The following is a 62,500-nucleotide window of genomic DNA, read 5'->3' on the forward strand; positions in this document are numbered from 1 at the left end:
GATTTGGTCTAAAATTAGCAGATCCAAGATAGGAAAATAGTTAAAAAAAACGTTCTAAATAATAAAAGCCCTAAATTCAGGTAGATTTGGTTTGAAATAGCAGCTCCAGAATAGGAAAAAATCTCTATTAACTGATATAGAGCTGGAAAGTCAATCAGCCATTAATCCACGCCATAAATCACTCCCTATTAAGCCAGATCAGCCCTCAATAGTTTGGATTAAATTTATTATGCCTTCATCTTCCTTTGGGCCAAGCTTGGAATATCCTGCGTTAGAATCAGCCCAAATCTCTTAAATCAGCCCATTAAGTGCTTTTTTGATCTTCTTGGATCTGGCTCTTGTAATAGGCCTAACTGGAACATGCAATGGATCCTTGAATGCTTGTTGATTCTCATCATTCCCCCTCTTTTCAAAAGGATTCGTTTTCGAATCGTCACCTACATCAAAAGGAGAAAGATCAAAAGCATTAAATATAGCACTAATGTTATACTCACCAGGAAGATCCAATTTTTATGCATTATCATTGATTCTCTCAAGGACTTGAAATGGACCATCCCCTCTAGGATGTAGCTTAGACCGCCTACGGGCTGGAAATCTTTCTTTTCTCATATGCACCCAAACCCAATCACCCAGTTCAAAGAGGACTTGTTGACGGACCTTGTTGGCTTTGGTCGCATATTGCTCATTTTTCTTCTCTATATGCTGTCGTACGCTTTTATGGAGTTTCTTCACCATCTCAGGAAGACAAAGTTCTATTTACTACTTCAGTTTGACCATCCGTTTGTGGATGACAAGTAGTAGAAAACAACAACTTGGTTCCCAACTTTCCCCATAAAGTCTTCCAAAAGTAACTCAAAAACTTTGCATCTTTATCAGAAACAATGGTCCTAGGCATACCATGTAACCTAACAATTTCTTTGAAGAATAAATCAGCTATATGTGATGCATCATCAGTTTTGTGACATGCAATGAAGTGTGCCATCTTGGAAAATCTATCTACCACCACAAAAACTGAATCTCTCCCCCTCTTAGTCCTAGGTAAACCTAAAACAAAATCCATAGAAATATCAGTCCAAGGTTCACTAGGTATTGGCAAAGGGATGTACAAACCATGGGGTTTCAACTTAGACTTAGCCTGTTTACACGTGATACACTTCTCACAGATTCTTTCCACATCACGTCTCATATGAGGCAAAAAAAAAATGATCATGCAAAATTCCTAAAGTCTACACCAAAATGACCCATCAAACCACCACCATGAGCTTCTCTCACAAGCGCTTCACGCAAAGAACACTTAGGCAAACACAGTTTATTCTCCCAAAACAAAAATCCATCATGCCTATAAAACTTACCAAATGCCACTTTTTCACATGCATTGAACACATCACCAAAATCAGAATCTTGTGCATACAAATTCTTAATGTATTCAAAGCCAAGCATTTTTGTATCTAAAATGGAAAGTAAAGCATACCTTCGGGACAATGCATCAGCCACCACATTTTCCTTACCTTGCTTGTATCTGATCACATAAGGAAATGTTTCAATGAATTCCACCCACTTGGCATGGCGTTTGTTCAACCTTTGCTGCCCTTTCAAATGCTTCAAAGATTCATGATCTGTGTGAATCACAAATTCCTTTGGCCAAAGATAATGTTGCCAATTTTCCAAAGCCCTTACCAAGGCATACATCTCCTTATCATAAGTGGGGTAATTTAGGGCTGTCCCACTCAACTTTTCACTGAAATAAGCAACTAGATGGCCTTCTTGCATCAAAACAGCTCCAATACCTATTCTTAAAGCATCACACTCAATTTCAAAAGTTTTAGCAAAGTTAGGTAAAATAAGCAAAGGTGCATTAGTTAACTTTTATTTGATCTGATTAAATGCCTTTTCTTGTTCTTTCTCCCACTTAAACGACACATTTTTCTTGATGACTTCAGTAAGAGGGGCGGCTAAGCTACTAAAATCACGCACAAACCGTCTATAGAAACTAGCTAAGCCGTGGAAACTCCTCACTTGGCTGATTGTTGTAGGTGTTGGCCACTCTTGGATTGCCTTCACCTTTTCCTCGTCCACCTCAATTCCTCTTTTACTAACAACAAAACCAAGAAACACAAGCTTATCCGTACAAAAGGTGCACTTTTTGAGGTTAGCAAACAATCTTTCTTTCCTTAGAATTTCCAAAACAGATTTCAAATGCATTACATGTTCTTCCAAATTTTTGCTATAAATTAGGATATCATCAAAATACACAACTACAAATCTACCAATAAATGCACGCAAAACATGGTTCATCAAACGCATAAAAGTGCTTGGAGCATTAGTTAAGCCGAAAGGCATCACTAACCACTTATACAAACCATATTTAGTCTTAAAAGCAGTTTTCCATTCATCACCTTCTTTCATCCTAATTTGATAATAACCACTCTTAAGATCAATTTTTGTAAAGACACAAGAACCATGCAATTCATCTAGCATATCATCTAATCTAGGAATGGGATGATGATATTTTACTGTTATGTTGTTAATGGCTTGGCAGTCACATACATCCTCCATGTTCCATCCTTCTTAGGAACTAATAACATCGGGACCGCACAAGGACTCATGCTTTCACGCACAAGGACTCATGCTTTCACGCACGTATCCCTTCTCCAATAATTCACCTACTTGCCTCTGAAGTTCCTTGGTCTCCTCGGGATTACTCCTATAAGCAGGTCGGTTTGGAATTGATGCACCAGGTATGAAATCAATTTGATATTCAATCCCTCGAATTGGAGGTAAACCATGAGGTACCTCTTCGGGAAGGACATCTTCAAACTCCTGCAAAAGAGAAACAATATCGCTCGGCAAAGTACTGACGAGATCATTAGTACATAAAAAAGCCTCCTTGTACATGAGTACAATAAGGGGCTGGTGTGAAAATAATGCCCTCTTGATCTCACTTTTTTTTGCAATGTAATAGAATTTTTCCTCTCTTGCTCTCATTATGGCCGAAATCATCTCTCTTTCTTTTTCACTCTAATCAATGTTTTTCTCTCCTTTTTTTTTTTAACTTTTTTTTTTTCAATTTCGGCCTTCCTTTCTTTTTCCTTATTATTTTTTTTTCATTTGATCTTTGTAACTTTAATTGGTCCTCCTTCACCTGTTTGGGAGTTAATGGCACAAGAGTAATAGGTTGCCCTTTAAGAGTGAAAGAATACTTATTTGTGAATCAATCATGCGTAACCCTCCGATCATACTGCCATGGTCTTCCCAACAATAAATGGCATGCATGCATGGGAACCACATCACATAGCACCTCATCCTCATATTTGCCAATGGATAATGCCACCAACACTTGTCTTGTCACCTTGATTTCGCCACATTCATTCAGCCACTGAAGCCGGTAAGGTTGAGGATGTTTCAAGGTAGTTAAGGCCAATTTTTCCACCAAATAAGTGTTGGCTACGTTTGTGCAACTCCCTCCATCGATAATGACACTGCAAATTTTATTATTTACAAAGCATCGAGTATGAAACAAGTTCTCCCTTTGGTTACTTTCTTCCTCCTTAACCTGCACATTGAGGACTCGCCTTATTACTAATAAATCTCCAACCACAACATTTTGCTCATCATCGGCATCCTCCAAAGATGGCATGTCAACATTATCTACTTCTTCCTCATTCTCCGACTCAAGCTCGCCTTGAGCATTTATCACCATCACCCTTTTGTTTACACACTGGTTGGCTATGTGTCCCCGCCCTTGACATTTAAAACACTTAATATCATGGGTTTTAGAACTCGAAGCCTCGATGTTACCTAAAGTAGTGGCGGTCTTTGAGTTGACACTCTTAGATGGTTCAAATTTTAGCTTATTTTGTAGCTGCGTCTCTTTTTGGAGCTGTCTTCCACTGACTGGTGGTAGCCATAAGTTGTCCCCTCCTAACCAATCCCTTCCATTTGAATTGCTCCTCCACCTTTATGGCTTGATGCACCATATCCGTCAATTCAACATAGTACTGCATCTCAACTATATCCGCAACTCATGATTTAAACCATACAAGAACCTAGCCATTGTGGCTTCCCGGTCCTCTTCTACATTAGCCCGGATCATAGCTACCTCCATCTCTTTGTAATACTCATCCACACTCTTGAAACCTTGAGTTAATCTTTGCAACTTTTAATACAATCCCCTATAATAGTGATTGGGTACAAAACGCTTCCTCATAAGCATTTTCATCTCCTCCCAAGTGTCCACGGGTGGCTCTCTATTCCTCCTCCTATTAATCAATAATTGATCCCACCACATAATGGCATAATCGGTAAATTCAATTGCAGCCAACTTAACCTTCTTTATCTCCGAATAGTTGTGACAATCAAACACCATCTCCATTTTAGTTTCCCACTCCAAATAAGCTTCAGGATCATTTTTGCCGTGAAAAGATGAGATTTTACTCTTTATGTTTCCTAAATCATTATCCCTCCTAGGCCTACCCATCCTAGCTTCTCTATTCCCATACCCACGCTCAAACCTGCCTCAGTTCACATATGGCTCATCAACCTCCTCCGACTCCGCCTCTTCCTCAACATTCCGCCATGGAACACGCCCACCTTGCTGCCTGTTGTGGATGTCATGTTGCTGGCCTCTAGGAGTTCCCACCTCTACCCTATCCAATCTCTCATGAATAGGTTCAATTTCAGCCCTCAACATACGCCTCATCTCCCCTAGCAGTGCTTGCATTTGGAGGTTCTGATCTATTGGCTGTCGAAGTTCTTCGGTTGTGTCTTCTTCTTGATTGTTGGCCATGTTTAAAATCTGCAAAACAAAGTTAGAATCCTCACAGGCCCTCCCTCACGTGTTTCACTCAAGAATTGATACACTCGCACTCGTGTTTTCACTCTAAACGGCTTTTACCCTCTTATGGTCTCACACACTCTTGCCTTTTTCCACTCTTTTGTGTCTTCTTTAGTTCTTAATCGAACTTCAAGAAACTAATTCAAAATAATCCAGCAGTAATTCAGAATGAGAAACAACCAAAACTCATCAAAAGGTCAAGAACTTGAATAAGGTGAGGAACAAGATTGAGAATTTTTTTTCTTTTTCTTTTTTGTTTTTTGTTTTTGAGTAAGGAACAGGAAATAAAATGAAAATAAAAGATAGTCAAACTTATCTTAGAACCAAAACTCTGATACCAAATGATATGAACTTCACCAACAATTGTGATGAAACCCGATAACAATGATGGTTTAGAACTCCAAGATTGTGTAGACAAGATTTGTTGAGCCTTGACCCATCCTCTAATCAGATGAAAAACCAAGACTACAATGGGTTGAAAACGCCACACCAAGAATTCCGAAGAAACTCTCAAGAATCAAGGTGATAAGTTTGGTTGTTTGAACGCCACAAGATTAACTTGATAAGTTCAAGAGTTCTTTTAAGAACCAAGAGGAACACAAGACCTCACAAGGAGAATAATTTTTCTGAAAACCAAAAGTTGATTTTTAAAATTCGTTCTACCCATCTATCTACTTGGAACAACCCTCCAAGAATAGGCAAAGTCATAATTACAGCTTTAAAACAGCACAAAAATTAACCTGAACAAGTTCCCACGTTTTTTGGATTCTTGGACTTTTAAAGGTAGTCGAACATAGCTAAATGACTAGATTTAATGTATTTTAACACCCTTTAATGGTCAGACCATGTTGAGTGCGAATTTACATGCTAATTAGCCTCTTCAATTGCTTTGATGACATGGACTAAGCCTTGATTATTATCTGAGCCCATCTTGGTCTTTTCAGAATCAGCCCAATTCTCTTGGACTAGCCCATTTAGTGCTTCCTTGAAACGTTTGGCTCTAAGTCTTGTAATTGGGCCACTAGGAAGTGACAAAGGGTCATGTGCAAATTCAACTCCATTTCCACGTGTATGATCAGCATGACCAGCTCCTTGATTTGCATCACCAACATCACAGTTAAGCACATGAGGTTAATGATTTTCAAATCTGTAACATCAATAAGAAAATAACAACTCAACATCACAGTCATAGATTCACAGCATGTCAACAACAATACACAAAAATATATCAACAATAAATAAATAAAAAAACAGCTAACTTTATATATCAGAACTCAAAGGCAATCAGCTAACTTTAATAAAGAAACCAACTAGCATAAGCAGCCAAGCACATGGGTTATTGATTTTTTCAAAACCCCAACTTTATTCGCATATAAAACTTGAAAAAATAAACATCTTGATTACAAAACAGAGATTCAGACATTCAGTATTTTAAAAACCCTAACTTTACTGATTCAGTATTAAACAAAATACAAAATACAAAACAGAGAGAGGGTTATTGAGATTTTCAACGAGCACATGAGACAAAGGCAATTAGCTATGTCACGCCCTGAACCTAACTATAAAATAGGCACGTGACAACTGCCACACACTTATAAAGTACACACCCTACAACTTTGCAAGGCCTTTTTAGCAACTAAAATTTATCCTCAAAATTATATCAAATAAATCCAAAATACCTCAACAATTTCTTTATGAATAGTTCTCCAATAATTTAATAGGAACAAAATCCAAACCTTATGTACATAATGCAAATTGGCCAAAAGATATAAGACTATTTCAAGGCCATCTAATTCCAAAAATCACTAAGCTTCTTTCCCTGCTCACAACACAACATCAAAACTCCCAAAACTTGCTATTCTTCACAATCTGAAACTGGAGGGGAAAAAGAGGGTGAGCTGACAACTCAATAAGTAACCAAAATCCTAATAAGTTCCATCAAGCAATAGATCTGTAAAGTATAAAATGTAATATGTGTTTTCCAAAGTTATAATATACTATGTATTTTCAAAATAACTGAAGAAGTTTCATAGTCTTAAAAATAATAAGTTGCACATAGATCACATACTTTAATCTTATATCATAGATGGTTTAGAAAATAGTCAATTTTTCATATATCAAAAGCTATAACTTACAATAGGTTCCAAAAACACATAAGCAATTTTAGTGACTCAAAATAGTTTAAATACTCAACATTTTCAAATTCACATATGTAGTTTTAAGGACTCAAAACAGTTCAATATTCAAACGTAATTCATATCCTTAACAATCTTATGACTATGGTCACGCTATATCCCCGGACTAGGCATCAGAGTACCAATGAATGACCCCCATTGACTGGGTATTAGAGTACCAATGAATAACCTCCATTGGTTTGGGTATCAGAGTACCAATGAATTGTTGGAAAATCTTATCTCATACAAAACACACAGTGGAAGCAACAAATATGGATATATTTGATTTATGATTGATAACATGCACTATGTAAATTTCAAAATTTAAGAACAAGATAACGTACCTTGGTGTGATGAAATTCAAAATAAAAGATCGAAAGTACTTGGGAACACTTTTAATCTTCACTCCAATTCCACTTTACGCCCAAGAAGTGTGGCCTCTCAATCAGTTTCTAAGGGAGAATTATTGAGTGGCTTCACTTACACATACACACCATTTCACAATGATATCTCTCTTTTTCTTTTTTTCTTATAAAAAATTTTGTATGTTTCTTCCTTTATAACTAACTGATTATCTAATTAGGCTGGTCTATTAAGCCTTTCAAATTGGGTTTTAGTGTGTGGCTTGGAGTGGGACCAAAATGGACCAATAAGACACTAGCTCCAATGGGCCTTGGGCTTTTCTGACAACTCTTGACAAGTTCAAAGTTACCATTAATTATATTTAATACCACTATATAAATATAATTGCACTCTAGGCCTTATTAATAAATTATATCCCAAGACATTATTATACATGCAACCCCTTCATAAAATATTCGTAGTAATACAAAGTCATAAATGTAGACTGCCACTTTGAAGATTACTACATCTTAATCTTTGAGTATCCGGTTTAATCCTTTAAGTTATTCATCATATATTTATGAAATCCAATTTCATAAATATATACTTTAGTAACTCTTTACTAAAGTGGTTAGGCCTAACACTCTGAATAACGAAACCTATTAAACTTATCTCAAGGGAATATTTTATATCTCCGTTAAGAGATTATGAATTTCATCTTGAGAATATATGTTCCATCAACACTAAATGTGGCTGCCCAACATACTGGGGTTTTGACCGTTACTTTAAATCTCACTCTTGATATATCAAAGCAACCTACATCTCATGATCATGTCCATTATTCTCTCAGGATTAAGAGTTCATGCAAATAGAAGTCGTGAGATTTATTATTCATTTGACAGTCGTTAGGAGAATAATAAATCTCACAGCAGTCCAGTTCAATATGTCTTAACTCTTAAAACATGTCAACATATCAACTAGAAGTCTCCACTTCCATGGTCAAGACAAATCATCTTAGTTGATACTTTATAATCTTCGCAGATGAAATACCCAATTTCATCATTGACTACGAATTATAAATTCTGAGTTTACAAAGAACTTGTAACTTATAGCTTCTGTGACTAAATCACATAAATCACATACTATGCATCTCATGGACTATATGATAATGTCCTAATATTCATGCTACCATTATTTTAGATAATAATAAAACAACTTTATTAAACATAATATTAAGTCATACATAATGTCATACATAGCATCATACAATAGGATTTAAGGGCACACATCCTAACATGAATAACCCCCATTGGCTGGGTATCAGAGAATCAATTCATAGTCAGATTGTCCATAATCATATATATCAAATCATAGTTCCAACCAAAAATATATCTCATTCAAATACATATATATATATATATATATAATCATATATTCAGTATTTAAATATATTTGTAATATTTTTATATTCTTTGCTTTAAATCAAAATAGCCCAAAAACAATTAAATAAAAATAAATCTTATATTCAATGCTCATATATATTTGTGAAAATTCTTTATTCTTTACTTTGAATCAGTACAGCTAAAAACAGTTAAATAAAATACATCATATATTCAGAAATCAAATATATTTGTGATAATTCTTTACTTGAAATCAGTAATACAATAAAAATAAAATTGTAACAACTGTAAACAATTTTCGTAGTTAAAATATGCGAAATAAAACCAATTAGGATAAGGTTACTTATCTCTAAAAACCATATCAAAAGGAACTTCTCTCTAACACTTCCTCTAAAATTCTTAGATATCACCTCAAAGGTATAGTCAACTTTTCTCTACTTCAGTCTTTTGGGTAGTCTCCTCTCTCAAAATATCTCTCTATGTATGTTGACTTAATAAGCTTATATATAGCTAAGGTTTCAATCTTATTTTCTAAAACTCTCTTATAATTATAAATTATAAAATTGGCCCCATAAAAATATTTACTTAAATGCCCCTCCTTTTAAATCTTTTTTTTTTTCCAGGTATTACATCCCAGGTCGCCATAAATGATACCGTCCCACTGACTCCTAGGGGTATCAATGCCGTCAGCGATGAGAACGACAACTCTGCCTATACTGTCGAGGAGGAGGTGAAGGACCCTGATGCTGAGGTTGTCGTCCAGCCTACTCTTGAAGGCCCGGCGGCTTCTGTGGTCCTGTCTGCTACTGACGGTCCGTCTACCACGGATTCGTCTCTCTCCAATGTTCCCCCATCTTGATTCTTACCTTCTCTTTAAGTTGTATTTAATCCTTTTTCTTTTTGTAAGTGTATATGTAAGACACCCCTTCTTTTGGGCTTTATGTAAAAACATTTACCCCATTGGGTTCATATCTCCTGCTTTTTATCTATTGCTTATACTTGTCGTTTTATTTTTATTGTAATTGTGGATATGCCCCCTACTAATCATAAAGACTTACTCATGCTTGTGCCCTTGCTAATTGTTTTTATTTGCATGTTTACTTAGTGGTTTCATTACAAAGAGGTACCCGTTGGGGTCCTTGGTAGTTTGTCCACTCCATAGGTAGGACTTAGCAAAATTTTCATGACCAAGTACCCATTGGTATCCTTGGTAGTTCATCTACCTTGTAGGTAAGACTTAGGATAGGTTTCATGACCAGGTACCTGTCGGTATCCTTGGTCGTCCGTCCATCCCGTAGGTAAGACTTAATAAAATTTTGGAGACCAAGTACCTATTGGTATCCTTGGTCGTCTGTCTATCCCGTAAATATAACTTAATAAAATTTGAGACTAGGTACTCGTCGGTATCCTTGGTCATTCGTCCACCCCGTAGATAGGACTTAATAAAATATAAGACCAGGTACCTATTGGTATCCTTAGTTGTCTGTCCACCCCGTTGGTAGGACCTAATAAAATTTGAGACCAGGTAATCGTCGGTATCCTTGGTCGTCCGTCCACCTCGTAGGTAGGACTTAGTAAAAAATTTGGATAATTCACTAAAGGGTAGAGTAGAACAATGTTTCTAATAATCCTTTCAAGTTTATTAATAAAAAAATCTTTAAAAACTTAATATTCTTAAAATTTCAACATATTTCAATATCCAACTTTAACATAAATAATAAAAGAAAGCGATAAGATAGGCTGCACTCGTCTACTATTGGTAGTATTTCCTCTAGTGCTCAATGTTCCATGGGTGATGGAGTCTCTGTCTATCGAGGGTCTCTAGGTAGTAGGTCCCCTTTCCACGGTAGTTGACGATCATGTAAGGTCCTTCCTAGTTGGGGCTCAATTTGCCCTGTGCGGGGTCTGTGGTAGCCGTCGTCACTTTCCTTAGGACCAAGTCCCCGACCCAAAATGACGAGACTTGACTTTAGTGTTGTAGTGTTTTGCCATCAGGTCCTGATAACAAGCGACCTGCTATTCTGCTATTGTTCTGATTTCATCTAGAAGGTCTAACTATAGGCGCATCCCCTCTTCATTCCTTTCTTTATAATGGTGGGCTATCCGATAGCTGGTTAGTCCAACTTCTACCAAGATGACAGCTTTACTTCCAAATGCGAGGCGGAAAGGCTTTTCCCCTGTAGGTGTGCGAGCCATCGTTCGATATACCCACAGGACACCGGGTAGTTCGTCCGGCCATATACCCTTTGCCCCCTCGAGCCGAGTCTTGATCATCTTAAGCAAGGATCGGTTTGTAACCTCAACTTGTCCATTGGCCAAAGGGTGGGTGGGCGAGGAGTAATGGTTCTTGATCCCTAAGTGTTGGCAAAAATCTCTGAATGCATCATTGTCGAATTGTTTTCCATTGTTAGAGACCAAAACCCTAGGGATTTCGAAGCGGTAAATGATACTTTTCCAAATGAAGTTTTGGACGTTTTTCTCCGTGATGGTGGCCAATGGTTCTGCCTAGACCCATTTAGTAAGTAGTCGATCCCTATGATGAGGAACTTGAGCTGCCGCTTTGCCACGGGGAAGGGTTCTACTATGTCCAATCCCTATTGGGCAAATGGACAAGGGGCGCTCAGTGGTGCAAGCTCCTCGCTTTTCCACGGGGAAGGGTCCTACTATGTCCAACCCTTATTGGGCGAATGGCCAAGGGGCGCTCAGTGGTGCAAGCTCCTCCAATGGCTGTAGGATGATGTTGCTGAAACGTTGGCACTTGTCACACGCCTTTACATAGGACTGGGTGTCCTTCTGCATAATGGGCAAATAATATCCTGCTTGTATCAGCTTGTGGACCTGCGAGCTTGTCCTCGATTGGTTCCCACATATTCTTTCATGGACTTCTCTCATGACATATATTGCTTCCGCAGGGGCTAAGCACCTTAGATATGGACTGGAAAAGCCCCTCTTGTAAAGGCCATCCGCAATTAGCACGAGACATGACTGCTATACTTTCAACCTGCTGGAAGCACTCTGATCTTTTGGGAGCATCCCATTCTTGAGATAGGATACGATTGGCATCATCCAGTTGCTTCCCATAGGGATCACCTGTACTTCTACTTTGTCAATGGCAAGAGAATATTGGAATAAATGATAGTACCTGTTTAGTGATGACCATATACTCTGCAAATGCAGCTTTGGCCAAACGGTATGCCTAATTGTTCTCCTCTCTTAGGATTTGCAAAAACTTGGCCGAGAGCCCCTTGCTCACCTTTCCTTTGATCATGCCTAGATATTCTCTCATCCACTCCCTTTTGGCCTCGTAGTCACCGTTAATGTGCCCAATAACCACTTGCGAATTGTAGTGTATGACTACTGACATGGCCCCTGCTGCTTTAGCCAGGTCGAGGCTTGAGATTACCACTTCATATTTTGCTTCATTGCTGGTCGTTAGGAATTGGAGGTGGGCTGCATACTCCAAACCGGTTGTCCATATTATCCATGTCACCAACCTTCTCTCTTCATCCTCTTTCACTATGAACTCGACAACGAAATCAGCTAAAGCCTGCGCCTTGATTGCGATTCTAGGTCGATATTGGACATCGAACTCGTTGAGCTCTATCGCCTATAGAACTAGTCGCCCTGCTGCATCTGGACCACTATGGTGTGCGCTTGGAAGTATGGCCTGAGTTTTCGAGCAGTTGTGATCAATACGAAGGCCAGCTTCTCCATTGGGGGATATTTTCCTTCAACTCCCCAAAGCACTCGGCTGGTGTAGTAAATAGGTAACTGTATACGGTTTTCCTTTTGGATAAGAGCAGAATTAACGGCCGTTAGTGACATGGCCAAGTAGAGGGAGAGCTCTTCACTAGGTTTAGATGGACTAAGTAATGGTGGGGACGCAAGATACGCCTTCAATTCCTTAAAAGCCTTCTGGCATTTGTCAGTCCATTCGAAAGCCCTCTTCAGCGTCTTAAAGAAAAGTTGACACTTATCCGTTGCCTTGGAGACGAACCTATTAAATTTGCACTGTTTTGATGTTCATTGGAGGCGTCATCTCCAATATGGCTCGAACCTTGTCGGGATTGGCCTCCACACCATATTGTGACACCATAAAGCCTAGGAATTTTCCTGAGCTACACCAAACACGCACTTACTGGGGTTGAGCTTCATGTCGTAGAGGCGAAGTGTTTTGAACGTTTCCTAAAGGTCGTCTAGGTGGCTAATTTCCCTTGCGCTCTTCACAAGCACGTCGTCTACGTATACTTCGATGTTCTGCCCAATTTACCGGGTGAACATCTTGTTCACAAGCCTTTGGTACGTCGCTCCTGTGTTCTTTAGTCCAAACAGCATGACTTTGTAACAGAAGAGTTCTTGGCTTGTGATAAAGGACGTCTTCTCCTGGTCTGCTTTGTCTAATCTAATCTGGTTGTACCTGGAAAATGCATCCATGAAACTTAACAGTTAGTGACCGGCCGTAGAGTCTATGAGGAGGTTGATGCGTGGGAGCGGGTAACTTTCCTTGGGGCATGCTTTGTTTAGGTCAGTAAAATCCACACACATTCTCCACTTGCCATTTGCCATTTGCTATTTTGACCATAACTACGTTGGCCAACCATTCAGGGCAGTAGACTTCCCTGATGAAATCTACCTTAGTAGTTTACGTCCTCTTCGGCTATAGCTTTGTCTCTTTCTTGGGTTAAGACTCTCTTCTTTTGTTGAACCGAAGGGAAGGACGGGCATACGTTGAGCTTGTGGGTCATGATACTTGGACTAATCGCTGGCATGTCCCCTTGGCTCCAAGCAAAGAAGTCTTGATTGTTCTTCATGAAAAGGACGAGCTCTTTGCGGACTAAAGGGTCAGCCTGTGTATCGATATGGGTGGTTTGGCCTGGGTCATTATTGTCTAGGGAGACCTCTTCTAGGTCTTCCGTTGGCTCTACTGCAATTCATATCTCTTTGATACTCAATGCCTGCAAATGATCGTCCATCTCTAACATTGCAATCTAGCATTCGCGAGCGACCATTTAGTCCCCTCGCGCTTCTCCTTTCCCATATTTTGTTGGGAACTTGACTAGCAAGTGGTATGTGGATGTGGCTGCTCTCCATGCATTAAGCGTAAGTCAACCGATAATGACGTTGTAGGCGGAGGAACAATCAACGACCAAGAAAGTGACTTCCTTAGTCAACTGTTGAGGGTACGTCCCAATGATCACCAGTAATGTGATTATTCCCACAGGGAAGACTTTGGTGTCGCTGAATCCTACTGGTGGTGTGTTTGAGGGTAGGAGGTACTCTTTGTCGATCCTCATCTACTGGAATGCAGGATAGTAGAGGATGTCTACTGAACTCACATTGTCCACTAGCACCCGACAGGTTTTGAAGTCCAAAATTGATAAGCTAATGACTAGGGCATCATCATGAGGATGGTGGAGTCATCTAGCATCTTCCTTTATGAAGCTGATGGCCGGGTTGTCAACCCTGGTCATTTTAGGCGGCCATCCAAGATCTGGATGCTCTGCACCATTCGTAAGTATGTCTTCCTTGCCTTCCTAGAGAATCCCGCCATCGTGTTTCCCCCTACAATCACCTGTATCTCTCCAAATGGGGCTCTAGATCTTTCTTCCACTCGCCGGTTAGGTTCAGGGTCCCTTGGCAGATTCTCTCCGCCCTTGACGAACCGCTGTAACTTCCCTTACTTGATGAGGACTTCGATCTGCTGGTTGAGGTCATAGCACTCGGAAGTGTCATGCCCAAGGTTCCGGGGGGAAACAACAATACTTGTTCCTTGGCCTCTTATTTAGGTCACCCTTCAGTTTATCTGGCCAAGTCAGCGCTGCGTTGTCCATTATCTGCATGAGGACTTGATCCAATGAGGTATTCAAAGGAGTGAAGTTCACAATCCTCCCCAATGGAGGTCTTAATCTCCAGTCATCCCTTTGGTCACTTGTTCGGGCCGAATTTGTCCTTTTCTCTGGACAAGAATCATCCTGCCTTTCTCTCTTCTTCGTTCTGCCCCGTCGGGCAATCATCACATCTTCGGCATTCATGTATTTCGTGGCCTTGTATAGCATATCGACCATCGTCTTCGAGTCATTCTTGTAGATAGAAAAGAGGAACTCCCCAGATTGCAACCTATTGGTGAATGCGGTGACAAGAACTTTGTTGTTTGCTTTGTTAATTAAGAGGACCTCCTTGTTGAAACGAGTCATGTATGACATAAGGCTCTCATCCTTCCACTGCTTAATGTTCAGTAGACTTGCTGAGAATCTCCTGTATCTCTGCCCTCCGATGTAGTGGGTGAAAAAATGTCCACTCAATTCTTTGAAGGTAAAGACAGTGTTGAGGGTAAGTTTGTTGAACCATACCCTCATCGGTGCCTTAAGTGTAGTAGGAAACGCCCTGCACATAATCTTATCTAGGACCCCTTGCAGGTGCATGAGGGTCTTGAACAACTTTAGATGGTCGAGCGGGTCCCTCGATCCGTCGTATGTCTCTCCTTGTGGCATCCAGAACTTTGTAGGGAGGGGGAAGGAAGTCACCTATGCTGTGAAAAGGGAGTCCGTTTGTTGGACTAGTTCATCCAAATTGGTGGTACCCATCCTTTCATGGTGTTCATCTTCACGTCCATCTTTTCCTTCATCATCTGCATCTCCTAGGCCATGCACATCACGCTGATCTCCATTTTGAACAAAAGATTAGTGTCGTCCGGCCCGTCCCATCTACTGTGGACGTTGCTTTCTTCCTGGTCTTCCCGCTCCCGTTGGCAGGTGACTACCATTCTACTCGTCGTTGTCCCACTCATCGCGCTGGTCGTCTGGACGTTGCTCATTCCTTTGGTTTAGTTATTGCTTCAACTCCAAGTTACGCTGGGCGAGTCGCTCTACTGCCGCAACCAGTGTTTGTTCTTGTCTTTCTAAGGTGTTGGAGGGAGTCCCTGTTTCCTGGTTGATTGTAGCCATTGAATGTGTCTAGACCATGCAATTCTTTTTCTTAGAAGGGGTGATATGGCTAATCACTCGTCCCCACAGACGGCAGCAACTAATGAAACATGAAAATTATCAATGAGTTGTTGGCTCCAAATTGCGCTAATGGACAACTGCAGGACAAGAATACAAGAATCAAACAGAAGGCACCAACATGGTACCAGCCAAAGACTCTCCAAAGATCAAGTTAGTGGACCCTCCGAAGATCAAGTTAGTGGATGAGAAATCTCTAAGAACTCTATAGTGAGAGAGTTGGGGATTTTTTGTGTACCTGAGAAAAGGGGAGGTCTGGCGCTTATATAGCGTGAGTAATGAACCAAGATCCCTTGAAAGTGGGGATCCTTCCTTGTAGGAAAGATCTAGTATTAGGGTTTTCGAGATTTCAAGGTGTCTTTCAATATAAGGGAGATACAAGCACGTAGTAGGGTCTTTATGAGTGATACGCAAGATGTTTCCATATATGAGTGCTCGTGAGGACCAAGCAAAGCCGAGTAGGATCCGTTAGCTTTCTTTTCCTTCAGCCCATAGCCCTCCGTCACTTAGGGATATTCTGTCAGTGTGTGGGGGAGGTGCACTCGTCGGTTTTGTGGTTGCACCGTCCGTATTACCATCTGAAGAGTGAAGGTTTTTTTTATGAGGCCGACTGTTTCGTAGGTACCGTCGGCATTCATAGGCCTTGCTTTGTTCATTGGTACTAAAATTTCCTTGCCAAAAATACCCTTATCAGTTATTGACATGCTACATGCCTTTTATGCAAAATATGACCACATTGCTATAAATATTTTTCATAGCAATTTATCACTACAATAGATTTCAGTAATGAATTTGTTTAGAAAACTATTAATTTTGATAGAGAGAGAAAGGAAGAACAAAATTTTTGGAAAATTAAAAATTTTTCCACACTTCAACTACTGCAAAACATAGTAATACGTAGCAATAGAATATACAACATTTGAAAATAGTATAAAATTTTTTAAAATAATTTTTACTATTAAATTTTTTTCCTTAATTAAAATTTTATATTGTAGGATAAATGGACAAGATTGGTCAAATAAAAGAGTTTTTTTTTTAAATCTTTTTGCTAGGTGAGAGGCCTCACATTTTTATTACAAATAGCATCTTATATTTTAGGAGGCTTCTTTCATTTGAGGCCTTAGTCAATGACTTAAGAGTAGTGCTAAAGACACACTATTTTATAATATTTTTACAAATTGCTGAGTGGCTTTAACATTTTCCAAATAATTATTGTAAGTAAAAATGTGATATTAGTGATGGGTCCATATTAAAACTAGTAAGAATTCGTCACATCAGCAATTTGTAAAAATATTATAAAATAGTTTGTCTCTGTAGTATTACTTATGACTTAATAGTTGGGACCCGCCTAGTCAAATGAATATGTGTATCTAATCCCGTGGAGAAAGGCAAAGGGCCGAGGAAATTGCCATTTAAGTGGCGAGTAAGGATATCTTATGCCAGCTTAGACTCCTGACTCCCTACACTAGTTTTTTTTTTTTTTTTTTTTTTTAATATTTATTTATTTTATCTCATTCTTTTTTTTTTTTTTTTTTGTTTTAGACTGTCAACTATGGCTTGCTCCATACCAGACATGGGTACAGATGTATAGTGAGTTTTTTGTTGGACTAGTGAGATGGATGAGTTTGATGAGAGAAAGGTGAAACCCCTAAGCTTTTGAGCATAAGGGAGGAAGAGTTCACATCACACAGAGAGAAAAGACCCTTACAAGAGAGAGAGAGATAGGACTCCTTCAGGGGAGAGTTTCTTTATTTTTATCTCATTCTGATGATAGTAAATAACCTTACCTTAGAGAGGCTCTCTGCCCAGTGCCCACTGCTTCTCTTCTGTTCTCTCTCTCTTTCTCTTTCTGGATGATGGAATTTTAGGATCCCAATATAATTCCAATAATAAGAAGAAGAAAAAAATAAATAAAACAAAGAAAGGAGATCAGTGAGCTGCGCAGCTTCTTTGGAAAGACCAAACAGGTTACATTCTTGCATTTCAAATACCTTTCCCTTCTTCCGTACTCTCCCCTTTCACAGTTTGAATCCTTTTTAAATAAAGTCTACTTTTTTCTAACTTGTTTGTGTGCACCATTCTAGAATGAAAGCCATTCTTTCTGTTTCTATCTCTCTTCATCTCACTTGTAAGGGTGGGTGTAGTAGTACCATTCAAAAACAAAGCAGCTATTATTGAAAGCCATTTGATTAAAAAAAGAACTGGGTATTTGAATTGTAGATATTGATTCATGCCTTTGGATATGGATATGGGTTTGGGTGGAAGTTTGGAATGGGTGACTGCTTATGGTAAGATGCGATGCCGGAGCCTGTTCTGGAGGGTGAGGGCAGCAGTGAAGAAGGCTGTTAAGAATGCAGGGAAGCAACAGCTCAAGTTCCAGTATGATCCTTCTAGTTATGCTCTCAATTTTGATGATGGCTGTTGCCATTTGGGAAAGGGTGTTGTTGTAAATGATTCCAAACTTGCAAGACTTCAGGATTTTCCGGATATCAGAAAAACTGCTTGGGTTTATGTTGTCCAAGTAAAAGCTGAGTGATCTTCTTAACTGTTGTTGAGGGGGGTGGGTAGCATTTTATTGAAGAAGGCTGTATATATATATATATATATATATATATATATATATATATATATATATATATATATATCTTACATGTTTCTGTTTATGTTCTTCACTTCTAAATAAGGAACGCCATAGTAGTGAATGATTTCATCATTTGTGACTCTTATCCATAATAAACCAACACAGAGAGTGCTTTTACACTTTAGCATAAATTTAAGTTCTCAATAATATGGCAGACAGCAAGTCATTGAGAAAGGAACATTGCATCAATTGGAGTTCCTCTATTTTTCTTCCAACAGTACATGTCAAAGAAATCTTCAACAACCTTTGCATTGAATATAAAAAGAGAAATATTCAAATATTTTGTACAACAGTACAGGGCTACTGAAAAGCTATTGAAAATAATGAACCCCAATCTTAATCAAATGCAAGAGAGAACTAGTTACGGTCATTTTCAGAGAAACATAGATACATCATTTCTTCATTACGATCAAGCTTGATCTATTCGCTCTAGAAACACCTAAATCCAATAAGGACGTCAAAAGCCTTTTCAAACAGCAGGATCTTCAAGCTTGGCAGTAGATAAGTCATTTATGCGAGGATAAGCAGCCTTCTCATCAAGCTGGTTCTGGGCCCATATCAGCATCTTTAACAAGCTGGGAAGCTTTGGGTCTGTTGTCCAACCAAATAGTATAGAACTTATTAACTTGGAAATTTAAACGGAAATAAGTTTTCCAAAAATACGACATCTTAGTTCCAAACCTTTGGGTTAATGAGTTTTCTAAATTAAGATAATAATAGAAAGCTGGGTCAGCTAAATTAGCAGTGCCCCAAGAAGGCATCATCTAAAAGACCCATCTTCCAATAACCAAAGCTTAAAACTTAAGTTCAGTTGTACAAGCACTTGCATTTCTTACTTTTGCTATAATCCTTTTGCGGAATCTGTATCACACGAAATGACTGAAAACTGACAATTGAACGTAAGAGTAAGTTTAGAAACAATAAAGGGCTAATGTAAAATGTCATTGCAAAACTGCCGTGTTATTCCCAGTGCACTATTTGTTCACGAAGGTCTTCATTTCCAAGTACATTCTGCCCTAACATACTTTGCAAATTTACCTAAAATCTTCATTCAAGTGAAAGTGGTTAAAGACTCAAAAACATCAGACTGTAGTTCAATGGTCACAAATGGCATTTTAATTGGAAGAACATTTTCTCACAATTTTTAGTCATAACAATGATGACCAAGTTATTGAGAATTGTATGAGCCAATCTAGGATGCTTGGACGCTTCATTTGGAGTGTCGTAGTCATGTCGTATTTGTGTCAAATTTGTGGTATCATGTTCTAATTTTTCAAAAATTACTCATGTCGCCGCATCGTACCCGTACCCATACCTGCACCTGTGTTTGTGTCCATGCATCCTAGGAACCAATACTCCATTGATGGCAACTTATAAGGTACAAATACAAAGGGCATCTCTAGTTTGGGCTTCTTCCAACCATCCTGTTAGAAGTGTGTGGTTAAATATGTGATTAAATGAATAAATTTACCATATCTCAGTAGCATAAGCTTTTGGGACAATCATTAATTTAACATAGTATCAGAGCAGGAGGTCTTGAGTACGATCCATGCCTCACTTACTAAAAGGTAATTTCAGCTCACACGTGAGAGGAAGTGTTAGAAGTATGTGGTTAAATGATTAAATTTACCATATCCCAATAGCGCTTTTGGGACAACTAATAATTTAACACATCCCAATGTCAATTCTCATTTGATGATTTTAGCTAATAATAAAATCATGATTAAATTGCATTTTTTATCTCTAAAATTTGGGATAAGTTTGATTTGGTCCTTCAAGGTAATAAAGTTCAGATTTGAACTTTGAATTTGTGGTGAGGTTAATTTTAGTGGGTTAGTTTGATTTTGGTCCCTTAAATATGTGGTTGCCATTGGTTTGATTTGGTCCCTAAAAAATCAAGTGCCCCAACATCCTGATAGTCATGTAAACAGGAAAATACTTTGAGCATTGAGGGACCAAATTCTTCCCTTTTTGAAATTGAGGGATCAAAATCAAACAAACCCAACACTTGATGGATCAAAAATGCAATTTATCCTAAAATCAATGGAGGAACTCAATCAACAATGTGAAACCATCACAATTTTTGTAAAGGTATATACAAGATTTCCCTAAGAGGCTTTTAAAATAAAAATCTCAAGATCTTGAGAAAAAGCAGAGAAGGTCCATTAGAACAATTATCTATTCATGATTACAGAGTGGTTTTCTGCTAATGGTGCTAGTGGTTTTCAAAATCTGACCGATTGTCTGCTTATGGTGATTACTTTAAGTTAGTGGTTTTCTTCCTTTCGGTCATGGGTGGCTCTTTATTTTTCTTTGTTGAGTCAAAATCCTTTGAATTTTCTGTGGAAGAAGGGGGTTCCTTCTTCCTTCTTCGTATCTTCGAGAGAGGCAGAGGTTCTCTACAGTCTGTTTTCATGGGAAAAGAGTCTGCTAAGAGACTGTTATCTTTGTTGGAAGACTTTATTTACTCCAAACCCCCTGGACACTTTGCAAAAACTGTTAGAGATGGAGAGACAATTTTTATTCTTCAACTGGGTCTCAATGCACATGGCTCTTTCCTTATGATCTCTGAACTCCTTCATGGCCGGCGTAAAGGCTTCATTGTAGTGCCGGAAGGTAAACTGGGCTGTGGTTGGAGAGGTTTTGGTTGTCACTTGAGAAAGGCAATAGCTCCTGAATCTCCTGCCTTTAACCAGCCCCCCAAGTTCTTACCTGGGTCTGAATTCTTAGCCTCCAAATCCTTTGCGGCAGCTGTGGAGCAAGGCTGTTGTAATGAACCCCTTACTTTCAGGCAGGTCGTGGCGGCGAATCCTCCTCTGTCCCAGGATCCCCGTGGAGCTGCGAATCCAACTCATTTAATGTTGGACCCTCGAAAGTCCAACTTTGCAAATCTGAATTCTCAGATCCAGGATTCTCGCAGGAACAGTCTTGGAAAGGTGGATTCTCCTGACAGAGAGAAGATCTTTTCAGCTGAAAGTGATGATGGGATGAGTTTGGAACTCTCTTTTAAGCTGGTCCGTGGGCCCAGTGGTAAGTGGGAGATCTGCTGGTCCAATGTCAAGGAGGTGGTTCCTTCTATGGGCCTAGCTTCTAACTTCAAGCCCACCATTTCTTTTAAGCCCAACTGCCTCCCCCTGTTTAACCATATCCCAAACCCTTTACCATCTCAAGCCTCTAACCCAAAGCCCATTCCTAACCCAAACCCCCTGCAATCCTGTCCTACCCGTGGGCCTATCTCCAAACCCAAAACACATCCTTCCCTGCCTAACTCCAAACCCAAACCCGTGGGCCTAACTCCAAACCCAAACTGAAAACTGCCTTTAAATGGAAACCCACATCTCTTGCCGTTCGCTATCCGGAATTATTTAGGATTTGTCGTAGAAAAGAGGCTACTGTGGCGGATCTTTTGAGGTACACCAATGGAGTCCTCCATTGGGAGTTTCAGTTTTGTAGAGATGTGCATAATCGTGAATTGGAAGCTTTCAGGAGCTTCATCAACTCCATTTATAGCACTCCCGTAAGGGGGATTGGGGAAGACAAGTCCTGTTGGCTGCCCTGTAAGAGTAAGGGGTTCACGGTTAGTTCTTTCTACCATCTTCTTGTTGGCCATAAGGAGCAAATTTTCCCTTGGAAAAGCATTTGGAAGCAGAAGATCCCCTCTAGAGTAGCTTTCCTTGTTTGGACTGCGACTTTGGGAAAATGTCTGACTGTAGACAATTTAAGAAAAAGAAAGATTTGCATCCTGGATTGGTGTTATATGTGCAAGTGCAATTGTGAAAGTGTAGACCATCTCTTTCTTCACTGCCCGGTTGCCATGGAATTGTGGGACATAGTCTTCGGTTTATTTGGAGTTCTTTGCAGGTTATGCCAAGGTACGTTGTGGGGCTTTTGGCTTCTTGGCAAGGTCGTTTTGGTCGCTATCGTAATGGAGATATTTGGAAGGCCGTTCCTCATTGCTTGTTGTGGTGTATTTGGAAGGAGAGAAATAGTAGATGTTTTGAAGACATCGAGAGTTCCATGCCTGTTCTTAAGTCTCTTTTTTTCCGAACCTTACTTGATTGGTTCTCCGTGTGGAGAAACCTTCCTTTTCTTTCTATTTTGGATTTCCTTGTTTTTTGTAATGTTCGTCTTTGATTTGTTCTCCCTTGTATACTTCCTGTGTACTTGGGTGACTCTCTTTTTTCAATAAATTTCTTTATTACTTATCAAAAAAAAAAAAAAAAAAAATCTCAAACTAGTAACTCAAGAAGTGAACTAGAAGAGCTATAATTGCATTTATACAGTTTTTTTTTAATAGATCTGGGCAGCAATATTTTATAACAATAGAACCATAATATATTAATTCAAGACCCTGGAATTTTATTGTTAATAGCAAATACACTAACCTTTTTCATGGCTCTGGCTAGTAAGGATAGCTGCATTCACCTCACTTGCTGTTTTTAAGCGCTGTGATATGTCCAGAAGCTCTCCAACAGGACAATTGGAAACATCTTCAAAGGCCAGAAGTGCAACAGTCTTCTCCAACTCTTCTAAAAAGCTTTGCTGCAAAACAACTAATGTCCTTAAGCCAAGTATTAGCACCAATTGAATGCAATGAAGCAAAGTTGGATGGTGGAATAGAATAGCAGCCACAAGCAAATTTCCATGGAGACAAACCCATGTTCATGTTTGGCATTATTTCAATGTTTCAATTATTTATTTATTTTTTATTGGTATGCTACACATGCATCCAGAGGACTTTGAACCCATGACCTCATCCTCCATCCCTTTATTATGGAAATGTTATTTGAGCATTGGCTCAACATTTGAACATTAACAATTATTAAACACATATAATGCAAACATGGACTTCATCACACGATGAAGGAAACCAGAAGAGACTTCAATGATAAAACTATGCATGCATGACTGCAAACCAAAACAAAGTCATAAATACATTTTCTTCTCCCCTTGGTGCAAGCTCCTCTTGTGCAAACTCCAGAGCCTCTTCTACTTTCCCATTCCGAATTAGTTCTATCAACCTTTGCTGTTGAAGATGGAAAAACAACTGGGGATTGGTATCCAGTATCTGCATATAAAATTTTCACATGATGAACAATTGAGGTAAAAAAAAAAAAAAAAAAAGAAGAAGAAGAAGCATGACAATGTCCCTTCACTGGCATGTGTTCTCAAGGTTCAGGTTCAAAAAGAAAAAGGACATAACAAATTTTCTTCTCAAGGTTCTGCTTTAGAAAGAAGAAAGGACACAATAATATTCTCAGCAGCAAGTTGATAAAAGAAAGTGAAAACAGCACCTAAATAACAAGCAAACTTCAGAAAAATGGGTTTAACTACAGAAAGACATGGGTGCAAGTACAATTTCTAATTCCTTGTATTTTTTCACAACTACTTATGTGGAGTACTAGAGTTTGAACCTTTATCAGATAAAATCCCACCCAAGTCCTATTGTCACTACCTTTACCCCCATTCTGTACTCTGACACTGACCAAAAAAATTTCAAATTATTCCTAAATCATGACTCAATCGGAGACATTTTTTTTTTGATAAGTACGAAAAAATAATATTAATAGAAAACTACTCCATTAAAGAAATGAAGTAGGTAAAGAGAATATGTACAAGCAGCAAAAGAAACAAAAAATTATGGAGACATTTATTTCACAGGTATTCTTTATATGATCCTCCTCAAAATTTGAAAGTTTTACTGTTTCTGGAGTACCTTAAAGTCTACATGATATGGAAAGCCTTTTCTGTTAATCTAGGGTGCTCAGATACAACTCAAGGGTTTTTTTATATATGGCCCAAGAAAATTAGGTAGTTTCATAAAAAATTACTTTGATCCCCAGCTGTATATGTCGTGTATACTTGGACAATTCTTTTTTAATATTTGAATAAAATTTTCATTGCTTATCAAAAATATATCTTTAGGAAGATTTCAGAGTTTTATGAATAATATATATGGGTTCCAATCTGTAACAACATAGGATAACGTTTGGCTAGATGGATTCCACATGTTTTTAGGGTTCATTAGATGGTTCCAATCTGTAGTTGAGTTACTAGCTTGCTGGCAAGGTCTATTTCTTCATCATCGGAATGGTTATATATGGACAGCCACCCCCATCGTTTGACGTTGTTCTTCGGAAGGAAATAAATAACAGGTCATTGGAGAATACAAGGGACCAGCTTTAAGCTTATTTTATTGGTACTTTGTTTGATTGGGCTCACGCATGGGGACACACAAAGAGAGATTCCACTCCTATGTTTATTGAGTCTCTATCTCTTTGTATATAGTCTTTCGTATTTTTTTGTAATTCTTTACACTACTTCATGCCTTTCTTTGTACGAAGTAGTCTCCTTTTAATAAAATTTTTATTACCTATCAAAAAAAAAAAAAATGGAGCTATGAAGATACAAAGAGAATCATGCATGATCTCAAGTTATTCTACTTTAGAACTTTATTGGATTTAGAACTTTATTGGATTGGTTATCGGTTTCACAGAGCCAATCTTTATATTTAGTTGTTGTTTGATAGATTTATGTAATTTACACGATTTATTGAATGATCCCCGTATACTTCCTGTATACTTGGGGGCTCTTTATTTTTAATTTTTTTTATCAATAAAACTTTATTGCTTATACATACAGAGAAGAATATTAGCCACCTGTGTGTAAAATTAGATGGAGAACTTCAACGAATTATGAATAAGAGTTAATATTCCAAAAGAGTATACTCTCCCCGTGCCCCCCCCCCCCCCCAAAAAAAAAAAAACCAGATCTCCCCTTATTTTCTAGCTTTTTTTCTTTTAACTGCCCCTCCTGCCCTTCTATGTCTTTTGATCCTTTCCTCTCTTCGGGTTATTCTCTTCCCTCTTTCATCTTGCTATCTCTCTCTCTCTCTCACACACACGCACAAACAAGTTTGTGCCACCCATATGTTTGATTTTTTTAAATTTCTTATAAATAAGTAATACTTCGTTAATTAAAAAGGGAAGTAAACAAAATATCAAAGCACACAAGCAGTGTGCTAAGGACACAACAAAAGAAAAAAACTAAAGTGCTTGAAAATTACAACAATCAACCAAAATCAGCCAGGGAATCAAAAATAAAATGACCCAAGTCATTTGTCCACTTGAAAAGAGTCTAGAGAAACAGCCGCTTCAAGTCATGAATTGATCTCTCATCTCCTTCAAAAGTAAGAGCATTCATTTCTCTCCAAATACTCCACATGAGGCAATGAGGTATCATGGCCCAAATTGCTGCAGCTCTGTGCCTAGAATTTGTGTAGCCAACTAACTACCCAAACCCCACTTGGCACACCCACTACACCCCAAATAAAGAATCCATCAAGTTCCACCTCTCTAGTTATAAGGCAGTGCATGAGTAAAAATGATCAATGGTTTCGCCATATTTCTTACATGCAATACCAGTCAATCACAACAACTTGATGCCTACTTGTTAGGATTGTAAATTGTATTGCTGATGCAAACTAGGGAAATCAGTTACTGGCAGTTAGTAAAGTTACTTGCCAGCTGTAGGTCGTTATGGCAGTTGGTTATCAGTTAGAGTAGGGATCGGTTAAGGAATGTATAAAGAAGGGGCACTACTGTTGTATTGCATTAGGCAATAAGATCGAACACATTTCAGTACAACAACACATTGTCCAAGATTAACCTTAAATCCATCTACTCTATATGAAACTAAGCTAGTGTGAAGCTCATTGTAGAATTTAGAGACCTTAGGATAAACTATACCCAGGCTATGCAGGAGAGGCTGTCCAAGACCAAGTCTGGTTGGTTGCTAAGTATTCTTGGGGACTGCACTAGACATGAGAAATCATTGTGTTCTTCAGCTGCTGGTTCTTGGGGCTTCGTTTGTTCCTCGGTCTCCATTGATACAAGAGATTGTAACTCTTCTCTAAACATGTTCTCAAGATCCTCTTGCACTCTCAAAAGTTCTTCCTTCATGGTCATGTTAGATTCAACCAAGGCCTTGACCTTCTCTAAAACAGCATTTTGAGATTCGTACAAAGCTTTGACATCCTCTGAACCTTTGTTCACCATTTGCTGTAATTCTTTCCAAAGTTCTCTTCGGTCACATTCGTACACCATCTCAAGATCAACGGCTCTAATACCACTTGTTAGGCCATGTGGGCCAATTAGGAGCCTCTAGGTTCCTAACAAGTGGTATCAAAGCCAATGATCTTGAGATGACCGAATCCGTTGCAACTTATCAAGCTTTCATTGAGTTTTATTTCAAAGGCGGAGATCCTTTTCGGTGGCTATCAAGTTTTATGAATTCTTTGCTCTAGACAACACACCACCACATCGTAGGTTTCCATTGCTTCTTATCACATGGAAGGAGAAGCATGGGAATGGTTCCAAGATGCGGAGGCATCAGGCTTATGCACAAATTGGGTGCATTTCATATGCGCCCTACAAGATTGGTTTTGAGCACCAATCCTTGATGCATCCCAAGAATCTAAGATGAAAGAGCTTGCAAATTTCATGCCAAAGGACCAAGAACCAATTCTTGATGCACCAATGGAGGCTCCCACTCAAAAGTCCACGATTTAAGAATCGGCAATCCAAGTATTAGTGATCCAAGAATCAAAGATGCAAGCGCCAACAATTCTAATGGTTCTAGAATCAAATGAGGTTTTGGGGATCCAAGAACATTCCAAGGTCCAAAGAACCAATGAGACATTGAAGATTGAAGAACCATTGAAAGCTCAAGAATTTGAGTGAAGTTTGAAGATCTACGAAGAAGGAATCTTCATGAGTTCAGGATCACTTGTCAAAGAGAAAGTGCATGAATATGATGATCAAAATGTCACTAAGGTATTGGTCCATTGGAAGATCTCCTTTGATGAAGATGCTACTTCACAACAACACCTTGTGGACAAGGTGTTTTGAAGGGGAGGGAAATGTTAGGAACCCCTATAGGTATATAGATAATAATTGTTGTAATGTTGCATTTAGTTAGTTACAATTCCAAGTATGTTAATTGCATTTAACACATGTCGGAATTATTAATCCACATTAAGATAAGGCCATGTGGGCCAATAGAATAGTTTTATGCCCAAGCTCCCATTTCTCATCACAACTGTAACACAATACCTTTTTCTTCCTCTCCTCCATTTGAGTAGGAGATATTCTTTTATCAGGGATTTTAGTCTTAGTTTCCAACAGAGTTCTAACTTTGGGTAACCCCAAGATTGAAGGTTTACCTTTTTCTTGCTGAATTTTGGAGTTGTTCTTACAACTCAGCATGTATTCCTCTTGAATCTTGGCTAAACCAAAGGCTACATTTAGGAATTGTGGGTTCAGCATCCTAACTGAAAGTCGTATCTCATCCTTAAGACCACTCAAGAAGCAACTAAGCTTATGTAAAGGAGATAAGCCCTTGATTCTGTTGGACAAAGCTTCATATTCTGCATTATACACACCCACTGTTGATGTCCGTCTTAGCCTAGTCAAGGCCTCCATAGGATCATCATAAGTTGTAGAGCCAAACCTTACATGTAATGCTTGTACCAATATTTCCCAATCCAAGAACACCCTAGCCTCTTCAGCTTCTTGGTACCAGACCAAAGCTTCTTGCTCCATGTGGAAAGAAGCAATTAACAACTTCTCTGCAACTGGGGTTTGATAATAGCCAAAGTATTGATTAGCTTTATAAACTCAGATAGCAGAATCTTCCCCTGAGAAACAAGGGAATTCAAGCTTAATGGGTTTTACAAAGGATAAAGTTGAAGAATTTCTTATTGAGGTTATAGGTCTACAGGGGGAATGTGATCTAGCTTCCTTGGAATTTAGCTTCTGCGGAACGGCAATGATGTTCTAATTCATCTCATTCAAGGTCCGAGTGTGAATTCCTTGAATCTTGTGGATTTCTTGGATGTATTTACTCTGGTAATCTGAAGTAGTATGAAGGGAAGCAATAGCTTCATTTGTCATGGCTATGGCAGCTGAATGGTTTCAACCATTGTTGTCGCAAGATTGAAGCTCTGATACCACTTGTTAAGATCAAGAAGAGTTATAGAATTGAGTAGTTGGTTTCGAGGTCAGCCGGGCCTCCTAAGAAGAAAGAAAGATTAGAGAAGATTTAGAGAGTTAGAGAGAGAGAAAGGAACTGAATCAATCTTATTGCCTAATTCAATAAAACAGTAGTGCCCCTTCTTTGTACATTCCTTACTCAACCAATCCCTACTCTAACTAATAACTAACTATCAGAACCACCTATAGCTGGCAACTAACTACTAGTAACTAATTTCCCTAGCTTGCATCAGCTATACAATCTACAATCCTAACACTCCTCAAGTTATCAATGTCTAATACTCTCTTGTTAACTTGAGTTAAAACACTCTCAAGCAATGAGTGCTCCCCCTCAACCCCCCTTACACACCCTCCACCACCGCCACCATCATACCCACAAATTTTCCCATTCTATGCTCCTCCACATTTTTTTTCCAACACAGCAACCTTTTTCCCTCCCCATGCCCCTTTTTTTCTTCCACAATCTTCTTATTGGCTGAACCTGTTTGGGCAGTATATACCACATCCTATCTACCCTTGGCCAATAAGAATCCTAAATCCCCCACTATACAGCCACCTACAAAAACAATAATCCCACCCTCCTCCACTATACAGCCACCTACAAAAAAAAAATATAATAATAATAATCCCACCAGCCACCACTATACAGCCACCTACAAAAAAATAATAATAAATAATAATCCCACCCTCTTCCACAACCTAAACCTCTTCCTAGCCCAACGGTGATTAAGGGGAACCAAGAAAGCACCGACACGGCTACAGGGGTGCCACACCAGCGTCCGAAGTGGGGTGCGGTGGGCAACGCCGCTGCCCACGCGTCGGTGCTTTTTTTTCGTTTCCGTATTCGCGTTGATTCGCGCCAAATCGGGCCAATTCGTGCCGATTCGGGTCGAATCAGTTTGTATCCAACAGCCGAAACCAATCGATTCAGGCCAATATTGGCCGATTCAGTCTGATACCGGCTGATACCGGCTTCCGAGATCAAACTGAAATTCAAGTAAGAATTATTAAAAAAAAAAAAAAACCCTAAAACCATCACTGCTTCCCTGCCTCTCTACTCTCTGCCTCCCTCCCTGTATTCTAATTTCAATGTTTTAGTTTCAAACTTGTGGATTGTATTTATTTTATGAATATCATGTTTTAGTTATCATCTACTATTGCTCTTAAATTTGGTATATGTTTATATAATATGAAAAAGTATGCTTAGCAATATATAGAAAATATAAAATAAAATAAAATTTTAATAATTTTTTAATTGCCGCACCCGCACCAGCACCCTACTTTTCCAAAAATTGCTGAGTCCCACACCCACACCCAAATCCGAAAATGCACCCGTGCTTCACTGAGGGGTACTCAGCCTTTTTTTGAATTGATTCAAAAGCTTTTTCTTTGGCTTTTGATGGGGGTCGAATGGATTCCTATTCCATTAATGAATGTCGGGGTAAGTTTCAGGGTTCTATTTGAGTGGGAAGGTCGGGTTTGGATTGGACTATTGCATGTTTGGCAGAATTACGCCGATGGAATTTTAGTAAGCAACATTCTGTCAAACAGTTTCATGAGAGATATAATTTTGGAGATTACTAGCAGATCATGGTTGCCTGCCTGTTCCTGAAGATGATAATAAGGGTGGTTAGGATCTTCTTGAAGTGAAATTATGAGATTTTTTCTAGGGAAAATCTATTCCTGGGCCTGGAAAAGTGGTGGTGGCCAGTGGTGGTGGGTTTGAAAAATCTTCTGGCAATCAGAGCACACAAGTTTGGGAAATACTAAATGACCACGTGAAATCAAAGAGAGATATAAGTTCAGAGAAGCAGTTTCCAAAACCAACTAGTAATTTTAGACAAATGGATAGATTTGGGGGATTTGATTTTACCTAAAAGTCAAATGTCCCTACTCATTTAAAATCGAGCAAACCTCCATGTGCAAATCATATAAAATGGACTCAGGCCCATTTTGCTTTAAAAATCACAACTGCTTTATAAGGTAAAGGTAAAAGATCCATTTGCTGGGCCAAAAGACCCACCCCATTTGTGTTGCGTCTGGTATTTTGGCTGCAACCTGCGATATTGGGCTAAATGTTGAGAAGCAGGCCCAACCCAATAGCACAAACATAGAATCAAGCATCTCGAGATTAGTCCTAGGTGCTCGTCAAAGTTTTTGGGAGGTGGGGGGAAGGATCAGGTGGTCAGGTCCCAGAATCACACCACCGAAGGGTCTCCCGAGCTCCAACATTTAGGTTGGTCTTCTCTCCAATGTTGTTTTGATACCTACAGTGCATATCATTGTCGGTACTGTGGTTGACAAGCCAGTTGTGGGTTTTCTGTCATCTTTTCTAGGTTTTAAGTTCTCCAATTTGCTTTGTCAGCACCACATGTTGGGTCCAAACCAATTCTCCCCTCTCTGAGATGATTTCTAATTCCAATGGTGATGACGATTTTATATTGAATTGGGATGAGTCTTTTGGATTAGATACAAGCAAAGAGGATTGTAAATCATTGGTTTGTGAACCATTGGCTCAGCGAGATCCTAATGGAGATACGGTTTTGGCTACAAAGGAGGGTGATTTTGATGGGGTTCTCTCAGAAGAAGATATGGAACCTTCAGATTTTGATGGTGTTTTGTTATGGATAGTCATGAAGTTCAATGTTTTGTTTAGGAGTTTTCTTCTTTCTAATATGAAGTTATGAACAATATTTTGGTTTAATATTCAGATTTAGTTGTTATTTGGATGGAGACTAATTTTTTAATGGTGATTTATGGTTGATATTTGGATGGAGACTAATTTTTTTAGCTGGGATTCAAACCCAAAAACTGGTTTTATAGACCAGCTCCTATCCATTAGGAACTGAGTCAGATTTGTTTTTATAATATTCTTATACATCAAATACATTAGATTGGAACCCTATATGTAAAATAACTATATTTAGAATTTGGTGCCTCGCTTTGATACCACTTGTGAACCTTTGTTGACTTTTCTAGATCTAATTTATTCCAATTCAGTGAGAGGAAGTAGGGAAGATAAACTTTATTGGACGCCAGCTAAGGGTAGGGATTTCAAAGTTGGAGGGTACCATTGTTCTTTAATGCCTACTATTGTTATGTCTTTTCCATGGACGATTATTTGGAGATTGAAGGTACCACCAAGCATTGCTTTCTTTTCATGGATTGTTGCTTAAGGGAAATTTTTTACTATCAATAATTTGTGGAACAGACATATTAGTGTTAAATTGGTGTTATATACTTATATGTGCAAAAGTAGTGGGCAAACCGTGGATCATCTACTTCTTCATTATAGCTACAAAGATGTGGTACTTTGGTACGTTTGACGTCCAATGGGTTATGACACGGAGTGTTCCAACTATACTAGCTTCTTGGCAAGGACAGTTTGGTTGTCACTGGAATATAGAAATTTGGAAAGAGGTGTCTTATTGCCTAATGTGGTGCATATTGTGGGAACAAAATGCTAGCTTTGAATTCATTTTCTTTTACTTCTCTCTTAGATCTGATTGACAATTATAACTTGAGAGCTTAATTGTGATATTCCCATAGTATACTTCCTGTGTACTTGGGCTACCTTTTTCAATAATAAAGTTATGTTATTTATACAAAAAAGAAAATCATAGATGTTCCTTTTGATTTGTAAGACATACATGCACTCGTTGGGTCTTGAGCTAGCGACCTCATCCTCCATTACATCATTGTGGGAAGAAGAAGATCCAATTAAGATAGAGCTTACTGGCATTTTACCTAGAGACATCTTTGTAAGTACCTATCCTTTTCTATTCGGAAAGGATTCCAACAGAAAATCGAGCTAATTAACAGGCAGCTATTCTTATACCTAGACGCATCTAAAACATTTTGAGGCACTTTTCAATGACTGATCAGAAAGAGTATTAGAAATAATCAAAACAGTTCCATAGATTCTCTAATACACTGAATGGGAAATCTGGCAATCTCTATCAAAACTATTTATATTAAAACAAAACTGCCAAATTCCTTTCCCCTACACCATATAAAGGACTAGATATGAGTGAATTATTTTTCAGCACTTTCAAATGGAAGTCCTAACAGATTTTCTTTTATAGTTAAACCCCAAAAGTCTACAACTATCATCTCTGAACCCCAGTCCTTTCTTCCACATATGAGCAACAGGAATAATTGATAGATTGAAGGGCTTGAAAGATAATAGATCCACCTCTTATGCATTTAAGAATGGATCTTTTAAACAATCAAGTTTCACTTGATAACAAAAAAGAACTAAAGAGGATCATGGATAAGAAAGGCAATAAGGACAAGAGTTGAGTTACATAGTGACAATGAGAAAAAGGTCTCATGTGCCCGGTGCATGAGATACCTTCTCCATATGTGTGTGTGTGATCACATAACTTTTGACAACTTAAGCTATAGCTTTTCTCATTTCTATATTCATAATTATTACAATTCATTTGATATCCATATACCCATGATGCAATAAATGAAGGATGGATAAGAAGTATTGTAGCAACCTAATTCAATAAAGTTGCATAATCCATGATGATAACTAACAATGTAAAATTTTGTAGAGGCATGGCCTAAGTAATTAAGTCATAACTATAATTGCCAGTAGCATATGTAAATATGCCAAAAGAAGAGCAACAAGTTTAGAGATTAGGATATCCAACCTCGGGATTTAAGTCGTTAACTTTCTCAATTGCATCCTCCACATTACCACTCTGAACTGCCTTCTTAACAGCCATGCGATCTGTGATTGTTGCAAGATCTATGTCTGCTATGTAAACATAAGGAGAAACAAAAAAAAAAAAAAAAAACAAAAAGAAGAAGAAGAAGAAGACAGAAAATCATCGACAATGAAGACCAACAAAATAAGAAATAAACTGAGGATACGTTCCGTTCCGGATTCCAACCGGAATTTCTCAGCAGCATCAACATAACCCTCTGTGACAAGGAAATTCATCACCAATTTATTCATGTCTTCTTTCCTAATCTTTACATCCTTGAGCTTTTTTTCCCATTCTTCCTTGGTTATCACTTTCTTTGATGTAGCCTGTGCACAGATATATTAAGTCACATCGAAAATCACTTTTAGGGCCATGTTTATAAAACTGAAACTTGCTGCTCAATTCTTTCAGGCGACATTTTACACACTTACAGAAAACAAAAATCCTCTTAAATGATAAAACTAGTTAGTTAGTCTCTGAATGCTTCCTTAATATTCCAACAAACAAAACAGATAAGAGTAAAATGCAAACATTCACACAATTCCATTGGAATCAAGAAAGAAAGAAAAAAAAATACCATGGCTTCGATCTCCGCAAGCTGACGAATCACAATCCAGAACAGTGACATCAGTGCTGCCCTGACTTAAAAGCCATCCCAAAAAATTCTCCCTAGGAAAAAAAATTTCAGATTTTGAATCGAAAAAAAAAACCCTAGTTCTATCAATGAAAAAAACAACCAAGAGAAGAGGCGAGTCTGTATGGAACTGTAGTCGAGTCCCGGGAATTAGAGGAGAAAATAAATAGTAGTACCTTGGTGTTAATGAGTATAGGGTGCAGGGTGTCTGTGTTGGACTTCTTGTTGTATTATAAAAAAATGGAGTTTCGTCTCTTCGATTCTCCAATCTCGCTGCCTCTGCTTCTGCTTCTAGGTTTTTTACTTTTCTTTTCCGCCTTTTTTAAATCTAATGTTTCTGTGGTCTATACCGCTGCTTCCGTTGATGTATCTCCTCTCCCTCCTCCGCTGGTTATACATAGAACTGGCAAAACGGTCGGGTCGGGTCAATCGGGTTGCAGTTCAGTTGACTCGTATTTTTCGCATGTAAATTTTTTTTTTAAAAGAAACTACATGTATTTGCCATTTGGAAAGTTATGCAATAAATTACTTGATGTAAAATGCATTATTTTGAATTCACTATTTATATAAAGAATTAAAGTAGTTAAACTTATTAATACTTATTTAATCATTTTAAAATTTTGCACATCCTAATATTGCTATCTAAAATAAAATAACACAAAAATAAGTAAAATAAATACACATTTTATTCCTACATAATATCAACATTTCAAAGTATAAAACAAAATTACAAATGACTTATTGGATAACTCATTTGATAAAGAATAAAAACATATAAGAAATTTACAATTTTAAAAATTAATTTTATAATCTATTATCAATTGTGGTTGGCACTCTATTTTAATTTGAGATATACATTAAAGTTTGATTACTTACGTATTTATACATAGTCTCTTTTATGAATATCATATCATTGTTAAGCAACAAACACTCTAGGAAATATCATAATTTATTTTGAAAAACCGTTTACTTTGGACATAGATTGTTAAAAAATAGGTCTAAGCATTCATAATTTATGTTAATTTGATACTTTAGCTTCACTATTTTCACACTTGTAAATGTTTCTTACACATGTCTACAATTTTAAATCTATGTTTTTAACTTTACTGTAGCCAAATTATCTTGGCATGTACTTTGCTATTTGATATCTAAAAATCTTTACTCATTACAGAATGCTCAACCATTTATCTTTCAATTAATTTGCATGCAGTTATGTAAATGTATCAATTGTTTCCTTAAAGCTCGCAATAAACAATTAAACCAATATTGTCTTAATTTTACTTTTTTTTTTACCAAAAAAAAAAGTTTAAAAAAAAATGGTTCGGTCGGGTTAACCATCAAAGAACACGGGTCGGGTCATGGGTCAACTCGTTTTTGCTTCGGGTCAAAAAAATCGGGTTCTGGTCGGGTCGAGTCGGGTCAAAAAATTCTGACCCGTTTTGCCATATCTAGTTACAGTGTTACACACACACACACACACACACACACACACACTCTCTCTCTCTCTCTCTCTCTCTCTCTCTCTCTCTATCTCTCTCTATATATATATATATATATATATATATATAACAAAAATAATAATGATAAATCAATAAGGCTGAAATGTAAAATTCATCTTTTAAGTTTCACCATTTTTTATTTTAGTCCTCTAAATTTACATTATGTTATTTTAGTCCTTAAGGTTTTTTTTTTTAATGAGAGTTGTTTAAGTTTTAATTCTCCTCAATTCAGTCATCCATTAAAATTCCATCCATTCCTACTGTTAATTTAATATTATGTTGTCACGCCCCCATATGAAGAACACGAATAGAAAGTAGAAACCCACCATTTAAAAGTAGATGGTAAAGAGTCCTAATAGGTGTAATGGATTCATCCCAAAATGAACCATTTGAAAATGTTGGCACCTCTCATAGGTTTGGTCGTGCAAAGAGTCACATGGTCTTGCATTAGTTCAAGGGAGATTTTGCAAATGATCACAAATTAAACCGCGTATAAGTCTAGCTCTTCAATCATCTTTTTCAAAATCCAAGGCCTGTTTGGTAAATCAACTTAAACACATGTTTTCAGATTTTAAACAACATTACATGTATTTTCACACATTTTTTCACCTACATGTATTTCCAAAAGAATTAAAACTGTTGTTTAAACATATGTATCAAACGGGCCCCCAATTTCTCTACACCAGCTCCAACAACCCCACCTAAAGCCCCATATTTAACAGCAGTGTCCAGATCTAAAACATGCCCATCTCCACCACCACTACCTTCATGCCCAACAACCTCATCTTTCTCTTCGTTGTTTTGTCTCTCCTCTCCCTCTTAGTCTCTTGATCTCTCTTTCTCTCTCTTAGTCTCAGTTATCAATGGGTTAGGTTAGGGTGGAAGGGTTTCTATTTGTGTTCTTTAGATAGGGAGGACAACCATGTGGACTTAGGGCTATAAACTCAAGTTTTGTCGAGTAGTGCATGTTCAAGTTTAGCTCGTCAGAAAAGTCGAAAGCTCAACTTGGCTTGAGCTTGAGCTCGTGACAAACCTAAGAATGGTGTTTAAGCTTGAGCTCGTGAAAAAGCCAATAAGTTTTAACTTGGCTTGCCTTGACTTGTTGGCTTGATTAGTTAGTCAAGCCAAGCTCAAGCTTAATATCAAACTCAAACGCAAGCTTAGGTCAAGCTTTTGAGCTTGAGATCTAAAAAAATTACATTATTGAATGCTTGAAGTTATAAAATTAAGAAAAAAAAAAAGAAAAAAGAAAATAGTATATTAATTTGATCATGCATCTAGTTCAACTTATAATTGGTCATTATTCAAATTAAAATTGATGTGGGATGAAAACGCTCAGACCGTCGCTGGACGGTCATCACCTCGGCAACCGTCCAGGAGTTATCCTTAGGACGAGGGTAACAGACAAGGCCATCCTGAGGATGATAGCGAAGCTACATCCTTCGTCCATGGGATGCGCACAGCATGCCCCGATAGGACTCGTCCACATAAAGCTTCGTGGACGAGGATGCTACACTTGGAATTATCAGGCACACTCGACGAAGGAATTCCAGGACAAGGAGATCATACTTAGGAGAATCTCCGAACATAATGTGACAATCCCTTATCCCATGCATAACTATCATGTATCCGTTGTGAAATAGAAGTGTAACTCCTAAACAGTTATGGCAGTTACGTTTAACCCTCCTTGAATCCAAGAGAGGTTCCAATTTCGATAACCGTCTATGAAGGCGCTATATAAAGACTGATTCAGACAAGGAAAAGGTATGTGAATTTTATTCCAAAAAATTTGGAACTCCAAAAATATAGAGAGAAAAACTAACTTTACCATCAGAGGGTTTTTGGCCGGCAGCCCCGGTCGCCTTTGATTGGCTTCTCTTTTTTCTTTAGGCCGCAGAGAGAGCAAGTGGTCCTATCAAGTTCAAAGCATCCAGTCTACTGATCTTCTTAGCATCATCAGTTGGCGCCATCTATGGGAAATTACAGTGTTCTTTTCGTTCGGTTATTTGTTCTGTTTTCAACGATTAGCCCTTCCTAGACAAAAGGTTGAATGGTTCGAACAAGATCAAGGGCTACAAGCCCAGGCCACCAGGAGAGTAGGGATGCTTCTAGCAACCCCCTTCGCGATCGTAGGTCAGCGTCTGTCGTGCAACCACCCTCCATTCAACATATACAATCCATGGCCGCCGCTATGGCGGAACTAATACGTCAAAACCAGGAGTTGAATAGGGAGATCAACCTCAGGAGGCAGCGCCAAGATGGGCACGCGGATAGACGGGCACCGAGTCAGGAAGGTGGAGGAGAAAATGTCGAGTCCGAAGATCAAACAAGGGGTACCGCTTCAAGAAGGGTGCCACACTTGGAAAAAGAGATGGACCAGATGAGGAAAGCCATGGATGAAATGAGGAAAAACATGAGGCGAGCGAACCCAGTGGATGATATGGTTCACAGAACGGACTCCCCCTTCACGGCTTCCATCAGCAGTCACCCCCTGCCTCCAAAGTTCAAAATGCCTTCTCTGGACTTGTATGATGGAAATCGCGACCCTTACGATCATATTGCAACTTTTAAGACGACCATGCACCTACAAGGAGTCCCAGACAAGATTATGTGCAGAGCTTTTCCTACCACACTTAAAGGACCAGCGCGGGTGTGGTTTGGTAAGATACCCCCAAACTCGGTAGGATCCTTTGAAGAGTTGAGTAAGTTGTTTGTCAACAATTTCATTGGAGGACAGCGTCACAAGCGTTCCTCCTCCAGCCTACTAACCATAGAGCAAGGGGAAAATGAGAGTTTGCGATCCTTTATCACCCGGTTTAATAGGGAGGCCCCGACAGTGGACGAGATGGATGACAAGTTATTGCTGGCCGCTTTCCACAATGGGGTCAATTCTGACTTGTTCATTCATAAGCTCTACGAGCAGGAACCACAGACCATGGCCGATCTCGTCCATTCGGCCCAGAATTTTATGAACGCCGAGGATGCTATCATTGCCAAGAAAAGAAAAAGGGCAGAACGTTCGGAAGCGGGTCACCATCGTTATTCGGATCAAGGACCTCGTCCAAAGAAAGCTCGAATAGACGAGAGGAAAGATAAGAATGGTAAGAAGGCCAGTTCCTCCGCGAGGAATCAGCAATACACGCCCCTGACTATGCCGCTAGAGCAGGTACTTATGCAGATCAAGGATGATCCGTCCTTGAAGTGGACGGAAAAAATGAAGGGAGACCCCAACAAGCGTAATAGGAGCAAGTACTGTCGCTTTCACAGGGACCATGGGCATGATACGGATGAGTGCTTTGACTTGAAGTAGTAGATAGAAAATCTCATCAGACAGGAAAAATTGAGGAACTTCCTTGGACGAGACTAGAGAGATGAGAAAATGAAGGCTAAGGTGGAAGAATCATCACGCCCCCCACTAGGAGAGATAAGGGTAATTATAGGAGGAAACTCGACGGCGCAGTCGTCCAAGTCAAGGAAGACATACCTGAAGGTGGTGCAGAACATCCAACCATCTGGACGACCCCCTAGGACGAGGGAAGTAGACCAACATGCTGTTACGTTCATGGACGAGGAGGCAGGACGACTCCACCACCCACACGATGACGCGATAGTCATCACCCTACTCATCTCTGACTACATGACCAGGAGGGTATTGATAGACAATGGCAGCTCTGCAGACATTCTCTACTACCCCGCATTCCAACAAATGAGGCTAGGACGAGATCAGCTTCGACCAGTGAACTCGCCGTTGGTAGGATTCGGAGGAATGAAGGTGCAACCTGTGGGCACCATCACGTTATCAGTGGTCGTTGGAACGTATCCGCAGCAGATAACCAAGGAGGTAAATTTTCTCGTTGTTGATTGTGCATCGTCATATAATGCAATTATTGGAAGGCCAACTTTGAATAGCTGGAAAGCGGTAACCTCTACCTACCACCTATCCATTAAATTTCCAACCGAGCACGGAGTGGGCCAGGTGCAAAGAGATCAGCTTGCCACCAAAGAATGCTACCTAGCTATGCTGGCCATGGACGAGCACATGCAGGCGATGAGTATAGACGGAAGAAGGGTCGTGGCTGAACCCACTGAAGCATTAGACGTCCCTTTGGACGATAACCAGCCCGAGAAGTCTACTAGAGTTGGAGCGAGCATGGAAGAGGGGGCAAAGCACGCTTTGATTCGGTTTCTAAAGAAAAGCCTCGATGTCTTTGCATGGAGTCATGAGGACATGCCTGGCATTGATCCGAGCGTCATTACCCATAGCCTGAACGTGTGTCCCTATTCGAAACCAGTGCGTCAGAAGAAAAGAGTTTTCGCTCCCGAGCGAGACAATGCCATTAAGGAGGAGGTGCAGAAGTTGGTCACCACGAAGTTCATCCGAGAAGTTCATTACCCAGATTGGTTGGCGAACGTGGTCATGGTCAAGAAAGCTAATGGCAAGTGGCGAATGTGCGTGGACTTCACTGATCTAAACAAAGCTTGCCCCAAGGATAGCTACCCATTGCCACGCATTGACCGGTTAGTGGACTCAACGGCGAGTCACGGGATACTTAGCTTCATGGACGCTTTCTCGGGTTATAACCGGATACGGATGGATGAAGCGGATCGGAGAAGACCTTCATTCATCACGAGCCGAGGGTTGTATTGCTACAAGGTAATGCCCTTCGGTTTAAAGAATGCGGGGGTGACCTACCAAAGGTTTGGTTAACCAAATGTTCCGTCCTCAAATCGGGCGAAATGTAGAGGTTTATGTGGACGACATGCGGTGAAGAGCCGGGACGAGGAAAAACATACCGGACGACCTTCAAGAGACTTTTGATACGTTGCGATGGTACAACATGAAATTAAATCCGAGCAAGTGTGCTTTCGGAGTTTCATCCGGGGAAATTCTTGGGGTTTATGGTGTTGCACGGGGGGAATCGAGGCGAATCCGAGATAAAATCCGGGCAATGCGAACATGGAGCCACTTAGAAGAATATCAAGGAAGTCCAATCTCTTACTAGACGAGTCGCCGCCTAAACGGGTTTGTATCGAAAGCTACCGACAAATGTTTACCATTCTTTAAAGTCCTTAGGAAGGCTTTTGAATGGACGGACGAGTGCCAACGAGGCCTTCCAAAACTTGAAGACGTATCTCATGACGGCCCCGCATTGTGAGTCCGTCATGCACGGGGAAGAGTTGTACTTGTATTTGGCGGTGTCCCGCGATAAGCTCGAGCGTTAGTCGAGAGAAGAGGGGAGAGTCCGAAACCGGTCTATTACACAAGCCACACGATGAGAGGGGGCGGAAGGACGGTACCCGATGATGGAAAAACTAGCCTTCGCATTAATCACGGCTTCCGGGGAAGGCGAGACATTATTTTCCTGAGCACACGTCATCAACGTCCTAACGGACCATCCCATAAAAAAGGCGATGAGCAAGTTGGAAGGCTCGCCTGGACGGCTAGTACAGGTGGGCCGTTGAGCTTAGCGAGTTTGATATTAAATACCTCCCAAGTGCGATAAAGGCGCGAGCATTGGCGATTTCATCGCGAGTTCACTCCCGGCCGGGGATGAGGCGCTAAGGGCGAAAGTGGCCGAGAAATGGGTGGTCAATGTCGACGGGTCGTCCACCTTGTATGCGGTGAGGAATTGGGGTTATACTTGAAGTCCCCAGGGGTGACGGTGGAGTATGCAGCCGTCTGCAGTATCAAACTACCAACAACGAAGCTGAGTACGAGGCACTGCTCAAAGGATTAGAGTTGGCTAAGTCCCTAGGGGCGGAGTCGGTAACAATCAGAGGAGATTCTCAGCTGGTCGTTAATCAAGTAAATGGAATGTGCGATGCTAAGGAAGATTGATTGAAGAAATACCTCAACAAAGTGAAACGACTTGCACGAAAATTTTCGGCCGTAAGTTTTGTTCAACTACCGAGGGAGGAAAACACGGAAGCGGACGCCTTGGCAAAAGCAGCTTCAGCAGGGGTGACAGACGAGTATGACAACATCCAATACATGCCGAGCATAGACATCCTTGACATACAGCAGGTAGGAGGAGGTGAAGATTGGATGAGTCCAATAATGATCTATCTCAAAGATGGAAGGCTTCCAGAGGACAAGGATGAAGCGAGAAAGTTGAGGGTCAGGGCAGCCAAGTACGTCCTCATAAATGAGGTGTTGTACAAGCGAGGTTTTTCCCAACCTTACTTAAGGTGTTTGGCTCCTGACGAGTCAAACTATGTTCTAAGGGAAGTTCATGAAGGAGCATGTGGAAATCATTCGGGAGCAAGGCCAGCTGGTCCATAAGATCGTCCGTGCGGCTACTGCGGCCTACAATGCGGGCGGATGCTAAAGCCTATGTCAAGGTATGTGACCGGTGTCAACGCTATAGCAATGTACCTAGACGGCCGTCGATCGAATACCAAACCCCAATGATGGCCCCATGGCCCTTCGCACGATGAGGTGGACATCACAGGCCCTTTTCCCATGGGAATGCGGCAGAATGAAGTTTTTGGTGGTGGGAATCAGCTACTTTACCAAGTGGGTAGAAGCGAGCCTCTTTGCGGCAATCACTCGACGGAGAACGTGAAAAATTTTGTATGGAAGAATATTCTATGCGGAGTTCGGGGTACCCGGGGTATTAGTATCCAGACAATGGACGTCAATTTGACAACGCACCCTTTAGAGACTTTTGCAATCACTTCGGGATCAAGAATCACTATTCCTCACCCTCCATCCGCGAGCGAAATGGACAAGCGAAGTAGCAAAGCCGATCCTCGCGAAAATCATCAAGACTCGGCTAGCGGGGCAAAAGGGATATGGCCGGACGAGCTACCGAGTGTTCTTTGGGCCTATAGAACGGCTTGCCTGAGCTGCACAAACTCCGACAGGATAGACCCCTTTTAAGCTAGCCTATGGGAGTGAAGCTGTTATACCAGCGGAGGTTCATATGGCAAGTCATCGAGTGATGGAGTACCAGGAGAAAGACAATGGGGAACAACTTCGCCTTGACCTTGATCTTGTTGACGAGGTAAGAATGAATGCGGAGCAGAGGACGGCAAGGTACAAAAATCTTATGGCCCGACAGCATGATGCCATGGTAAAACCCAGACGGTTCGGTGTGGGGGACCTTGTTCTCAAAAGGGTCTCCTTGGCGACTAGGAATCCAGCTCATGGAAAATTGGGACCCAATTGGGAAGGACCCTACAGGGTAATCAACTGCAAGAGGCAGGGGTCCTACTACCTGGAAGCTCTGGACGGGCGGAAGTTAGAGCATGCCTGGAACGTGGAACATCTGAGGAGGTACTATCAGTGATGAGCAGGGACGAGGGAAGCCGGTGGCAAAGTTACAGCTATGATTTGCGTATTCGCTTATACTTACTGTTGTGTTCTTACGGCTATTATGGTGTGTTGTGAATAAAAAGTGCACTAGTTCTCAAACTTTTGCACCGTTTACAGACCAGCTTATGAAAGACGAGGTTATGTATTTCTCTTAAGTATTTCAATAAGGCGCTAGCTTATAAGCATGTGCCACGCTTGTGAACAATGTTCATGTAATAATATGGTGTGGATTTCTTATGTATTTGATGCATAGATTTAGTTTCCACAATAATACCCACAGAAGGGGCGGGCAAAAGCCTAAGACGAATAAAAATCTTCGGACGCAGAAACACTCGTCCAAGTCTTTCCTTTAAAAAAGGATAAAGCAGAGAAAAAAGCCAAGGCCTTCTCGTCCAAAGCTTTCCTTTAAATAAGGATAAAGCAAAGAGGGATAAGTTAAGGCACACTCGTCCAAAGCATTCCTTTAAAAAAGGATAAAGCAGAGAAAAAAGCCAAGGCCTTCTCGTCCAAAGCTTTCCTTTAAATAAGGACAAAGCAAAGAGGGATAAGCTAAGGCACACTCGTCCAAAGCATTCCTTTAAAAAAGGACAAAGCAAGAGAAAGAAGCCTAGGAATACTCGTCCAAGGTTTCCCCTTAAAAAAAATGCTCGTCTAAGACTTTCCTTCAAATAAGTATAAAGCAAAAGGAAAAAGGCCAAGTCCCACTCGTCTAAGAAGGAAGAGTAAGCATTAGGGTATAGCATTCCAAAGACGATCACTCGTCAAGACGAGAAAACATAAACATTATGAACTTCTTGCGAGAAGTCAAGTAATAATGGCCTAAAGGACAAGCAAAAGTAATGCAGTCATCATCGTCTTAAGTGGGTCGTCAAAAAAAAAAAAAAAAAAAAGATCATGTAGACGACCATCCAACACTTAGAGCATTGTTTGAAAGACAATTGCATAAATAATAATATATAAGCTCGTCCACACAATATATAACAAGTAAAGAAGACATTCCTTAGCCTAAAGAGGGTAGACGGCAACCATCCAAAAACCCTTATAAAATAAGTATTAAAAGGCATTGTGCATAAACTCGTCCAGAACACTCTAGACGAGGTAATTGTACTTGAATACATTTCAAACTCTCAAATACATTTAAAAAAAAAAAAAAGAAAGAAAAGAAAGCTAAACAACTATAACAATTTATTCAAGAGGAAGGGGCATCGATGTTGGGGTCGTCCTGAGCCGGTTTGGTGGAAGGGTCGTCCTCGATGTTGACATCGTCTGAGCCTGTGTGGACGAGGGAACTTGTAGCAGCAGCAAGGTTGAGTTTAATGGTGCTAAAGTCAACTTCAGGAAAGTTGTCCATAGCGTCCATTCTAAAGTCCTCAAACCCTTTCTTTGCGTAGTTTGTATCCATCTCGATGTGAACTCTTTGGACGCTTTGAATTCCTCCACTGCCTCGTCTTTAGCTTTCTTAAGAAGTAGACTCAGCTCGTCGTTCTCCTTTTGAAGAAGTTCAAGACGTTCGTGCTTCTTGGCGACGTCGGACTTGACTCCCCACCAAAGCCTTCAACTCCTCGAGACTCGTCCTTGGCCTTGTTCGCCACCTCCCGCCCACGTCCTACGGTCGTTTTTGATCTCTTCTATTCTTTTCTCTAGAAGGATCCTCGTCTGTCCATCTACGTAGCTTTGCCCGGGACGCGGCTATGAACTTGGACATTGCCTACATGGAAGAATAGGAAGTTCGAGAAGATAGAAATAACATTGGGCAAACATGGACAAACCAAGACAGAGCAAAAATGGTCACCTTGAAGAGATCGTGGACGCGAGTGCTCGAACTCTTTCAAGGACATGTTGTAGCACGCGGCTACGTCCTCGCCTTTCATAGCCTCTTGGAATCGCTTCCCAAGCCGGATCCTCGTTCTCCAGTAAGTTAGTAGAAATCCCTTGAGGAGGGCTGGGACGAGTCGGGAGCGAGGGACTTGGACGGAGTGGCACTGGGGCGTGGACGAGTCTACATCAACGACCGGGACGGGCGGGCGGAAGGAAGTTCGAGGCCTAGCCGGTTTCGAGCTGGGCCGACCCGGACTTAGCCTTCTTCCCCGACGACTTGGCAAGCTAGCCAAGTCCACGTACTTGGACAAGCTTTTCCTTTTTCTCCGGAAGCGGGGACGAGGTGAGGTTCAGGTCTCGCTGCCTCGTCGATCACTTCCTTCCCCTTGTTTCCCTTCATGGTTGCCATTCCTAAAAAAAATAAAAAATAAAAATAAAAAAGTGCGAACACATACATACAAATAAATAATAATAATAATAAAACAAAAATGGAAAACACATGTCTTAAAGAGGAACACTCACGTCTATGGGTAGTTAGCTCGTGTGCTAAGGCGTCGACGGACGGTTCAGGGCCGAGTCCCCACTTGTGTAGACGCTTAAGGGTCACTAACGAGTGAAAGTCTCGTTCAGAATGTAGACGGGCCCTGTGGACGCGATCACAATGGAACTTACTCAAAGAAGGTCGTCCAACGGCTGGAAAGGGAAGAAGGAAGTTAAGGTTAGACCATCGTCCAAAGAGAAAGTATAATAAAAAAGAAACAAAAAAGAAGAGCATAACATACCTTCTGGACGAAGGTTCCCTATGTCTCCAGTATAAGGAGCAAACGAGTCTCTACCAATCTCAACGGGATGCCCCGCCCAGAAACCAGAGACGAAGAAAAATTCCGTCTTCCGGTTACGTCGGACGAGGGCAAGACTTAATCGGTCTACGGTCATTGCTCATTGTGACGGGCGATGGAAGCCTCGAGATTGATTTATCTCGGAGGGTTTATAGGTACAAGAACTCGTCCACGGTGATAGGACGGTCCCGTCCAAACACCTTCAAATCCATAAGACTTGCATGGAGACAATTAGTCTCCATGCGTTGGGGTTAACGACACACTCCCAAGCCCAGCCTAGTGAGTAATTCCCTAGCAAAGGCATTCAAAGGAAGTCTAAGCCCCCCTAACAGATAAGCTTCATAAACACCTATTCCAAAACGAGGCTGGCAACACCATTCACCTCGGACAGCTAACCTAGGGTTTAGATCATCAGGAATTTGAAACCAACTCCTAAGGGAATCTAACCTTCTCTCGTCCGTCCTAAAAGGAACCTCTAGAGCACAACTATATACGGTTTCCCGTTCGTCCAAAGGGGAGGATGGCGGGGAGCTCGTCGAGGTGTCAGCCCCAAAGGCTGTCCTCGTCCTAATACACTCTTGAAAGGTTTCTGCAGGAATTCCAGGAACACCAGATGTGTATTCCTCAGTTGTGTGACCATTACTACTACTACTGGCGTTACTGGAGGTATCACAACTAGAGTCGTCGTGATACTCGTCTATAGCCTTGACCACACTGTCGCTAGACGAGCAGGAGGCCATTGAAAATGTCCTAACACTTAAAACGGAAAGCTAGAATAAGTGTAGAGAGATTACCTGGCTCTAGACGAGGGACACTAAGGACGCTGAGGATATTCTTAGACGAAGCGATGGACGAGAGTGTCAAAGCAGAAAATTTGAAAAAGTAAAAGGGGCATGGGAGGGAAACCACTATTTATAGGCAGAAAAGTCTCGGTAACCGCAACGACGGAACCAATTAGAAGGCAACACGTGGCGCATGCCTCGAAGAAGTAAACTAGTTGACTAACCCCCTATGGATGTGCGACACGTAGCGCGTTTTAAAATCTGTCGATACGTTGCATAACTCCTGGACGAGGGGCAACTGATGTAGGATGAAAACGCTCAGACCGTCCCTGGACGGTCATCACCTCGGCAGCCGTCCAGGAGTTATCCTTAGGATAAGGGTAACAGACAAGGCCATCCTGAGGATGATAGCGAAGCTACATCCTTCGTCCATGGGATGCGCAAAGCCTGCCCCGATAGGACTCGTCCACATAAAGCTTCGTGGACAAGGATGCTACACTTGGAATTATCAGGCACACCCGACGAAGGAATTCCAGGACGAGGAGATCATACTTAGGAGAATCTCCGAACATAATGTGACAATCCCTTATCCCACGCATAACTGTCATGTATCCGTTGTGAAATAGAAGTGTAACTCCTAGACGGTTATGGCAGTTACGTTTAACCCTCCTTGAATCCAGGAGAGGTTCCAATTTCGATAACCGTCTATGAAGGCGCTATATAAAGACTGATTCAGACAAGGCAAAGGTATGTGAATTTGACTCCAAAAAAGTTGGAACTCTAAAAATATAGAGAGAAAAACTAACTTTACCATCGGAGGGTTTTTGGCCGGCAGCCCCGGTCGCCTTTGATTGGCTTCTCTTTTTTCTTCAGGCCGCAAAGAGAGCAAGTGGTCCTATCAAGTCCGAAGCATCCAGCCTACTGATCTTCTTAGCATCATCAAAAATTTTACATAATTAAATTAATTAATTCATCATTCCCTATCTACAGTTTCAATAATTATTCAAATACAATTTTTACATCCATGTTAGTTGGTGAAGAACTAGAAAAATACTTATTTGTAACTATTATAAATAATAAAATACTAATATGTTTCATAACTTTACTTTAGATAATTGATAAGGAAGGATCATATGTGGCCAACTTAATTAATTAATCTATTTTTAAATTAATTATAGTCTAAAGTGGTTCTTGGTCAGTTGTAGGGAACCGTTTTTCGGTGCGTAGCCATGTGTTGTCCGCTAGAGGGGTGACTTTGCTCGACCCGGGTTTGTATAGGGAGTTATGTCCAAAACTCAACATTGGGCCAAGTGGTCCAGTGGCTCCTGGTATATTTTTAGGCCTACAAAATTGTTAAAACCCAAAGTCTAAGAATCGTGATAATGATTGAATAAATAAATAATACATGTTTGATATAATAGTTTTGATTAATAGTTGTAACAGTAGTTGAAACTGTATGTATTTAAAGGTGAAGTAATCATGAATTCAATAATGTAAATTTATAGACATGGAAATGTGGTGACTTATCTTTGTATGGTTTGTAGCTCCAGTTGTATAACATCAGTGAGTTGATAGCATTCCAACAGAATCACTCCAGCGGTAGAAAGAATGTTTGTCATGATAACTTTAAGATTGAAGGGAAAAAATGGGTTCAACTGGAGGGAGAGAAAGTATGTCTAGCTGTATGCAAAGGCTGGTCAAGTTTGTCCCATTTATCATGCACTTAAATGAATTTCCCTTTGATAATGTTTTTTTAGTTATTGTGAAGTTATAAATAGTAATGTCTTCAATGGGAATGACAGCTTTTGTAAGATAGGTTTGTGCCTTCCATGAAAGGGCTTTTGTAAGAAGTATTTGTGCATTCTAGGAGAAGGACTTTGGTATTAGAAGATAAATCTTCCATGAGAAGGGCTTTTAGTACGAGTGTTTGATATCTCTTGATGAGTATGGAGATGGTAAAAGATATAAATGTTTTGTAGCATGTAGTATTTGTAATTTTATGAGTAATAAGTATGGGTATTTGGTGAGAGACGAGTTTGTGATATATATGAGAAATATGTATGGATACGTTGTGAGAGATATAATTTGTAAGATGTATGAGAGATGTGTAAGATGGTAAATGAATGATATTAGAGCTGCTGGAGAGATTATAGTGATAGCTTGTGTTGCTTTCCAAGATGAAAGATTTTGTAAGAGGAGGATTTGTAAGAGAAATGAAGAGGGAGACGTGTTTAGAGGATATGGGCAGCAAAATAGAAATATTTTTTGAATGTGGATAGTGAGAGAATGAGCATAAGAAGAGTAATGGTGTTGTAGTTTGTTTAGCAATGTTGCTGAGATTTTCTACTGGAGAATGGATAAAGGCAGTGACGGGCATTTATGAGCTAAGGGTTAAAGAGCTTAGTTTCTAATTTGGAAACTAAGAACTTAGAAGCTCAGAATCTCATTAATAGCTTAAGAAGATAATTAGAGAGAGAGGGAAAATAGAGAAGTTTATGAGAGAGTTGTTCTTCTCTATTGGTGTGTTTTTAGTGTGTTGATGAAGGATATATTTATAGCTGGGTTTAAGGGGGTATTTAGCAAAATATTTCAGCTAAATCCATCTTAATCAGCAATAAATCTTTAGAAAATTCATTCTAGGATTTGGCCAAAAATGACATGTTTAGCTTTAAGAGGTTTTTGCTGTTTTAGGTAGTATTAGCTAGAGGAAAGACCAGTAAAAATTGAAAGGATTTTAGAAAGAAAAAGATAGTTTCTTTGGTTTGTTTTGGTTTTTAGCTAAATAAAGAAATTCAGTAATGTTAAGGCTGCTGGGTCAGCTATCCCATCGGTTCTAAAATAGCTGTCTGAAGAAAATGTCACAGCTGTCTGAAAAGGTTGTCACAACTGTCATAAGACAACTGTTACTTGGGGCTGAAGTAGATGAGGTCAGCTGGATGATGACAGGCTGCTGGAGGGAATATTCAACATTTATTTCATGGATTTGGCTAAAAGTGGTAAGATCTCTTTTAAGAGTATCTTGTTGTTTTGGGTATAGTAGTTAGCTGCTGGGATTTGAGCATTATTTAAAGCTAGTGATGTCACTGTCAAACAGGTGTCAAGTGCTGAACACACTACTAGTTTTCTGCTGGAAAGGTTTCCCTTTTTGAATATTTATATTTTTGGTCCAAGATTCTATTACGATACATTTTTAGTGTAATAGAATGATTGATTGATAGTTAATGAAGTTTTAGAGATCTAGTCAAGGTCTTATTGTGTTGTGACTTATTCTTGATGAGCAAGAAGAGCATTTAATGCTCTGCTCTGACAGCTGGCAAGTGAATATTTGGTCTGATTATGGCAGATGGTAGCTGGGTATTAAAGATATAATGAATATTTTATATTTGAAGATTGAAGATAGCCAATCGGATTTAGCAATGTGTTTAAGTTGGATTTTAGATGAAAATAGTAATGCAGTTTATGTGAAATAATATGATTGGGTTTTCAAATTCGTATAAGAACAGCTAGAGATTGAATGAATAGTTATTTTGTCAGCATTTAAATGGCTGGAGTTGTTGAGTGTTTGTTATATGATGAATATTAAGTATTAGGAAAAGAGCAATGAAGAGTTTTATCATTTCAAGTGCTATGTGATAAGAAAGGCTTATTATATGTTACTCACTACACACTAACTCATCAGAGTTTAGAGAGTTAACTTTCCATGAATATGAGAGAGGTAATATGGGCTGTGAGTTTTGATTCATTGCTTGAGTCCGATCCATATGTTGATGTTGATGATGTCGTGGGTTATGATCCCAATTGATAAAGAGGAAATGTTGATATGAACTCCACCAACAATTGTGATGAAACCCGATAACAATGATGGTTTGGAACCCCAAGATCGTTTAGACAAGATTTGTTGAGCCTTGACCCATCATCTAATCAGATGAAAAACCAAGACTACGTTGGATTGAAAACGCCACACCAAAAATTCCTAAGAAACTCTCAAGAATTAAGGTGATAAGTTTGGTTGTTTGAACGCCACAAGATTAACTTGATAAGTTCAAGAGTTCTTTAAGAACCAAGAGGAACACAAGACCTCACAATGAGAATAATTTTTCTGAAAACCAAAAATTGATTTTTAAAATTCGTACTACCCAACTATATACCTGGAACAACCCTCCAAGAATAGGCAAAGTCATAATTACAGCTTTAAAAACAGCACAAAAATTAACCTAAACAAGTTCCCACGTTTTTTTTTTGGATTCTTGGACTTTTAAAGGCAGTCAAATATAGCTAAATAACTAGATTTAATGTATTTTAACACCCTTTAATGGTCAGACCATGCTGGGTGCGAATTTACATGCTAATTAGTCTCTTTAATTGCTTTGATGACATAGACTAAGCCTTGATTATTATCTGAGCCCATCTTGGTCTGTTCAGAATCAGCTCAATTCTCTTGGACTAGCCCATTTAGTGCTTCCTTGAAACATTTGACTCTAAGTCTTGTAATTGGGCCACTAGGAAGTGACAAAGGGTCATGTTCAAATTCAACTCCATTTTCATGTGTATGATCAGCATGATCAGCTCCTTGATTTGCATCAAATGTGGACCATGAATCTGCCTCTTGAAGCAAGGATCTTGTGGGTAATGTGAGCCTAATTGTTAAGATTTATGAAGTAATTGGGATTTTGAGTAGGTCACTCCAAGGGGACCAAGGCCTCCATTTGCAAACAATGAGAAGGAACACACACACACAGATAGCCAAAGCAAGATATTATTTCTTAATGAATGTACAATAGCAGTGCCTTAGTCTTCTTATACATTTGGCAATTGTAACTGCCTCTAACCAACTCCATCTAGTTAGCACTAACTAACTTCTGTTATGTACTCTATGCACATTCACACGCATACACTTGCACAAATACATGCATACACTTGCACAGATATACACACTCCACAATGTTACTCTATACAAAACCCCACACACACACCTATACCAATATATGCCTAACATTACCCCCCCACCATTTAAAACACCTTGCCTACAAGGTGAGGGAATGACATCCAAAGTTGGCATAATCTGAGGAACAACTTGACCATTGAACCAAAACTTCAGTTATCACTCTAGATCTCAATGATCTGGACCTGGTTTGCAGCACTCTAATAGGTTCAGTGAACACCTGACCTTCTTCATCCACAGGTGGTAGAGTAGGGAAAGGGTGAACCTACTGACCAAGCTTCAATTTCAGGCATGACACATGAAAAACAGGATGGAGCTTGGCTTCTAGAGGCAAATCCAGCTTGTATTAGATTGTTCCAACCTTTTACAGCACTTGAAAAGGACCAAAGTACCTAGGTGACAACTTCCACTTTCCCTTATAAGCTAAATTCTTTTGCCTATAGGGCTACAACCTCAAATAGACTCAAACACCAACCTCAAAGGACCTGTCCTGCCTGTGTTTATCAGCTTTGGCCTTCATCCTTTCTTGAGCAGTAGCCAAATTACTTCTCAGAGTAGCCAGGACAGCTCCCTTTAACACAACAAAGAATCAAGAGCATCCACTTAGCCCATTTGTGTGGCCTATCACTAGTAAAAGCCCTCAAATATTGCTCCAAACTTTTGTTAACAATTTCTTTTTGACCATCAGTCTGAGGATGGTAAGCTATTGACATAGCCAAATTAGTACCTTGCAGCCTAAATAACTCAGACCAGAATAGGGAAGTGAATGTGGCATCTCTATCACTCATAATAGAGGCTAGCATACCATGCAATTTGAAGATATATTGCATATACAGGGATACAACCTTAGTAGTAGTGTAAGGATGAGAAATAGGCATAAAATGGACATATTTTGTTAATCTATCCATCACAACCAAAATTACCTCAAATCCTTCGGACATAGGTAGACCCTTTACAAAATCCAAACTAAAATCTGTCCAAGGAGTGGTAGGAATCTCCAGAGGTTAAAGTAGACCAGTTGGGGTAAAGGTTTCAGATTTGATTCTTTGGCATACATCACACTCCCTTACATAAGCTTTGATATCTGCTTTCATCCCTTGCCAAAAAAATTCTCTCTTTGCCCTCTGATATGACTTAAGGAAGCTTGAGTGACGAGCCACAAGGCTCATGTGAACTAGCTATAAAACCTGAGACTTCAAAGGACACTGAGAACCCAAAAAGAATCTGCCCTTGTAGAAAACTAAGCCATTTTGCCAAGTGAAACCAATAGGAGAGGTATCGGCTTAAATGGACTGAATGAGGTGCTACATAGATTGGTCTTGAGAATAGCTATCTCTAAGGATCCCCAACCAAGTGGGATTAGGGACTAAAAGTAGCAGCAAACAACTAGCTTTGGAAGACTCACCCTGCTAACGCAACTCAAGAACATAATCAAATCTCTTTGAAAGAGCATCTGCAACTTTATTTTCAACTCCCTTCTTATATTCAACCACAAAGGCATATCCCAGCAACTTGGCAAGCCATTTTTGTTGAGCTGGAGTGGCAATTCTTTTCTTTAACAAGAACTTCAAACTCTGGTGGTCTGTTCTCACAATGAAAGGCATGCCCAATAAAAGTAAGGTCTCCATTTCTTGACAGCAATAGCTAAGGCCAGTAGCTCAACTTCATAAGTGGACAAATGAAGGTGTTTACCCTTCAAAGCCTAATTGTGGTAGGCAATGGGACTGTGGTTTTGCATCGAAACAGCCCCTAACCGAAACCCAGAAGCATCACACTCAATGATGAAGGGCTTTGAGAAATTAGGAAGAGCTAAAACTGGAGGTTGAGCCACTAAAACTTTAAGCTTATTGAAAGCAATAAGAGCAATGTCAGACCAATGGAACCCATCTTTCTTGAGACCCAACAAAAATATTGGAATATTTGCCCAAGAAAGCTAAAATTTAGATTTTTGATAGAAATCTTGACCCAACGTTTATAATCGAAACGCGAACCAAAGGTATAAGTAACAGACCTTGACCCAATGATTATAATGAATTACAAACTGAAGGTATAAAGTTTGAACGCCACAAGGAAGAATCTTTGATAAGTTCACAATTCCTGAAGAACCAAAAGAAGAGCAAAGTCTCACATTTTCTGATTTTTATTCAATAATATATGAAAAACGTTTACAGACTTAAAGGCCTATTTAAGGGCTCCATAAAACTTGACAGACAAGAAAATATATTCTAAAATAACTCCTAATTGATACCTTACCATATCAGGAATCAAATTTGACCTAAACTACATTAAATGCACATAAAAACAAGGAAAATAGCTAAAAAAACGTTCTAAATACTAAAAGCCCTAAACTCAGGTAGATTTGGTCTGAAATAGCAGCTCCAGAATAGGAAAAAATCTTCATTAACTGATATAGAGCTGGAAAGTCAATCAGCCATTAATCCACGCCATAAATCACTCCCAATTAAGCCAGATCAGCCCTCGATAGCTTGGATTAAATTTATTACGCCTTCATCTTCTTTTGGGCCAAGCTTGGAATGTCCTGCATTAGAATCAGCCCAAATCTATTGAATCAGTCCATTAAGTGCTTCTTTGATCTTCTTTTTTGGGCCAAGCTTGGAATGTCCTGCATTAGAATTAGCTCAAATCTCTTGAATCAGCCCATTAAATGCTTCTTTGATCTTCTTGGATCTTGCTCTTATAATAGGCCCAACTGGAACATGCAATGGATCCTTGAATGCTTGCTATTCTCATCAATAGCTATCTCTAAGGATCCCCAACCAAGTGGGATTAGGGACTAAAAGTAGCAGCAAACAGCTAGCTTTGGAAGACTCACCCTGCTAACGCAACTCAGGAACATAATCAAATCTCTTTGAAAGAGCATGTGCAACTTTATTTTCAACTCCCTTCTTATATTCAACCACAAAGGCATATCCCAGCAACTTGGCAAGCCATTTTTGTTGAGCTGGAGTGGCAATTCTTTGCTTCAACAAGAACTTCAAACTCTGGTGGTCTGTTCTCACAATGAAAGGCATGCCCAATAAGTAAGGTCTCCATTTCTTGACAGCAGTAGCTAAGGCCAGCAACTCAACTTCATAAGTGGACAAATGAAGGTGTTTACCCTTCAAAGCCTAACTGTGGTAGGCAATGGGACTGTGGTTTTGCATCAAAATAACCCCTAACCGGAACCCTGAAGCATCACACTCAATGATGAAGGGCTTTGAGAAATTAGGAAGAGCTAAAACTAGAGGTTGAGCCACTACAACTTTAAGCTTATTGAAAGCAATAAGAGCAATGTCAGACCAATGGAACCCATCTTTCTTGAGGAGGTTAGTTAGGGACTAAGCAATAGCCCTATAACCTTGAATAGATTTTCTGTAGTACCTTGTGAGACCCAAAAATCCTCTTAGAGCCTTAACGTTTTGTGGAATTGGCCATTGCTGCATAGCCAAAGTTTCCTTAGGATTAGCCTTTTATCCCTTCCCCAAAGATAATATGACTTAAATATTCAACCTCAGCACAACCAAACACATATTTAGACTTCTTAGCATATAACTGATGAGACTACAAGACCTCCAACACAATTTTCAAGTGAGAGAGATGATTAGAAAAACTGAATACCAAGATATCATCAAAGAAGACCAATACAAATTTTCTCAAGTAAGGCCTAAAGATTGCATTCATAAGAGCCTGAAATGTAAAGGGAGCATTGGTCAAGCGAAAGGGCATTACAAGGAACTCATAGTGACCCTCATGAGTCCTAAAGGCAGTTTTAGGAACATCTTCAGATTTCATATGAATCTGGTGGTACCCTGACCTTAAATCCAATTTAGAAAAAATGGTGGAACCTGCAAGTTCATCTAGTAATTCATCAACCACAAGAATTGGAAATTTATCCTTGATGGTGGCCTTATTTAGTGCTCTATAGTCAATGCACATCTTCCAACTTCCATCAACTTTTCTAACCAATAAAACAGGTGAGGAAAAAGGGCTTTGGTTAGGCTGAATAGAACCAAGTTCTAGTAACTCATGAACAATTTTTTCAATCTTTGACTTTTGGAAATAGGGGTACCTGTAGGGTCTTTCACAAACTGGTAGTGTGCCATCCTTGAGTACAATTTGATGCTCATGCCCTCGGATTGGAGGTAACCCTGTAGGGACTTCAAAAACTTTGGAAAACTAATCCAGCAAGTCAGAAAAGGCAGTAGGTAGAAGGGACTGATCACTAGAATCAACATTGTTGACAGCTGCAATTTGGAGAACCAAACCCTTATTTTCAGAGCTAGAAAACAACTTGTCAGCCTTTGAAAAGGTTGAAGGTGACATGTGTAAGCCTTGCGAGAACACTTCTTTATCCAGGTAACAAAACCTCATGGTCAACAGCTTGAAATCCCAGATAATTTCACCCAATGTACACAGCCACTGAGTAACAAGGACCACTGCACACTCTCCCAAATGTAACACATTGAAATCCACTACAAACTTATACCCTTGGATAAGGACTGTAGCTCCATGACAAACCCCTAATGTCTTGATATTGCTTCCATCAACCACCTTAACTTCAAAAATTTGAGAAGTGCCAAGTGGTAACTTTGGAGTAGGTAGCTCAGCAGCATCTAGAAAGTTATGTGTGCTCCTAGAATCAATGAGAGACACCATCTCATGATTCCTTATCATCCCCTTCACCCTCATAGTTTGAGCAGATGGATTGCCCACCAAAGCATACAAGGTGATTTCAGCAGGTGAACCTATACTCTCTGGTAATTGCACACCCTCTTGAGGTTCCAACACCACCACATCTTCCTCTAACTCCACCAATTGGACACCAGATTTAGGCTCAGCTTCCACATCCCAACCCTCCAATAAAAATAGTTTTGCCCCTTTACACTTATGACCCAAATGCCCTTTCTCATCACAATTATAACACATGTCTTGTTTTCTTCTCTCCTCCATTTGAGCATTGGTTAACTTATGCAATGGAAGCTTAACCTGTGAATCAATTCTACCTTCTAACTTAGGTAAACCTAAGATAGAAGGTCTACCCATATCTGACACAAGTTTGAAAGTCTTCTTGCTACTCATTAAGTATTCTTCCTGAATCTTAGCTAACCCAAAAGCAACACTAAAGGACTTAGGAACTAACATCCTTACTAGAAATCTAATCTCATCTTTCAATTCACTCAAAAATCAACTCAATTTGTGCGATTTAGATAAGCCCTTAAACCTATTAGAGATAATTTTGAAGTTACCTTTGTATGATACCACAGTAGTAGTTTGTTTAAGCCTAGTGAGTGCTTCCATTGGATAATCATAGGTCGTGGCACCAAAGCAAGTTTGCAAAGCTCTAATGAAGACCTCCCAACTAGCAAAGCCTCTTTGTTCAGCATCTTGGAACCAAATCAGAGCCTCCTCATCAAGGTGGTATGAAGCCATGATCACCTTTTGATGCTCAGGGGTGTTATGGTATGAAAGAAGTGATTGGTTCTATAAACCCAGCAAGTTGGATCTTCACCTTGGAAACGAGGGAATTCTAATTTCAGATTCTTGATGGAACTCATTGATGAAGATTCCAGATTGTTGGCATTTCCAATTTGAAGAGCTCATGACCCATTAATGGGGGAATGGATACGCTTCTCCTCATTTTCTGCTATTCTTTGCATAAACGAGTTGATGGTTTGCAATTGTTTCTGAATTTCTTGTAATGTTTGTTCATGGCAGTCGAGGACCTTAGACATAGTTGCAATCCTCTCAGATTTTTGGGAATTAGAACATGTTTCAGTCATGGTGGTGAATTGGGATCAATCTAGCTCTGATACCAATGTTAAGAATTTATGAAGTAATTGGGATTTTGAGTAGGTCCTTTGAGGGGACTTAGGCCTCCATTTGCAGAGAATGAGCAGGAACACAGAGAATTAGAGAGAGAGAGAGAGAGAGAGAGAGAGAGCCTAATCAAGATATTATTTCCTAATGAATGTACAATAGCAATGCCTCAGTCTTCTTATACATTTGGCAATTGTAATTGCGTCTAACCAACTAACCAACTCCATTTAGCTAGCACTAACTAACTTCTGTTATGCACTCTATGCATCACACACATACGCTTGCACAGATACACGCATACACTTGCACATATATACATACTCCACAATGTTACTCTATACACAACCCCACACACACTTCTGTACCAATAGATGCCTAAGACCAATCCATGTAGTCGGATAAGATATAAGCTTTATTTTGGGCTTTAAAGGAGATTTACCCAAAATTCAATAATATGTTGATATGGCGTGAGTTGCTAATGAAGTAATGCCATGTGGTGTGAAAAAAGAGTCCTCAACATCAATTTAGAGGGAATGAAATAATTAAGATAATGTGTAGTGGTCTCATGTTGGCCATGTCATTATTAAAATATGTGTAATGAGTATATTTAGCTTACACATATAAGCTTATAAATAAGTCCATGCTTGAATTGTTTTGTATCAAGCCTAATAGCTCATGAGCTTGTTTGTGAATATATGGAGAGACTATAAAAAACTGTGCAGAGAAATTGACATGTGAGATATTTTAAAATAGAGATAATGTATACTAATTTTTAGGAAAAAGACGTGTTAAATGTATATGAGATATATTTTTCATTTTAGGAATTGTGTGAGATATATAAATTAGACATAGTGAGTTTAGGAGAAGTTGTGATTTGTGGGCTATTAGAATCCTATGCTAAACAAATTGATTTAAAAAATGTGGTTTTTTTAAAGAAAAAAGAAAAACCATAATTAGAATTAAGGAGAGGTTTTGGTTAGTGGGCAGTGTGCTATTAGAATCCTTTGCTAAAAAATTTGTTAAGAAAAAAGATTTTAAAACTTGTAAGGGCACAATTGCACCTGGACCCAAAAATATACGTGGGCTCAGGCCCAATGAGCCTTAAACAATTCAATTTGTAGAGTGTGGGTTCTCAATCCAATTCGATGGTGCTCGAAACTTGATAAACGGGCCAAAATATTACAATATTTATAAATAATGGACAAATAGAGAAAAAATGAACCTCCTCGGACGTTTGCCGAGGACCCTTTGTATATTATTTCTCTTTTTTTGTTATAAAGGTTACAGCCTCTAGTCCTTCTTAAGTTCCTTTTCAAAAAACCACCACCCCCTCTTTCCCTTATATACTTCCTTTCCTTCTCCCTTTATCCACGTGTCACCCAAAATTTTTCTTCTACCACCTTCTTGAAATCTTTAAATACTAGCCAGAAGGCTGAACTCCACTGTTCAAGGGTCACTTCCCCATTAATGCGGCCAGAGAGGTAGGTGCAGGGTCTTTAATGTGGAGGCAGCAGCCTTTTCCTGAGATATTTCTCTTACAACGAAATGTCTAGAGGGTATTTGGACTCCCTCCGTAACCTACAGTCTTTCCAGAATTCTGCCCTGATCTTTCCAGTGAACTTCCAAGTAGTCACTGATCTGTCCGAGGAGTGACTCTTCCTCGGATGAATCCTCGGACCCTCGGCTTGTGAGCCAACTCATGGCCCTAAAGGCCTTTAGTCAAGAACGAAATAGCGCCCATTGATAAAGCCCAAGGCCCAAATACCCACTTAGGTTCTTTCACTCCCCACAAAACTTTTTTTAAAATGTTTTTTGAGAGCCAAGATTTTAAAATTGTTGATTGAATTAATTTGAAATTTAGAATGAATTTAAAAACCAACAAAAAAGTGATCTTATTTTGTAGGCAATGTTGTAGAGAGTTAGAAATGTATGTTTACCAGGTTATCCTTTAGTTTATCTCTACTTAAACCTAGGAGTGTGTAGAAGTATTTTGGAACCAAAAAAATGTCCAGTCCAAACAGGAAAAGCCCCTTAAATAGTAGTATAGATGATTCTTCTATTTGGTTTACCCCCTAAACCTTAGGTTTAATAGGGAAAAAACTTGAGGAAAACTCGATAAAAATATATCTCCAACTCCACTTAAAATACCTACAAAATAGGACACTCTTTTACTAATCCATGTCTTCAAAACAAACTTATCCATTTTTTTTAAAGGAAAATTATGACGCTAGATATAAAAACAAAAAAAGAGACTTATTGCATGCGCAAAGCGCTTATGATGAGGCTAGTGTGTGTCTATATATGTATATAAAAGCAGAAACCTCATGTAAGAGAGTATGAGGTTCTGCCATGTGGCGTTGTCTATGAAAAGAATTAAAATACTTTTAAGTCACATAAGAGATAAGAATAAATTTAAAAATAAGGACTCTTTATTTCCTTTGGTTCAATATTTCAAGACTACTTTTGTTACGTTTTCATCTAATGTTTTAAGACTACTATTTGATTCAATGTTTCAAGAATTTTCATCTCTCTCACACACAAAAAACTCTTTGCATTTTCATTAACCCTTTTAATTTCTTCTCCTTTATATATACATACCCACAGCTCTTCATGCCATCCCATCTCAAATACACTCAGAAAAAAAAAATGATGTCATTTACCTTCAACCTTTCAGCGACACCTACATAGCTCCAACATTATATTTAGCCAATTAAAAATGACACGGAAGCCCAACTAAAGACAATTAAATTTTGATAATTGAATGTATTTTTAGCCAATTTCTCTTTGTTTAATCATATTCTCTTTATGTTGATAATTACAAATGACTTCTTTATTTTCATTGAGATAATGAATTGGGTGTTTGAAATTGAGATCTCCAATTTGGATATGAGAATAGAGTGGTTAAGGAAGTGTGTTGGAAGATTGCTTAAATTTATGTAATTTTAAGATATAAAAGTATGTTGTATTTTAAATAATTATTTAAATATTTCAAATTTAATCAATTTAAAAAATAAAATCTACTTTAATGGTAAATATTATAATATGTTATAGTCTTATAGTGTTATACAAGTTTTTTTAAAATAAAATATGAATTAAGAAAATCAAGTTTCAAAGTATTCAACAATATTGTTGGCAAACATAAATGATGAGAATCAACAAGCATTCAAGGATCCATTGCATGTTCCAGTTGGGCCTATTACAAGAGCAAGATCCAAGAAGATCCAAGAAGCACTTAATGGGCTGATTCAAGAGATTTGGGTTGATTCTAACGCAGGACATTCCAAGCTTGGCCCAAAGGAAGACGAAAGTGTAATAAATTTAATTCAAGCTACTTAGGGCTGATCTGACTTAATTGAGAGTGATTTATGGCATGAATTAATGGCTGATTGACTTTCCAGCTCTGTATCAGTTAATGCAGATTTTTTCCTATTTTGGATCTGCTAATTTCAGACCAAATCAGCTTTTATTTAGGGTTTTATTATTTAGTACGTTTTTTAGGTATTTTCCTTGTTTTTAGGTGCATTTAATGCTTTTTAGGTCAAACTTGATTCCCGATATGGTAAGGTATCAATTAGGAGTTATTTCGAGAATATATTTTCTTGTCGTCAAGTTTTGTGGAGTCCTTAAATAGGCTGCGAAGTACGTAAACGTTTTTCGGATTATTATTGAATAAAATTCAGAAAAGGTGAGGCTTTGCTCTCTTTTGGTTCTTCAAGAACTGTGAACTTATCAAGGATTCTTCCTTGTGGCGTTCAAACTTTATACCTTTGGTTCGTGATTCTTTATAATCATTGGGTCAAGGTCAACTTATACCTTTGGTTCGCGTTTCTCTTATAAACGTTGGGTCAGGGTTTCTATCATAAATCTGATTTTTAGCTTTCCTGGGTTAAATATTCCAATATTTTTGTTGGGTCTCAAAGCGTGTCGATTGAGGTTCGCATCATTTGGTATCGAGCACGAGGTTCTAAAATCGAGTTTTCTATCCCTTTATCTTTTATTTCTGTTATCATCCTATCTGTTTTTTGTTGTGTTATTCATTGATCGTTCTTTTTTTTTTTTTATTTTTGTTGAAGTGCACTAGGTTAAAATCGTGCACCCAGTTCCCAAAAAAAAAAAAAAAAAAAAAAAAACGTGAAAAAAAAAAAAAAAAAATTTTGTTTGTAGTTTCAGTTCTCTCAGACCAAAATATTGTTTTTTTTTTTTATCTTCTTCCTTTGATTTGGTATTTCTGTCATATCTTCTTACCATTGGTATTTGTTTTAACACTACAAGTTGAATATCTTGATCAAGTTTGTTAGTTCATTGCGGGGCGAAAAGGCGAAGCTACGAGTGGAAAAAGGCAACAGAGTGTGACACTATAATCGGGAAAAAGCCAATTTCGAGTGAAACACGAGTGGGAGTGACATAATTTTGAGTGCAAACACGTGAGGGAGTGTTGTGAGGAATTATTTCTAACAATTCTGTTGTTTCATAAGTATGTCTTTATGTTGTGAAACATCAAATAGGGAAGGAGGGGAGGAGTCGTCCATCATTTTACAGGCTATGCAACAACAATTTGAACGCATGAACGTGGTGTTTAATGAGATTCGGGATCGGATGGATAGGCAAGACACTGTTATTGCTACTTTGCGTGAGGAGCGTCCCCAAAGAGGCCCTAATGCTAGAAGGCAAGAAAGGCGTTCTCACATGAGTGATTCTGATCACTACCACGAGGATGAGTTTGAAGATGAAGAAGATCAAGCTTCACTGAACCATGAAGGCAGGTTTGTGCCAAGGAGAGAAAGGCGTGGTGGAGGTTTCCGAAGAGATCCAAGATGGCAAGATGGGACTGATAGGAACCTAGGCAACATAAAAATGAAGATACCCATATTCCAAGGGAAAAATGATCCAGAAGCATACTTGGAGTGGGAAAAGAAGGTGGAGTTAATCTTTGAGTGCCACAACTACTCCGAGGAGAAAAAGGTAAAACTCGCTGTCATTGAGTTTACTGACTATGCTATTATATGGTGGGATCAACTTGTGATGAACAGAATGAGAAACCATGAGAGACCTATCGAGAGTTGGGAGGAAATGAAGGCAATCATGAGAAGGCGGTTTGTTCCTAGTCACTACTATAGGGACTTGTATCGGAAATTACAGAGTCTTACTCAAGGCTATAGGAGCGTGGATGACTACCACAAGGAGATGGAGATTGCCATGATTCGGGCAAATATAGAGGAGGATAGAGAAGCTACCATGGCAAGGTTTCTGAATGGGCTGAATCGGGACATTGCCAACGTGGTGGAGTTGCAGCACTACGTGGAGTTGGAGGACATGGTGCACATGGCAATAAAGGTGGAACGACAGCTTAAAAGGAAAGGAATTCGGTCATTTCAAAATCCGGGCTCCTCTACTTCATGGAGGTCAAATGGGAGGAAAGACGAAGGGGCTGTTTTCAAGTCCAAATCCGAACCACAAAAAAGGAGAGATGAAGCTCCCGGTGTCAACAAAGGTAAAAATGAATCCCGGACTCGTAATCGTGATATTAAGTGTTTTCGTTGTTTGGGAGTAGGTCATATTGCTTCACAATGCCCAAATAAGAGGACCATGATCGCACGTATTGATGGAGAGGTGGAAACCGAAAGCGAGGAAGATGATGACCAGATTCCATCACTTGAGGATGCTTGTGATGAAGAAGTGGAGTATCCGG

General features: G+C 39.4%; 1 protein-coding gene across 1 annotated transcript; it reads right to left on the reverse strand.

Moving 5' to 3' along the window:
* Positions 1-18,616: 18,616 nt before the first annotated feature.
* Positions 18,617-34,248, reverse strand: LOC142636826 (protein GID8 homolog). Its single transcript, XM_075811124.1, has 7 exons — positions 33,973-34,248; positions 33,740-33,831; positions 33,329-33,488; positions 33,106-33,212; positions 23,329-23,460; positions 22,778-22,934; positions 18,617-18,983 (listed from the first exon to the last, which is right to left on the reverse strand). The coding sequence occupies exons 2-7, from the start codon at positions 33,788-33,790 to the stop codon at positions 18,862-18,864; spliced, it is 729 nt and encodes a 242-aa protein (XP_075667239.1). The 5' UTR covers positions 33,791-33,831; positions 33,973-34,248; the 3' UTR covers positions 18,617-18,861.
* Between the last annotated feature and the right edge of the window lie 28,252 nt (positions 34,249-62,500).

This window comes from Castanea sativa, chromosome 5 (assembly GCF_040712315.1).
Source record: "Castanea sativa cultivar Marrone di Chiusa Pesio chromosome 5, ASM4071231v1".
NCBI classification, from domain to species: domain Eukaryota; kingdom Viridiplantae; phylum Streptophyta; class Magnoliopsida; order Fagales; family Fagaceae; genus Castanea; species Castanea sativa.

Excerpts from the sequence above, each read along its gene's own strand:
- LOC142636826 (XM_075811124.1), bottom strand. The coding sequence starts at position 33,790 with ATGTCACTGTTCTGGATTGTGATTCGTCAGCTTGCGGAGATCGAAGCC. Across the intron at positions 33,213-33,328 it reads GTTGGAATCCGGAACGGAAC|CAGACATAGATCTTGCAACA; the intron begins GTATCCTCAGTT and ends ATGTTTACATAG. Across the intron at positions 22,935-23,328 it reads CACCAAGGGGAGAAGAAAAT|CAAAGCTTTTTAGAAGAGTT; the intron begins GTATTTATGACT and ends GTTGTTTTGCAG.